This window comes from Rosa chinensis, chromosome 7 (assembly GCF_002994745.2).
Source record: "Rosa chinensis cultivar Old Blush chromosome 7, RchiOBHm-V2, whole genome shotgun sequence".
NCBI lineage: Eukaryota > Viridiplantae > Streptophyta > Magnoliopsida > Rosales > Rosaceae > Rosa > Rosa chinensis.
In genome coordinates, this window is record NC_037094.1 from 10,911,687 (window position 1) to 10,981,090 (window position 69,404).

At 39.0% G+C, this 69,404-nt stretch overlaps 10 protein-coding genes and 1 pseudogene across 12 annotated transcripts; 7 read left to right on the forward strand and 4 right to left on the reverse strand.

Moving 5' to 3' along the window:
* Positions 1 to 12,427: 12,427 nt before the first annotated feature.
* On the reverse strand, positions 12,428 to 13,399 carry LOC112177399. Its single transcript, XM_024315693.1, has one exon. The coding sequence runs from the start codon at positions 13,397 to 13,399 to the stop codon at positions 12,428 to 12,430; it is 972 nt and encodes a 323-aa protein (XP_024171461.1).
* A 1,309-nt stretch (positions 13,400 to 14,708) lies between these two features.
* On the forward strand, positions 14,709 to 18,057 carry LOC112179710 (50S ribosomal protein L19-1, chloroplastic). The gene is made up of 5 exons (XM_024318175.2): positions 14,709 to 15,028; positions 16,515 to 16,751; positions 16,841 to 16,927; positions 17,031 to 17,164; positions 17,712 to 18,057. Exons 1-5 carry the CDS (start codon positions 14,855 to 14,857, stop codon positions 17,815 to 17,817), a joined length of 738 nt encoding a protein of 245 aa, XP_024173943.1. The 5' UTR covers positions 14,709 to 14,854; the 3' UTR covers positions 17,818 to 18,057.
* A 454-nt stretch (positions 18,058 to 18,511) lies between these two features.
* Positions 18,512 to 19,033, forward strand: LOC121050599. Its single transcript, XM_040511323.1, has one exon. It carries the CDS (start codon positions 18,512 to 18,514, stop codon positions 19,031 to 19,033), a length of 522 nt encoding a protein of 173 aa, XP_040367257.1.
* A 527-nt stretch (positions 19,034 to 19,560) lies between these two features.
* LOC112179708 (probable splicing factor 3A subunit 1) lies at positions 19,561 to 32,080 on the reverse strand. Its single transcript, XM_024318171.2, has 2 exons — positions 32,029 to 32,080; positions 19,561 to 21,856 (listed from the first exon to the last, which is right to left on the reverse strand). The coding sequence occupies exon 2, from the start codon at positions 21,816 to 21,818 to the stop codon at positions 19,725 to 19,727; it is 2,094 nt and encodes a 697-aa protein (XP_024173939.1). The 5' UTR covers positions 21,819 to 21,856; positions 32,029 to 32,080; the 3' UTR covers positions 19,561 to 19,724.
* Positions 22,910 to 26,935, forward strand: LOC121048770 (50S ribosomal protein L19, chloroplastic-like). The gene is made up of 6 exons (XM_024318177.2): positions 22,910 to 23,004; positions 23,206 to 23,895; positions 25,370 to 25,606; positions 25,695 to 25,781; positions 25,888 to 26,021; positions 26,571 to 26,935. The coding sequence occupies exons 2-6, from the start codon at positions 23,722 to 23,724 to the stop codon at positions 26,674 to 26,676; spliced, it is 738 nt and encodes a 245-aa protein (XP_024173945.1). The 5' UTR covers positions 22,910 to 23,004; positions 23,206 to 23,721; the 3' UTR covers positions 26,677 to 26,935.
* Positions 27,204 to 29,902, forward strand: LOC112177400 (annotated as a pseudogene).
* On the reverse strand, positions 29,857 to 32,040 carry LOC112177401 (probable splicing factor 3A subunit 1). Its single transcript, XM_040511324.1, has 2 exons — positions 30,438 to 32,040; positions 29,857 to 30,359 (listed from the first exon to the last, which is right to left on the reverse strand). Exons 1-2 carry the CDS (start codon positions 31,978 to 31,980, stop codon positions 29,857 to 29,859), a joined length of 2,046 nt encoding a protein of 681 aa, XP_040367258.1. The 5' UTR covers positions 31,981 to 32,040.
* Positions 32,081 to 39,208: 7,128 nt separating the features above from the next.
* Positions 39,209 to 43,261, forward strand: LOC112179709 (probable serine/threonine-protein kinase WNK3). Of its 3 annotated transcripts, none has more exons than XM_024318172.2 (8): positions 39,211 to 39,782; positions 39,946 to 39,983; positions 40,141 to 40,368; positions 40,463 to 40,686; positions 40,794 to 40,951; positions 41,510 to 41,693; positions 41,772 to 41,894; positions 42,001 to 43,261. In XM_024318172.2, exons 1-8 carry the CDS (start codon positions 39,696 to 39,698, stop codon positions 42,744 to 42,746), a joined length of 1,788 nt encoding a protein of 595 aa, XP_024173940.1. In that variant the 5' UTR covers positions 39,211 to 39,695; the 3' UTR covers positions 42,747 to 43,261. The 3 variants fall into 3 exon arrangements, with proteins under 3 accessions (XP_024173942.1, XP_024173940.1, XP_024173941.1); XM_024318173.2 differs by having other exon boundaries at positions 41,778 to 41,894; XM_024318174.2 differs by lacking the exon at positions 39,946 to 39,983 and having other exon boundaries at positions 39,209 to 39,782.
* Positions 43,262 to 44,221: 960 nt separating this feature from the next.
* On the forward strand, positions 44,222 to 46,055 carry LOC112177230 (elongation factor Tu, chloroplastic). Its single transcript, XM_024315513.2, has one exon. The coding sequence runs from the start codon at positions 44,397 to 44,399 to the stop codon at positions 45,840 to 45,842; it is 1,446 nt and encodes a 481-aa protein (XP_024171281.1). The 5' UTR covers positions 44,222 to 44,396; the 3' UTR covers positions 45,843 to 46,055.
* A 1,519-nt stretch (positions 46,056 to 47,574) lies between these two features.
* LOC112175388 (protein DEHYDRATION-INDUCED 19 homolog 5) lies at positions 47,575 to 52,014 on the reverse strand. Its single transcript, XM_024313058.2, has 5 exons — positions 51,783 to 52,014; positions 49,451 to 49,593; positions 49,082 to 49,159; positions 48,775 to 48,983; positions 47,575 to 47,970 (listed from the first exon to the last, which is right to left on the reverse strand). The coding sequence occupies exons 1-5, from the start codon at positions 51,859 to 51,861 to the stop codon at positions 47,859 to 47,861; spliced, it is 621 nt and encodes a 206-aa protein (XP_024168826.1). The 5' UTR covers positions 51,862 to 52,014; the 3' UTR covers positions 47,575 to 47,858.
* A 14,193-nt stretch (positions 52,015 to 66,207) lies between these two features.
* On the forward strand, positions 66,208 to 68,287 carry LOC112178916 (pentatricopeptide repeat-containing protein At3g48250, chloroplastic). Its single transcript, XM_024317188.2, has one exon. It carries the CDS (start codon positions 66,270 to 66,272, stop codon positions 68,154 to 68,156), a length of 1,887 nt encoding a protein of 628 aa, XP_024172956.1. The 5' UTR covers positions 66,208 to 66,269; the 3' UTR covers positions 68,157 to 68,287.
* Positions 68,288 to 69,404: the final 1,117 nt, after the last annotated feature.

Here is a 69,404-nt window from a genome sequence, read left to right on the forward strand (position 1 = left end):
CATCAATAAACACATTTTGTGAAGAATTTTTAAAGACCTCATGAAATGACTAAGTGCACAAATGGACCTAAACCATAAGCTCGACTGCGTAACTGAATCCACTAACCAAAGATTGCCCATCTCAAGGATCAAGTTAGCACTTAAAACAGGTTGTAATGGGGCTAAGCTAGGGTTTTCGAAATGAAGATTAAGGATACAAAAAATCCTAAGGACCGAGCAGAGCATATAAGGACCACCTTATGTCATCATTTTTGTAGACCAAATATCATTGTTTTGGGCCAAACCTTCACTCTAACCAACATGGGAATGGACAAAGGCGTAATTTTCAACTTTGAGCCTTCTACAAATTTACAAATCCAAAACCACACTTCAACATTTTCCCAAGAGTTTTCTTTTCAATTTTTTTCTTCTCTTTTGCCGCTTTTCTTTCTTTCTTTCTTTCCTTTTTTCAAGGCAAATTTTTTTTTTTTTTCCTTGGATTTTTCCCACCCCACACTTGTCTTTCATCGTCACCCCTACATACTATGTCATGCTCTACTAAGTCCTTAAGACAAGAGTAGAGATATCCTGTACTAAGCTCATGGTAGGGTAGTGAGGGTGATGAAACAAAGGTTTTCAACGTAGGCTCAAAGGGGTTCATTCTAAGGAGTCCCACGACGGGCACAATTGGGGACACATGCTTGTTTGGCTATGGTGGTTACCCTAATGCCTTCTATCCTATCCAAGATCAGGGCATATTATGGCATACAAGTTTTGACAGTCACAACAGCCGAGTTCTAGTACTCTCTAGTCCATTAAAATCTATGGCACATGATCATTGGATTTTCAAAGAAAGATGAGGTTTTGCAAATACAGCCATGAAATTCTGAATTTATCAATAAGCACTCGAAAAGAAAGTATTTTAGCTCAACAACTCACTTAGGGTCAAATGAATTAGACTTAATCCTAGCATGCTTAATGAACCAAGTTACAATCCTATCTCAAATCTTCATACAAGCATCACAATGTCGATTAACCACAGAATTCAATTAAGTCCTATTTCGATTGTGAAAACCTTCAGCCATGAATTCAAAGACATGTTCATCCTAGACGTTAAGAGCATCCTAAGACTCAAAAACAAAAACAAAAACAACGAAATTTTTTTTTAAAATTTTTGACATTTTTCGAATTTTTTATATTTTTCAATATATATGACTCAAGATAAAAGTGTAAATCCCTTCCCCCACACTTAAATATTGCATTGTCCTCAATGTAATCAAGAATAAGCATGCAATGAAACACTTAAGCATATAGGGATGAAATTTACGAAAATAACTACTAAAACAAATAAGCAAAAACGAAAAATAAAAGATAAGGATAAAGAAAGCAAATCTGATTTGCATGGGTTGCCTCCCAAGTAGCGCTTGTATTTTACGTCTTGTCAGCCTAGACGTGGTTTCCTCTTGTCCTCAGTTGGTGGAACCTTCAAAGCCTCCCTTTGGGTTTGGAATTGTATTGCTTGGAAACTTACCACTCTCATGAAACTTGGTCATGAAGTCCACCACTTGTCCCATTTGCTTCTTGAGCTCTGCAATGTCCTTGGTATGGTTCTGTTGTCCTTGAAGCAAAGTCCTACGGAAATGCAGACATGGCTTAGTATAGTGTATAAATTTTTTTTTTTTAAATTATATATATATATATATATATTTTAAATTTTTTTTGTAAATAGCTGAATTTAAAAAGACTGAATAAAAGCAGTTTTTATTTTATTTTATTTTTTTAATTTTTATTTATTTATTTATAGGACTCAAAAATAAAAGACAAATATATAAATCCCTTCCCCCACACTTAAATATTGCATTATCTTCAATGTAATCAATTAAAAGCATGCAATGAAATAAGTAAGCATAGATAGAAGACATTTACGAAAACAAATCCTAAAATAAAAACTAAAGAGAAAAATTGAAAAATAAAAAGAAATAGGGAAAGAGAAAGCAAATCTGAATATATTCTGAATTGGGTTGCCTCCCAAGTAGCGCTTGTATTTTACGTCTTGCAGCCAGACGGTACCTACATTAAATAAAGTTAGTAACTATAATTAACAAAGAAATACAAAATAAAAACAAGTATAACTATTAATTACAAACTACAAGTATAATTAACAAGTATATTGTACATAAGACACAAGTTAAGTACACAAGTGAGTATAAAACGTGAAAAGTATTTTTACAAGTTTAAAGTGTGAAACAACAAAATAATTTACACGTATAGAGTATTCACAAGTATTTCTTTTATTATAAACATTATTGATATCAAATCAAATTCCAAGCGGTAAATCAAGTGGACGTGCGGCCCAAGTATAGTCGCCTAGACACAAACTCCCTTTCAAATCGTTTGGGCAACCTTACTGAAATGGCCAGGTGGGGGAGGACGAACACGAGAGGAAAAATCCATTTTGGCATGAGCTACTCCCACATAGTGGTTTAGGCCCATTTGCAAGCACTTCTGGATTCAAAAACCCGTCATGAACGTTGTCCCCTTCCTAGACACCATTCCACATAGGCTATACTTACTAAGATGAAAAAGTTCATAAGTGTGAAGACAGTTCAACAAGTGTTAATAAAGGCCGCCCTCAACCTTAAGGGACCTGAGCTAGGTACCAATAAGGGGTTTAGGCCAATATTAACAAAAGAGACTTCACCTATTCCTCTCAATTTACAACCTACAATTAAAATTCGTGTTCAATAATATAAATAAAATTTAAACTAAGTTTTAAACAATTTATATACAACAAATATATACAATAAATGAAACAATTTAGCAAGTGATTTTTCAATCCCCGGCAACGGCGCCAAAAATTGATGTCGCGTTTGGGAAGCGCGCAATTTAACCCTGAAATATCGTTAGTAGTATAAGCAAATAGGGATCGTTCTATCCGGGGATTGAGGGTACACTTGTAATTGTGAAACAAATAAAGAAAAGTATTATTTACAAAAATAAAATAAATAATATAAATATATACAATTGTATAAACAAATAAAGAATTAAAATAATAAAGTATTATTTACAAAAATAAAATAAAGAATAGAAATATATACAAGTAACAAAATAAAAAGGGAGGGGGGTTTAAGAATTATAGAATTGAAAATTAAGATAAATAAAATAAAGAAAATGTAAAAACATATATACAAGGGTGGATCGCAAGGAACAAAGATCAAAACCACATCCATATGCAAGAAATCCAATTACAATTCCTATAGTTGATTTTAAATGTCATGAGAGAGGAGTTGATCATGTGAAACATTCGAAAGCAAATGATTTCCCATATTTTACTTTTCAATGCTAATTAACCTAAGCGAAAGCACCTAGATTAATCCTATCAAACATGCAATCAAGCCCTAGAAAGCTAGTCAATCATGACATGTTCAACGCATTAGACATAGAGAAAGGCTATCAACTCAAGTGTACAACTTAGTATGGAAAAGTCCACCTAATTGCAATCCTCTTTAATTAAATTCGGTCTTTGCACAAAACATTTACTACTTTGATTCAAGTTTACACAAAACGAAAAGTCGATTTCATGTTCTTAAACCTAGCACCAATTATATCAAAACTCTAAGTGTTTGCAACCACATAAGATTAAAATACAAAAGTTTTCTATCATACAAATTTAATTAAACAAACCCACATAAGCAACATAAAAATCAACATATAGAAATCACAACTTTATCTCAAAACATACAAACGGGCTTTAAACTTTGCCCTTAACATTATTTGTTAACTAGAATTCATAGTTCTACAAATCTAAACAAAGAAAACCAAAAGAAATTAAAAGGAAAAAGATAGAATTACACCATGAAGGGAGTGGATGAAGAAGAGCTTGAGACGTTGATCTTGAATCTTTAAAGCAAGACTTCACTATCACGGCACAAGGTGGATGATGGCGGCTAGGAGGCTTCATGGCTTCTTCTTCTCTTCTTCTCTTTGCTTAAAAATGTAGAACTAAGAACTAGAGAATGGAAAGAAAAATGGAAAGGAAATGGAGAGACAAAGAAGATGGAATGGGTGAAGGAATTGGTGTAGGAAATGGTGACTAAGGAAATGGTGAGACAAAGAAGATGAGATGGATGAAGGAATTGGTGATTGAGAGTGAGAGGAGAAGGTGTTTAAATAGGGAAGAAAAAGAAGAGTGAAATGATGAGATGAAGAAAAATAATGAAAGTGGAGTATGAGAGTGGTTTGTAAAATATGTAAAAGATGAGGTAATGATGAAAGCAAAGCATGAAGGTGAAGAAATGTGGAAGTGATGATGATCTTTTAGGGTAGAAAATTGTATCCAAGGAAAAAGAAATGCTTTCTTCATATGGGTGGGAAACATGAATATGTGGTGTTGAGTTGTTTTCAGGTCAGTTTCTTCCCCTTTATTCCTTCAATTATTTCTCCATCAAAACTTCAGAATGAGCCTTCGACTTCTTCATAAAAAATGTTCCACTATGAGTGTATATCATCCTCACAAATTTTCAGAGCTTTATTCCATGTGGTTGGGCCGGAAATGCTGCTGGACCTCTTACAGGTCCAGTTTTCTGGTTTTGCTTCTGTAGAAAATTGGGCTGATTGTTTGAAGGCCTTCCACTCATATTTTTCTCTGGCACTCTTCATAAGAAATGATCCTTTGGGTGTCTAGAATGGATCTGGAGAGTTTCAGCTCATTTCGAGTTCATTTGGTCAGGTGGCCGCTCCTTCTTCCTTGCTTGGCTCTGATTCTCCTAGCCGGAGTAAGAAAATATTCAAGGTTGACTTTTTAGTGCATTTTCATTCTTCTCCATCATTTCTAGGTAATTATGGACGTAACACTCATTTCTTCTTCATCTACTCCAATGTACCTAAAAATAGAAATTAAGTTAAAAATCGATTCGTTAAGGAATAACTAAGCAAAATGTGAGAAATTAACATTTAAAATATCACATTAAAATGCGCCTATCAACAGTCTTCCCATCGGATTAGAACGTCAATGTTCAACATGAACGACAAGAATTGTCGTGGTCTGTCCCCACTATGTCTCATCTTGATCCCCTAAAAGTGACGAGATCACATATACCTGCTGCAAACATGCCTGCAAGGATTTATGTCCCCACAAGAGGACATGGTGCCACCTAGAGAAGATGGGTACGGCAACACCACCATGGATGGTGGTATGGTGACCCCACAAAGGTGGCATAATGGCATCATAGGCCATGGGTTCCGCTAGAGAGAGTAGGAGACCCATAGATTCGATGGATTCTAGCCCTAAGAAGAGAGCGAGTTTGGCACAACTTGATCCATTGATCATTGATACTCAAAATCCGTCTCATGAGAATATTTTGGATTGTGGTTATGTCCAAGAGACATCGTTGGGGGACGCCTCAATATTAGAATCAATTCCTGAGAATATAGAGATATCTACGAACTACACTAGTGTACATGAGGACGTGGAATTGTTGAGACCAATGATATCGAACCTTACTCCGTTGAAGAATGCCAATGTGGAGAAAATTGGCCTAAATGGAAAGATGCGATCCATGTTGAATTGGATTCACTAACGAAGAGGAAGGATTTTGGGCCTGAGATGCCAACACCTCCTAATAGGTCTTCGTTAGATAGCGCGATGAGAAAAAGATATGGTAATCTCGCCTTATGGGGTAAGGTCTCTCACAACGCCTTGGAATCGACTACGAGAAGGCATATTCTCTCGTAATGGATGTCATTGCACTCCACTACCTTGTCAGTTTGGTAGTTTCCAAATAACTGAACATGCCGCTTACGAATGTGGTCACTACGTATCTCTATGGAGATCTAGATACGGAATATAATGAAGATTCTTGTGGACTTCATTTACCCAAGTCAAGTGGCTCTAGACCACGGAGCGTATTTGCAACGAGGTTGAAATGCTCACTAAAATGACTACTTGATTGGGAAGGGATATGATGAACTATGCCCACGCGTTTCCATGACAAGTTTCGGATTTGCAATTGTCGCGGTTTATGTTGATAAACATAATTGGAACCCTTGAGAGTTAAGGGAAACCGCTGAATACCTGAAATCCGAGTTTGAGAGGAAGGACCTTGGGAGAACACGGTTTTGTCTAGATTCAGAACTTGTATACCGTGTCAATAGATGCTTAGACATTTTTGATAAAGTCAAAGATGCACCATGGTCGTCCGTAGTCTTGGCCCTAAAAGAGATCTGTTTCATCCCAGGGATGATGACGAAGACGTGTTAATAGCAGAAGTGCTTACTTATGTGCAATATGTGCATTATTGTACTTAGCACAATACAAGACTGGACACCTCAATTATTATGAACTTGTTGGCTAAATATAGCCCTGCGCCAACGCAATACCATTAGATTGGTATGAAGACAATCTTTCGATATTTGAGAGGTACGATTGATATGAGCTTGTTCTATCCCTACAGAGAGAAAAGAAATGACGGAAGTGTGGGATCGGACCCCACAAGGCAAAATGTCACCTTCTGTGCTCCTCCTCCCCTCCATCAAAATGACAACAAGCACTTCTAAATATTGAAGTGAACCAAATCCGATCAGAGGATAATGTAGCGGACTTATTTAATAAGTCGTTACCAAAATCCACCTTCGAGAAACATGTGAAGAGCATCGGATTGAGAAAGTTATCCGAACTCCCATGATTGTAGCAATCAGGGGGATATATTGACATCAGGGGGAGGCATGATATCTACATGTTCGATCTGGAAGAGTGAATGACGTGTTGTGCTCTTTTTGTCCTTCAACCAGGGTTATTTTCGTCCCACAGAGTTTTTGTTACCTGGCAAGGTTTTTAACGAGGCAATAATCAAAGCGTCATCACCAAGTTTGAGCAGCACAAAGGGGAGTGTTGAAGGATGTCGACATAATGTGTGCCTCTACAAACTAGGGTTTAGAGTTGTAATGAAAGTGTTCTAGTTATTCAATTGTATGCGGATTCTATTACCTTTTGGGTACCTTGTAACTCCCTATTTAAAGGGCTCCTATTATCAATAATAAACACGATTACAATTCTCCTACAACAAAAAACAAATTCGCTTTAGTTTTGTGATTCCCTCGCATATGGAAGAGAGATTGGAAAAAGAAAGAGGGAGAGAGTAGAAATGATCACCAATACCAATTGCGGACCAAAATGAATGTGATTCCCTCGCATATGGAAGAGAGATTGGAAAAAGAAAGAGGGAGAGAGTAGAAATGCTCACCAATATACCAATCGCCGACCAAATTGGACCAAAATGAATGGTGTAATTCAGGGCAATTGCCATTTATTGGTGCAATATTATCCACCATATCAAATACAAGAAGTCTACAATAACTTCATCTTTTTGGGCCAAAAGTAAGCAGATCCGTATGTTATACATGAGTTTCATGACTAGATCAATAAGAACAAGGCTTCTATTTGGACTAAAACATATACAAAGTCCTATAAAATCAGTTTGAAAGAGTCGCTCATGCAAGAATGATATAGACCGGGCAGCTAAAAGCCACAAGGCCCGAAGTCTTTTCATGATTACTCATCCATCATTGCATTGAATTTAAGGATCACCAATGAATATTAGGTGCACTGTAGCATGAATCTATATGAAACTCCTACTAGAAACAAATCAGCCATGCACCAAAAGCGAAATGTAGACAAAATACAAGGTTTGGCATCATATACAAAGATATGTACACTCACAAATACACATAGTAAAAGACAGTGACCGAATAATGCCGGCCAAATTTCCAACTTTGCTAGGTACGTCTCTCAGTATCAACGACATATAACCCAATGATCATCTGACATTGATCGGAGCTCGCCTCTTGTGCTTGTTCTGTTGATCAGAGAACGATTCAATTCACCGGCTTAGCTATGGCTATGAGATTCAGCAGCAAAGAAAGCAGAAGACCTACACCACTAACCATACAGCAGCAAAATAAGAAACCTGCTGCAGAGATCCGCCGTAAACAGCAACCGGAACAAGTGGCGGACCTCACAGACTTCATGAACGATATGTTCTTTGGCACCGTCAGCTCTGAGACCAAATCTTATAACTTGACCGGAGACCTAGACGACTACAAGGAAGACAGTCCTAATACCAGCACCCCCACTACTCCTACTAGTTCTACCAGCACTCCTACTAGTGCTACTACTACGACAACTAGTAATAGCAAAATGACTCAAGAATGGCTAGAAGAGGCTAGGCGCATTGTTGCGTCTTCCCCTTCCCGCAGTAACTCACCTTCTCGGTTAGCTACAGGCTCACCGAGGTTCGCAGCATCCCCGGGCCAGGCTGCTAGGTTATCCCTCTCTTCGGCACTTGATCGCAGAGACCCGCTCTCTAGGTCTGCTAGAAGGTATGTAACAAATATCTACTACACGCAGCACGTTATGTTGCTAGACTGTCAATCTGATGTATACCACGTAAAGTTCTCACTCTAACCGAAACAAACAACAGGCATAGAAACCCAGAGAGCTTGAGCGGAGAGATACTATCGAAGACCACAGCGAAGCACAGCCGGAACAAGTCGGAAGTAGCACAAGATACACCAACTTCGCCTGCTTCGCCACAAGATGCTTCCCCTGCTGCAGCGGTACACAAATGGTTTTCCAATATCCTCAAGCCCTCTAATCAGGCTCAAGTACCCAGCCAGCCACAGCCAAATTCCGATCCTATCCCTCAAGTTGTTCCTCCGCGCCAACCAGGGCCGCGTAGGTCGCGGTTCCAAAACGATCCTTCCTCACCTCGCCCGCATGGGATCCCTGTCCCTTCCCGCCGGACCTTCCAAAGCCCGTCAGCAACACCTGACAATAATAAGCTGCTCTCTCCACCCAAAAACCTTGTTCCTTCGGCCCACCGGAGGTCCATATCGTCGTCTACTTGCTCTATCGAGAAGGCAGCGGTAAAGTCTGATCCAGTGGGTTGGCCTAAGGATGCAGCTCAAGCACAAGATCAAGGAGGAGGCATTGATGATCTCAATGGGTTTCTCAAAGAGCAAAGGACTAAAATTCAGAAAGTTTTGGATGGTCAAGTTAATTCCAAGGCTAGAATCGTACTTTCCGATCCCTCAAATAGTAAGTATTTGCAAGTTCAACCGACTAGGATGTTGAGTATATATTTGATTTATAATCACGAAAACTTGATGATATGACGTGACAGTTGATGTTTTAATTCACGGTTGATTATAATAATTGACGTAATAAGTGAATAATGTGATCCGTTTAAAATGTCTCTTTTTGTGACTATAGAAAATGATATTTTGTTGTGCTATAGTTTTCAAATTAATATCACGAATCTTATTGACAGTACCAATAATGTGTCGCCGCATAATACTGGAAATGCAGGTACAAGTACAATGGTGGCAGCAATATGTTATGCATGGCTATTGGAGAACAGAGCGAGGAAGGAAAATAAGAATAGTAAAGCAGGGAATGTTAACGATGATGAGGTGCAGTATGTTGTGGTTCCTGTGATGAATGTGAAGAGAGGGAGGATGTGGAAGCAAAGAGAGGCTGCTTGGCTATTTTACCATGTTGGCCTTGATGTCAGTTCTTTGCTCTTTTCTGATGAAGTAAGTACCACTTTTCTATGTGCTTGTTTACTTTGGCATTAGGCCTAATATTGGTGTATATAAGTCGGTTGATTTGTTAGCGCAATTTGGTCGCAGGTGGATTTAGAGAGTCTAATGATGACTGGGAAGTTGAACATCCTTGTAACAGGGCAAGATGTCCTGAGAAATAACGGCGAGGTTGGATCTCAGTGCACCATTCTTACGGATAATTACTGTGAAGATGCCTATGATCTACTTGATACCCCTTTGCTCAAGAAACTCCTGGTAATGTACTTTACCCTAGTTCCCTGAAAAATAAGCATTTCTTTTCTTTTCTATTAGGATTTTCAGTGACTTCTTGACCTTGTGTTGCAGCTTGCAGGTATATTATTAGACACTCAAAATTTGAAAGCATCAGTTCAACTGCCTATGACAAGAGACGCAGAGGCAGTTCAGTTGCTATTAGTTGGCTTGCCATCCAATTACCGGAATGCACTCTTCGATCAATGTACCAATTTCTTAATTTCCTTCTCTAGATCATCATTCAAATTGTGTTGCTTGTATTAGTCAACTCTAGTGATTTTAATTAGAATTCAACTTTTTGGTGTTCTCTATGATCAGTGACACAATATCAGGGAGACAGTTCCTTTCTTGAGGCTTTGAGGCAAAATTATGGGAAGTCTCCTAATGAAAGTGAGCTAACTCATATACACCCCAGCTTTATTTACATTAGGGTCATTAGTTCACTAGAATCCTTGACAACCTTTGATTAACACTTTCTTCCTATGATTAATACAGGCAGCAGTGATGGTACAGAACATGTGAAGCAGAAGGTTTCAGAGAGGAAATCAGCCTCAAATTCTCGTCATGAAACGAATTTCATCCAAAACTCAGACAAGAATGCTAATGATGCTGCAAGAAATGCGAAAAGGGGTTCATCAAAATCTGGTCAGACTACATTCTATAATCTATCAGAGTCATACCATATAATTATTTCCATATTTTCATTTTCACTGGTCCTCAAGTAGCCTGGTGGAATTGAGTAATCACTCCACCACCAGGTCTTGAAACAGATAGTGCTTCCCTTATGAGCTATTCTAAAATACCTTCTTCTTTTTTGGAAGAGAGAGAGAGAGAGAGAGAGAGAGAGAGACTTTTTTATACTGTCAATTTTCATTTAATCTTTAAGGACTGACATTCATCCCTTGTAGCTAAACCACCAGTCAAAGCGACTTCAGCTCCACCACAAGCGGCAGCTAGTCCCAACCGCGGAAAGAATCAGTTCTTCCTTGCAAAATGGTTTGGTTTTGGAAACAAATGACACATTACTATATTTTGGTATCTTTTAATTGTAAACTTTCATCTAGCTAGAAGAACCAGCATTGATTACATTAGGAGAAAAAAAGAAAATTCTTGGATATCTGCTGATTCCATCAAGGGAGTATTTAGCTCCTGCCAAAAGCTAAATCCTAAATTGCTTTTAGTTTCTTGGAAGAGGAAGATATGAAACACTTCATAGAGAGAATGTAAAACTGTCCTTGTGGCAATGTGGCTAGCCTATTTTATTATTGTTTTTTGTCAAATACAATAAGGGTTGGAGTTGCTATTGGACTTGATATAGTATTAGTAACATCAGCTCATGCTGTGTTACAACTGTGGTTTTTTTTATCTCATTGTTGTTCTTGTCACATGCACCTTGAATTTTTTGTTTTCTTCAAATTTAAAAATGCTTTGCCTGTCCCTCTGTAGAAGAACAACTATTAACTGTATCTGTTTTAAAATTCTCCAGGCCAGTAAATGTTGAAAGTAGTTACTGCATTCTTGACTCATGACAGTGCCATATCAGATTTGAATATATGCTCCTTCATATGCTATGAGAACAGCAATGAAATGATGCGTGTTCTTTGGTAAAAGGCAAAGTTTTCATTATGAACTAAAAATAGAAGGAAAAGTTTTTACTGAGTTGGCAGTCAAAATTTCAAGACCAGAATACTTGAAGATGTCCAACCATTTTCTACAGGTGGAAAGTAGATCCAAGTCTTTTAACCTCAATTTTTCTCCTCTTCAATCCAAAGATGCCCTTCTTCGTGTTTTCCCATTGTTTTCAAATGGGAAGGTGGGTATTGGTTAGTTAAGGTCAAAAGCAATAAGAAAAGCAAGGGAAAAAAGAGCAAAAGAAAGATAAATATCTGTTGCAAGTTGCCAATTAGTGATTCAATCAATCATCATCAACAAACAGCTCCTCCAATAATAAAAAATAAAAAATAAAAAATAAAAACAGCTCCTCTCTGTCACTTGCATATGTATGACCATTTTATACCAGATACAGACATTCAATAACCTTTGAGCATACTTTCTACATTTCTTTTATATAAAAACTTTGGAGCCATACATGGTTTGGTACACAGAGTTAGAAAGAAAACTACCTACTGCTCAATTATCAAGATCAGATCAAGAAAGAGAGAGAGAGAGAGTTTGTATATATAAAAATAAACAGATGTAGATGGAGAAAATTATTGAGCATCTATGTGATGTTACAATCTGTCTTTGTCCAATATGCCCATTTTCTCATTCCCAGCTGTAACTAACTCCCCAACCTTTCTTGGGTCCCACTTCCTTCTCAATCCAACATGCATCTTCACCATTCCACGATGTCCCATCTCCCATTTCTTGATGACCCTTTTCATTGGCCTGCCTCATTCTTCAGATCACAATGATGATGATAGTAGTCTAACAAAGGGTTTGATCGGCGGTGTTTCTATAACTCAAAAAACACTTTTAACTATTTCCGTCGGAGGGCTACCAAAAGCGTTTTTGAGTATGTGAAACGCTCTTGGAGCACTTCTAAAAGCATTACCAAACGGGCCCATAATATTCCTCACTCAACCTTCCAAGCATAAAGAAACAAGCAAAACTCAGAAGAGCCACTTGCATTAAGCCCTTCTAGTGAACCACAACTTGTCTGGGAAGACAGTGTTGATGACAGGGAAGATGAAGGCGGCGAAGAAGAAGATGACCTAGACAGTGGTGATAGAGATGTGGAAGGCAAAATTGGCTTGAAAATAAACAATGCATGCCTTAAACCAGGACTAAACAACCAGTCATGGACATCCCAATACACCTCTATTCTTAACTTGTTAATATGAATAGACTCATTACCTCTGAACTTCCACTGAAGGTGTTTGACATGAACCACCAAATGCCCATCTACTCTAATCTCCAACTCTGGCTCAACGCCATTTACTGAATTCCCAACATTGCCCGTGTTTGCAGCTCTATTCTTGCACTCAATAGAGATTTCGTGAAGCCTGCCCTTCTCATAAAACTTGGCCTTTGTGGTAAACTTCTTCTTGCCAAAGATGTGTTCTTTTTTAGAAACCAAAATGGGATCAATCAAAGCAGGCCTAAACCCTGTCTTCTTATATGCATCTTTCTTAAGATCACCGAGCAGTAACACAACCTCTTCCTCACAGACAACCGCAACATAATACTCAGACTTTGGCTCAGTTCCACCATTAAATTTTGCAGCCTTGAGATCCCAGAAAATGTCGACAGATTTCCCATTGACAGCAAACCGCTTCGAGCCTTGTTTTCTCCAGAAGTACCATGGCTTGAGCTCAACTTTGCAGGAATGGTGGTTCTCTCCATCTGGGCCCTCCACAGAGACTGAGAGGCCATGAAGGAGAAGGTTTTTGCACCATGTGATTGTGATCAGACGGCTCTGATCAGCAATCTTGGCTCTGTAGACTGACATGTAGACACTGTGGCCTGACCTGGTCACGGCTGAGGCATCATCACTGAGCTTCTCAGCTGAAGAAAAGCAAGCAGGGATGCCAATGTGGTCTTGCATAGTGAGAAGTTGTGAGGAGGGAGGGAAACAAATTGGAGAGAGTTGGATTGTGAAATCTGTGAGTAGAGGGAATTTTAATAACATGGGGAGAGTGAGAGATATCTTAGTCACAAGATGGGTGAGTCGCAGACGCTGCCAGAGGGGTTCTTTGGCAGCATTAATGGGATTTAAAAATTGAATTCCAAACTGGCAGATAGACTGGCACTGAGTGAGAGTGAGGGAAGAACCACACTTTTATATTCTGTTATCTGCTGGATTTGGATTGGATTCTTTTTAAATTGGGCTTCTTTATGTGTTTTTATAAAGTTTTCTCCTTTTGATTTACCAGACAGCTTTAGTGAATCCTAGGTGGGTTTTGCTTCTGCTGCACTTTAAAATCACTTGGTTCTGTACATGTGGTTAATAACAGAAAGGCAAATTTATACACACACCAGATTTGAGGTTCAGATTTCTAGCTAACTATACAATGACCAGTCAAAGCTAAATGGAATTGGGTTTTTCAATGTGGGTCTTGATGATTGTTTATTGTTTCAATAAGTGTACATAAAGTTTCAATGTGGGATGGAGGAGAAGTAAAGTTCAGAACTTTGTGTTCAAAAATGGTGTAGGAGAGGGAATCTAGGGGTGGAGACAATTGGTGAGTAAAAACTAAAAAGTCTCAGGAATCTCTAGCAGCTGCAGATCTGGTCCAGCCCCCTCTAGCTGTGTCATGCAGCCCCATATATGTATAGGTGCTCATTATTGTTGCAGAGTGTGCTGGATAATGCCCCCATTTCTATAAATATAGAAAAAAAGAAAACAAGTTTTATAGAATGAGAGGATTTATCTGCTGTGAGATGTTGTTGATGCACAACAATAAAAAAGGAAAATACTCCCCAAAAATGAGATTCTTATATTTAGATCTTTGTGGGGAAGATTTAACTGGTTGAATATCTTGATGGATTTGGGTCTTTGAGTTCATGGTGGATCACATAGGCACTCACATTATAGTCACTGTGCATTTTGACTAAAGATAATTTTTCCGTAAACTTGCACACATGAAGCATGAACAAATCGTACAAAAATGTTTCATCACCACAAAATAAGGCTCTTAAATTTATGTAAACATCAATACATCAAATGCACTATAGAATTTCCGATCAAATTTACAAATTTGGCATGCAAATTACACGATAATAATGAGTTTTGCTCTATAAATGTCAGTAACGTCGGCCCAATTTTACTATTGGGCTAAGATCGTATATTTCAAATCAGGCCCAATTCAGGCCCTAACCTTTGGGAAAAAAGAAGAAGAAGAAGCTCTGAACATAAACCCCCAAATTCCAAAACCACTGTGGGGTTTTGGCATCATCGTCGTTCAATCTCCGTTAAATTCCCAGAAACAAAAATCCTCACTTCATTTTCTGAGCAACCCTTCAAAACCATTTCGATTTTGCAAACTTGAGCTTCATAAAAATGCAATCTTTAAGTGCGGGACTGCGGTTTCTCCATAGGCAAAGCTCAAAGATGGCTCATTTCAGTCCAATCGGAGCAAACCCATTTCGCGGCGGTGCTGGGTTTAGCGGCTCCATAGCTTCCAATGGAGTTGGGTCTCTCTCCAAGTGTTCTTATCATTCATGGGCTGCATTCGTATGTTTTCGAATCGCTCTTTAATTTTCCAATTTCATTGTTCTTTAATTGCTTTGAGGAGTATTATGTTAGTTGAAGATTGAAATCAGTGGCTGATGATTGGAGTCTGTTTCGTCTTCGGGAGAGCATAAGCTCTGAAATTTTGTGGGATTGTAGTTCTATATGTCTAGTGTTTTCGTGTAAAAGGGTTTTTTCATTTGGAGTCGTAAAACTAATGGAATATTGATTGGAATGCTGGAGGCTCAGAACAGAAAAAATTACTGTAGATTGACTTTGGAAGGGTATAGTTCCTAAACCAGCGGGAATATGGAGCTTAAAATTTGCAGGAACTTAGACCTACATGTCTCACATATGGCTGTGAAACATTTTTTACTTTTGTGCCCTGTAGCTTCCACAATAGCAAACCAAGTACACCAATATCAGAATCAGCTTAAAGCAGAATCTGCATGATAGAACGGTGAATTTGCAGGCCTATAGTTTTCTTCTCAGATTTAATTGGAGTGTGAAATTTTATGGGAAGAAGGGGAAATGTGTCTAGTTTCTGTTCCTGGTGGTTTTATCCTTTTCAGTCTTCTGGATTTGGAGAAACAGCAGTTTGAGTGACTGTAGGTCTGCAGCAGTTCGCAGAACAGTTTTTCAATTTTGACAGGCTACCATTTTCACTCCAGTGGAAATTGGGTGACCTACTTTATATGGATGGAAAGCTCTGTGAGTGTACTTTCCAGTTTAAGTGGAATCACTCCATTCAGACTTTTTTATCTCGGGTTGTGAGCATTTGAAGAAGGAATGGTCAATGCTGAAATTCTGATCTCATTATATCTTGTCTTGCTTGAAATTCTTTTAAAAAAACTGGGGTGGGCTGCAGCACAACTCAGCCCCCTAGTTCCATGCCTGATCATGGCCATGGCTGTATTGGTTCTGTTTTTTTTTTTTTTTTGAGACCATAATAATTGCTTGGCCATGGCTTTACTGTAATAAGAGTTTAGAGTCGAGGCTAGCAGGAGCTTTGAGAAGTTGAAGAAGTTGGTTTTTACAGAAAAGGGTTGAGTTATCTGAAGGACAATTAACTTCTGGCTATTTTGATCAAATATTCAATAAAATGATCTTTGAACATTTTCGGGTTGTCTCTTCCACCATCAGTATTGAGTAAAAGTTGACTGGGCAGATAATCATTATTATTCAACCACTACTACAGTTGTGAATTTCAGCTGTTTCCCTGTTAACTTCAAAGAAATTTGGTTCATGGTATCATATTGAGAACAATTGTAGTGAGTTACATTGATATATTAAAACCATTATATTTGCATCCCATAGTGCACTAGCGAATCTGTCTGTGCATGTATATTACCTTTCATCATTTGGATTATCAATTGATATTGTTTATCAAGGTCATAAGTTTGTGTAGAATTCATTTGAAGAACAAGATGTAGCTTTCGTTTTTCCAAGGATAGACTTATTTGTGATGCTTATAGTGTTATTCTACCAGGCTAAAACAGGCTCTCAAACTGAGACATTGACATGCTCGAGTAGTGCCATGCTACTTAGGAGTCCTCAACTAGGCTTGTTTCGATGGACAGCAGTTTCACCACCTTTCCCCAGCAGGTGCATGACAACAGTGGGTAATACGGTTGAATCATCAACCCAAAATTCAATGACTGAGCTTGATGCACCTCCCCGCATCAAATTTAAGAGGCTTGATAAAACTGCCAAGCACATAATGCAGGCATGTATCTATCTCTTGGCATTGATGATAAGAAATAACAGATGATCTCTTCCTATTGTGAGCAATTGTTAATTCTGTGCTTTCCTCAGATTCTAGATAAGGAAGCTGTACAGGAAGTGAGGGGGCATAGAGAAATACCTGATATAAAGCCTGGTTATATCGTGCAACTCAGAGTGGTATAATATTCTTCTTGATGTTATGGTGCTCTTTTTCTTGTGAATGCTATTCTGTTGAAGACAATTTCTTTTGTTCCTCTCACTAACCTCCATATGCGAACAGGAAGTACCCGACAACAAGCGGCGTGTTTCAGTCTTGAAAGGCATTGTGATAGCAAGACGTAATGCTGGTCTAAACTCTACATTCAGAATCAGGAGGCTAGTTGCTGGAGTCGGGGTTGAATCTCTCTTTCCACTGTAAGAAAATCTGGTGTTTCTGTTTCCTAAAATGGCCCTTTGTTTCTACTGTTTTTGCCTCTCCTTCAATTGTGAAATGTGAATCTGTGATTTTCTTAGTTAATGTCGTAGAAGCAGGATGTATCTATTTACCCTTATAAGTTGTTTTTTCTCAACTACAATATGTATCAGATAGTTGTACAACGTCCTGCATATGATTTTTATTAATTTTTCTTGGAACTTATAGATTAATGGCTCAAATAAAGAGTAAATATTTGTTGGTTGTGTAATGGTATGGTTCTTGCAAACCTTGGAGCCATAAGTCATTTGTATAATTGTCCATCACTTTAACCATTAGGATTATGTTTCCACTGATTGATTAGTTCTTTCTGTTGTCTATCTCATTGTGAATTGCAAGCTCTATTGAATCCTGTGACTTTTATTTGTCAAAGATTTGAACTCAAATTCTAATAATGTGTGGGGTTGCCTGTTCTTATCATTTGTTTCATTATCTACTATGTTCTCAGTCTCTACACAATGACCGCCGACCGCTATTGGTGTATGACAGGTATTCGCCTAACATAAAAGAGATAAAGATATTGGACAAGAAGAAAGTGCGGAGGGCCAAGCTTTACTATCTGAGGGACAAAATGAATGCCCTCAAGAAGCAATAGTGATCCATTTGCCTAGTGGGATAAAAACGATGTTCCCTATGATGTCCATGTATGACTTAGGTCGGAAACTACCTTTTGTTTCTTTTCGTTGAGCATGTTAGATCTTTGATCTTTTTCAAGTCTGAAATTTCTGGAAGATGCGAGGGTAAATGAAATGCCAGGCAAAAATTTTATACTTGTTGACTTTGAACTGAGCTTGAAGAATGTTATCAAAATTGGCATAAATGTGTTTCTGTACAATGAGTTTTCTTTTCTTGTCTTGAGGTACAATTTGATTTTTTTTTTCCTTCCCATTGTTTATTTTATCATAATAAGTTATAAGTAGTCAGAAATATGGTCAGTAGTAGCCAAGGGAGAAGACATCGACAGGTTGGTTTCGTGGAATCTGATTTCTGAATTCTGACAAAATCAGCAACAAAAGGATTATTAGAATTTCTGATAAAAGGATCAAGTTTCTCAGCCTCAGCCCTCAGGACCAAAGATGAAGGCTGCTTTACCTTTGCTAAGCATATTTGGCGGCTTTGCTGGTTGCCTCTCAGATTTCTTCAGGGCTGTCATTGCCCTCCACTTATAACACTGCCAGCTTTCCTCTGGTCACCACATTTTTCAAGTCAAGGCAGCCATTAATTACGGGACTATCTTTAGCCAAGTGTGCAATCAGAAGGGGGCTGGTCGAACTTGCTGTACCCTAGCAATGAAGTTCATCAGCCTTTGGACCTTGCTCGTCTTCGTTGGTACAGAGTTGCAATCTTCAGATATTTCTGCAAGCAAACTCTCCAAACATGCTTATCCAGCTCTTGTGGACTTGCTTAAAGTCTCTTTCACACAATCAAATTTCTCCATGGCATTCCCCTGTATTTCTGCATCAGAGAAGGATGCTATGGAAAGTTCTTTAGTGTCAGGGATGTCAGAGATTTGTGGGCAGAATTTTGGATTCAGTAATGTTTGTTTCTTGGAGTCATGCTCAATGTTTGTTTCAGACCTGCATTCGGTCCATGATTATATTCTTTCGAGGATGGAGAAGAGACCAAATGGGGAAGCAGATTTGGTGGTGTTCTGCCACAAAGGATCTGATTCTAAAAAGGAACTAGAACCCCCACATTCAGAGAGTAAAAAATTCTCTGAGATGGTTAGTTTTGTGGATCAGTCTGGGGCAAAATATGCAGTTCTATATGTTTCAGACCCCATTAAATCAATCCAATATCCTTCTCATTGAGAGTTTCTCGCTGAAAGTGCCTCAGGATTCAGGAAATGCATCAGCCAATTCGACAACCTGTGATGAAGTTTGTCAGATCAAATCATCAATTCTGGAGGGACTTCTAGTTGCAATTGTTCTACTTATAATCTTAATATCAAGCCATCTGCTGTATGATGGGCATTGACACTCCAACGAGATTTTAGGCACCCCAAGAGTCTTAACTTTTGCACGTTTCTCTTATCTGCCGTAGTGCTGGGTATTGTTGGGTGGGTCTAACTGGTTTGAGCATCACTCAAAGCAGTTGCTTGTTATATATAGTTGCAGCGGGTGGTTGTTGCCTGGTGAAATTGCTCAGTGTCATTCTATTTTGTTGGTAATAATGCAATATGATTGCATGTCCATTTTAGATTAGTTTGTAGAGGAATGTGTATCTTCATGATAATTGTTTTGACTTGCCTAAGTAATTGAGTAACTACTGAAATTTTTATCAAAAAAAAAAGAGAGTCAGAAATATGGTTTTTCTTGTTCACTGTTGTTAGTTTACATTGGTGGAAGCAGCACCCAACCTGCTAGTAGAAAAGATTAAAGACATCAATATGATCTTTTAAAGACAAAAAAATATGTAATATAACCGTGATATAACAGCAAGAAGGTAAAAGGAATAACAAAAGTCATAAATGATACATGGTTGAAAATTGCAGCAAACCGTTCATCTCTTTCTTCCACCGCGCTCTCTTATTGAAAGAGCAAGTGTTTGTCCTGCTCCTACATTGTAATATGCAAGGGACAAATTGTCTTTTAGAAAACCCGTATTTCCACTCAATTTCTGTTTGTTTGCCGGAAGCTGGATTTCCCCAGAAATTTTCTCTTTCAGACTGCCAACAGTTTCAGATAAAGACTGCACTGTGATCTCCAAAAGTTGTCCCTTGAGGTTACCTTCATCAACATTGGGAATAGATATATTGATGCCGACCGGTCCCGGGTGCTGTGCCAGAAATTTATCTTCTGGAATAAGCATTGAATCATCAAGCTTCTGTCGCTTTGGCTTAGGTTCTGCATGCGGAGGTGTTGGTGGCCGCACATGAGGCAAAGGCGGTGGAGGCATCGGCATTGCGTTTGTAGGTATGTAAGCCATTTGCATGGTTGTATACTCAGATATAGGTGGAGGTGCAGGTATACTAGCTGCAGACATAAACACTGACGGAGGCATAGTAGTCTTAACCAATGGAAATTGCACAGGGAAATCACTGCTATTTGTACCTGCGTACTGAACTGTGTTTGCAGGAACACTAGGAAGATTAACGGCAAGAACACCAGGTGGTGGAAGAGGAAGAACTGAAGGTCTCGCCGGACCAGGAAGGTTCCTTGCCTCATTGTTCACAACATCGGTTTTATCACCTCCATTGGCATTCTGTGACATGGCTTGATTTGCTGCGCGGCCAGTGCTTCCAGCATGACCATCCCATATGACCTGCTGCTTTTCCTGCTTTCCAATCTCAGCCTTAACAGCATTGGAAACTTCCTCCTCTGTGGAACCAAAAATGTCAGGACGGGTTCTCGCAAGGTTCACAATGTTTCTTGAGATCTCATCGTCCTGAGCAAGAACAAGACTAGTCTCCCGAATCTTAGCAAACATCCTTTCTTTCTGTTCTCTGTATCTTGGATCAATGAGGGAAATCCTCATGTGCTCAGACATCTCATTGTTAGGGACAAGCTCCCCGGTAATGGGGGAAATCGTCATGTCTCTTTCGGCACTGGATTGGATCATCCTCTCCTCGGGTCTCTTCCAGTTCTTCACAATTCTCATTGGTGCTTGTTCCACCTCCGTTACTTTCATGCCTTCTTCAACAAGCTGCATCTCTTCTTCATCCAAATCCATTTCAACATCCCTATACTCCTCGACATTATCATCTGCTTCCATAACGACTTTGCTCCTACTTATTACCTCTTCAAGGCTCAGCGGAGGAGGTAAATAGTCATCCTCAACATCATCAAAGTCTATGACTTCGACCAAGACATTATCGTGCCAATCAATTGCAGCCATTTGTAACCTTTCCTGCTCAATCTCATCTTCAGTCTTCTGCTTTGCCTGCTTTTGATAATGCTCCCACCCCAGCCGATGCACACACCGTTCTAGCACGATGGTCATATCCGCCGCGTTCTTCTTCAGTTTCTCTGTCATCCCTTCTTGTGGCATCAACACCTTTGAATATACATCCGCCAGAGAAGTAAAAAACTTGAACAAGCTATGTTTATGATTGAGAAAATAGAACTGGGGGTTTTTACTCTCTCTACTTCTCAATTCTGTCAAAAACGATTTCCCATTCCGAGCTACAAACTGGGCTGTGAGCTTCATAACATCCAGTTCTTCTCCACTAATTCCTTGAGGGAGCTGAACAGTAAACTCTTCGGGTTCTGGTGGTTCGGGCACTTTGCATTCAGGTCTAAGCTGGGAGGGGGAATCAGGCTTTGGTGTTCCAGCTTTAACATCTACAACTGGAGCTGGCTCTTCAGAAGACTGATCAGGCTGGGAAAGGAACGCGGCCACCCGGTGCTGATAATACGCATGGTAGGGATGTGAGGAATTCAAAAAGTCGAATTTTGAATCTGGATTTTGTTTAGTCTTTTCAGTGATGACCTTCTTCTCAAATTCCGGTCCATTCTTGGAAACGTGCTTGGCAGTTTTGTTGATGATTTTTGCTGTTTCTGGAGGTGGAGGGATGATGCCAATAGGCTTTGTATGTGTCGTGACAGAAGTAGGAGGAGCTGGTAAGGGCGAGATGGAGCTTATCATCATCATCATCACAGCGTGCCTGGTTACCCAAAATTGGGGTTATGGATTGTTGTTTGTGCTCTCTGTTAGACGTTTGCTGCGCAAGATGTATAGGAGGCTGGAAACTGGCTTTTATCCCCGTCTTGGTATTCCTTTTCCAAAAAGGAAAAATAGATCTCTATGCGTTCTACCCTTTATATCAGAAATCCTTATTTATTTGCATACCTAATTGAATCGGGAAACCTTCTCCTTAGGATTATTTGAAAGGCTCCTTTTAGGATTATTAGCAGGGACTTAACTTTTTTTTTCCTTCTGCATAAAGAAACCTCATCTTTCTTTCCTTGTATTGCCTTCGTTTTGTAGCTGAGGCGCAGAGGCGCTCAAGGCGCTGCTGAAGGCGGCGAAAGCGTGGGAAACGGGTTTCAAGGCGTACTGGGCGAGCGCCTGGGAAGTTTTTTTTTTTTTTCTTTTCTTAACACCAAAACGACGTCGTTTGGTGTCAGAAACCACATTCATTTAGGGAGATGAGCCAAGCACAAAGCCAGAAATCAGTCTCAAACCAGCCTCCTCCCCGACTCCTTAACTCTCAAACCCGTCAATCCCAATAGCTCCTCCACGCTTCAGTTTCATGGCGGACACGGATGCCTCCGCGCCCCCCCCCCCCCCCCCAATGTGATCGGGTCCACCGTCCCCGAAAGTTCCAGAACCCTCCGAACCGGATCTCCATTTTCCGCTTGAATCTCCACCAGCGGCAGCAACCTTGCCACCAGTCGCGAAGACCCCGCTGCCGGCCCCTACTTCGGCGAGTGTGTGGATGGGTTGGGTGCTGCTCTGTTGGCTAAGTGTGAAATCAACAAGATCAAGGCGGTGCTCTGTGTCATCTGGCCGGAGTTTGAGACGAGAAGGATCTTTTGATTCTGATTTGTATTCCTGAAATGTAAAGGCAGGTTCTTTCTGGATTATTATCACTTAATGCTTGGAAATTTTGTGTCTTTCTTCATCTTAACAGTGAATTGTTGCGTCAATAAAAAAAAATTTCGGTGATGGAAGATTCAATCTTGTTTTTGTTTTTTTTGATCAAGATGAATCAATCTTTGGTTGTTGTTTTTGGTGCACGTGGCAGGCACGTGATGCGTACTACGGTGGCGACCCTTTGACTTTTGATGACTTGTTTGATAGCTTTTGATGACTTGTTTGATAGAGCAGAAGACTAGAGGTACGACTGTGTATGTCGTTATGTAGCAATTTGGGATTTACGAACTGACATTTTTGATTGGATTAAATTACAAGTTACCATCTAGCTTGAGTCTATTGGATATTTTATCACCTGCAATCATATTACCATTACTTCTTCTAGATCGTCTTGCATAGATATGATAAAGACACAATTGTATTAATGCAAAGAACACTAATGCAGGTCATGTTGTGAGCTTTGTTAACTTCCAGTAATGAACTATGAAATTGGGAGGCGATTAAATTGGTTTCTTGGTATCTAACAATATGATATTCAGCATGCTGGATCAATTTTCTTTCATCTGTATCTATTGTTATCAACTAGATTACATATGGTTTTAGTACTTGGTTATTATGAATGGATGATAATTTATAATGTTTGTTTGGTTACAATACATGTTCAATATATAAGACTAATGATTGCATAAATACAGTTATATAACTCATTTATACGTAAGGCTTATGCCTTATGCCTCAAGGCGAACGCCTTACTGAGGCTCTCCTGGCAACGCCTCGGCTACGCCTTAGCCTTTTAAAACATTGACTATTAAGCATCAATAAGAAGCTCTGAACATAAACCCCCAATTCCAAAACCACTGTGGGGTTTTGGCATCATCGTCCCAGAAACAAAAATCCTCACTTCATTTTCTGAGCAACCCAACAAAACCATTTCGATTTTGCAAACTTGAGCTTCATAAAAATGCAATCTTTAAGTGCGGGACTGCAGTTTCTCCATAGGCAAAGCTCAAAGATGGCTCATTTCAGTCCAATCGGAGCAAACCCATTTCGCGGCGGTGCTGGGTTTAGCGGCTCCATAGCTTCCAATGGAGTTGGGTCTCTCTCCAAGTGTTCTTATCATTCATGGCCTGCATTCGTATGTTTTCGAATCGCTCCTTAATTTTCCAATTTCATTTTTCTTCATTGTTCTTTAATTGCTTTGAGTGTTATGTTAGTTGAAGATTGAAATCAGTGGCTGATGATTGAAGTCTGTTTCGTCTGCGGGAGAGCATAAGCTCTGAAATTTTGTGGGATTGTAGTTCTATATGTCTAGTGTTTTCCTGTAAAAGGGTTTTTCATTTGGAGTAGTAAAACTAATGGAATATTGATTGGACTGCTGGAGGGTCAGAACAGAAAAAATGACTGTAGATTGACTTTGGAAGGCTATAGTTTCTAAACCAGCGGGAATATGGAGCTTAAAATTTGCAGGAACTTAGACCTACATGTCTCACATATGGCTGAGAAACAGTATTTACTTTTGTGCCCTGTAGCTTCCACAATAGCAAACCAAGTACACCAATATCAGAATCTGCATGATAGAACGGTGAATTTGCAGGCCTATAGTTTTCTTCTCAGATTTAATTGGAGTGTGAAATTTTATGGGAAGAAGGGGAAATGTGTCTAGTTTCTGTTCCTGGTGGTTTTATCCTTTTCAGTCTTCTGGATTTGGAGAAATAGCAGTTTGAGTGACTGTAGGTCTGCAGCAGTTCGCAGAACAGTTTTTCAATTTTGACAGGCTACCATTTTCACTTCAGTGGAAATTGGGTGACCTACTTGATATGGATGGAAAGCTCTGTGAGTGTACTTTCCAGTTTAAGTGGAATCACTCCCTTCGGACTTTTTTTTATCTCGGGTTGTGAGCATTTGAAGAAGGAATAGTCAATGCTGAAAATTTCTGATCTCATTATACCTTGTCTTGCTTGAAATTCTTTTCAAAAACAACTGGCCCCCTAGTTCCGTGCCTGATCATGGCCATGGCTGTATGGGTTTTTTTTTTTTTTCTTTCTTTTTTTCTTAGACCATAATAAGTGTTTGGCCATAGCTTTACTGTAATAAGAGTTAGAGTCGTTATGTCTAGCAGGAGCTTTGAGAAGTTGAAGAAGTTGGTTTTTGCAGAAAAGGGTTGAGTTATCTGAAGGACAATTAACTTCTGGCTAGTTTGATCAAATATTCAATAAAATGATCTTGGTTTGAACATTTTCGGGTTGTCTCTTCCACCATCAGTTTTGAGTAAAAGTTTACCAGGCAGATAATCATTATTATTAAACCACAACTACAGTTGTGAATGTCAGTTGTTTCCCTGTTAACTTCAAAGAAATTTGGTTCATGGTATCATATTGAGAACATTGTAGTGAGTTGCATTGATATATTAGAACCATTATATTTGCATCCTCTAGTGCACTAGTGAATCTGTATGTGCATGTGTATTACCTTTTCATCATTTGGATTATCACTTGGTATTGTTCATCAAGGTCATAAGTTTCTGTAGAATTCATTTGAAGATCAAGATGTAGTTTTTGTTTTTCCAAAGTATAGACTTATTTGTGATGCTTATAGTGTTATTCTACCAGGCCAAAACGGGCTCTCAAACTGAGACATTGACGTGCTCAAGTAGTGCCTTGCTAATTAGGAGTCCTCAACCAGGCTTGCTTCAATGGGCAGCAGTTTCACCACCTTTCCCCAGCAGATGCATAACAACAGTGGGTAATACGGTTGAATCAGCAACTCAAGATTCAACAACTGAGCTTGATGCACCTCCCCGCATCAAATTTAAGAGGCTTGATAAAACTGCCAAGCACATAATGCAGGCATGCATCTATCTCTTGGCATTGATGATAAGAAGTAATAGATGATCTCTTCCTATTTCAGCAATTGTTAATTCTATGCTTTCCTCAGATTCTAGATAAGGAAGCTGTAGGGGAAGTGAGGGGGCAGAGAGAAATACCTGACATAAAGCCTGGTTATATCGTGCAACTCAGAGTGGTATAATATATTCTTCTTGATGTTATGGTGCTCTTTTTCTTGTGGATGCTATTCTGTTGAAGACAATTTTTTTTTATTCCTCTCACTAACCTCCATATGCGAACAGGAAGTACCCGACAACAAGCGGCGTGTTTCAGTCTTGAAAGGCATTGTGATAGCAAGACGTAATGCTGGTTTAAACTCTACATTCAGAATCAGGAGGCTAGTTGCTGGAGTCGGGGTTGAATCTCTCTTTCCATTGTAAGAAAATCTGGTGTTTCTGTTTCCTAATATGGCCCTTTGTTTCTGCTGTTTTTTACTCTGCTTCAAGTGTGTGGTGTGAACCTGTGATTTTTGTAGTTGGATATCCTAGAAGCAGGATGTATCCATTTACCCTAATAAGTTGTTTTTTCTCAACTACAATATGTATCAGATAGTTGTAAAACGTCCTGCATACGATTTTCATTAATTTTTGTTGGAATTTATAGATTAATGGCTTAAATAATGAGTAGATATTTGTTGATTTGTAATAGTATGGTTATTCCAAATCTTGGATCCATAAGTCATTAGTATAATTGTCCATCACTTAAACCAGTAGGACTACTTTTCTACTGTTTGATTAGTTCTTTTAGATAAACAGTAAAACATTGTAAATTACAAGCTCAATTGCAGCCTGTGACTTGTATTTGTCAAGATTTGAACTCAAAGTTTAAAAATGAGTAGGGTTGCATGTTCTTATCATTTGTTTCATTATTAACTATGTTCTCAGTCTCTACAGAATGACCGCTGACTGCTGTTGGTGTATGACAGGTATTCGCCTAACATAAAGGAGATAAAGATACTGGACAAGAAGAAAGTGCGGAGGGCCAAGCTTTACTATCTCAGGGACAAAATGAATGCTCTCAAGAAGCAATAGTGATCCATTTGCCTAGTGAGATAGAAATGATGTTCCCTATGATATCCATGTATGACTTGGGTCCGAAACTATTTTTTATTTCTCGGCTTTGAGCATGTTAGATCTTTGAATCTTTTGCAAGTCTTTGAGATTTCTGGAAGATGCGAGGGTAAATGAAATGCCAGGCAAAAATTTTACACTTAATGAAACTGTGCACTGAGCTTGAAGAATATTATCAAATTGGCATAAATGTGATTTGGTACAATGAGTTTTCTTTTCTTTTCTTGAGGTACAATTTGATTTTTCTTTCCATTGTTCCATTGTATTATCATTGAAAATTTGTTTCTGGAGGTACAATATTCACGACTTCCAGTAAGGTTAACTATTTCTGCTACTGCCTGATATATTGTTTACACGTTTATGACATGTCTGTTGATTAATATAAATTTTAAACCTACTATTATAGGGCTAAGCATTCTTGACTGTGAATCAGAGAAATACGTTGCACAAAGAAATTGATAAGTAGTAGTTTACAATCAAATAGATAATTCAAGACAACAAAATTCAGGCTCTTCGGAGGCTGGAAATACAACAGCATTAAGATCTATATCAGACCTGCTCCAGCAAGCGTTCCTCGACAGTGGGATAGGGAGCTGGATGAGAAGGTTGCAGAGGAAGCAAAATTGTTTGTACTAGTTTATCATGGAGGCATCAGAACAAAGAATCCTGAAGAACTTGCAGGCTATGATGTGGTTCTCACTACATATGCTATTGTAACTCATGAAGTCCCAAAACAACCTTCAGTTGATGAGGATAAGGCGGATGAATAAAATGTGGAAAAGTATGGATTCTCTTCTGATTTTTCTATCAACAAGACGAGTTAAAAGGCTTCTGTTGTTAGTAAGAAGGGAAAGAAAGGTGGGAAAGGATTGGACAGTTCCTCTTTTGATTGTAGTTTTGAAACACTTGCAAGGGTCGGTTGGTTTAGGGTGATACTAGATGAAGCGCAAACCATTAGGAATCACAGAACTGAAGTGGCTAGGGCCTGCTGTAGCCTTCGAGCCAAAAGAAGATGGTGTCGATCTGGTACACCAATACAAAATGCAATGGGTTGATGCTTTATAGTTACTTCAGATTTCTGAAATATAATCCTTATGCTGTGTATAAATCATTTTACGCTACCATTAAGGTTCCAATATCCAGAAATTCACTCCAAGGTTACAAGAAGCTCCAAGCTGTTCCGAGAGCTATTATGCTGCGCCAAACAGAAGGTGAATGCTTTGTCTTTGTTATTTGGTTTGCTGGATAGTCGGTAATTATTTCTGCTTTTTCACATGTTCATTATAAGAATGGATGGATGCTTTCCAATATTACCCACACTAATATGCATGATATAACATGACTCTCCAATTTGTTTGCCTCTTTGGGTATATGTGACTTCCCTTGTTGAAGTAGGTGATCACTACCTGTTAGATCTTGGAATTCAATATTGAGAAAGAGGATCTTGTTCCCTTCCTTCATGCCATTACTCTCTGTCTCTCTCTCTCTCTCTCTCTGTTTTTTTTTTCCCAGCTATAGGCTTAAGATCTCTTCATAAATTTTAATGTTATTGCTCTTATGCTGTGAAAGAATGTGAATGTGCTTCTGTACTTTAGATCTTTCATTGTACTCGTTGGTGTTGATCATCATTTCTTTTTTGCAGGGAAAATGATTGATGGGCAACCTATAATTAATTTACCGCCAAAAACAATTAACCCGAGTAAAGTGGAGTTCCCGTCTGAGGAGAGGGCCTTCTATACCAAATTAGAAGCTGATTCGCGCTCTCAATTCAAGGTGCATTGCCTTTTATTTTATTTATTCTACTTGAGATAGTGGAATCTGACAATCCATATGATTTTTTCTGATTTGTCTGCTGAAGAGAGAAAATGAAAGTTTTGTTTCTCTTTGATAGATTATCCAGTGACTTGTTGAAAGTGGACAATAACAATAGCTGAAAAGCAAAACCAAGTATCAACTCAGAACAAGATACCCTCAAAATCGAGAATAATTAATCTAAAAGGAATGTTTGAGACAACGGATTTTAGCTTCTTCTTTTTTTTCCATACGGTACAAGTGATGTTGTAGAAATGACTAGTAAGCAAATGCTCTAACTGAAATATTGTTGATCAGACACCTTTTGCAACTGATGGTAACGTCATTTGTATAAATTTTGTGTCAACTAGTTCAAGACTTTCATCTAGACATGTGTATGGTACAGCATTGGAATCTAATAGTGTTCTCTTGTTTCTTTCATATAATTTAAATCTGCCAGTAAAAAGTTTGAAATACCTGTTGCAAATTAAATTCCATTTTATAACCAACCCCCAGTCCTGATGAAGATTCTTTGCTGTTTTATAGATATTCTGATTCCGAACTCTATTGTTTCTTGCAGGCATATGCTTCTGCTGGTACAGAAAATCAAAACTATGCAAATATCCTTTTTGATGCTTTTGCACCATCGGCAGGCTTGTGATCGCCCACTGCTTGTTAAAGGATATGACTCTGACTGCGTTGGGAAAGATTCTGTGGCTATGGCAAGTACACTTTCTAGGGAAATGCTTATCAATCTATTGAATGCCCTGGACAGTTCCAAGGCCATTTGTCGTGTACGCAATGTGAGATTTCTTGAAACTTTTCCTTACTGGATATTACTACTTAAACTAGAGATAGATGCAAATGAATTGATTTCAGTAAAAAGTCTTTAGTACAACAATGCTTTAACTTTAAACAGTTGCTTTCATTTGCTACTCACTTTGCAATGTCAGAATAGTAAAAGAAAAGTGTGTGAACGTGGGGGTCCTATCTAATTCTTCTGGTATTTGATGAAATTGGCAAGCTTATTCAGATCTATATCAGACCCTCCTTCCATACTGTACCACTTGCCACCCCTCAGCATCAAACAGGCTTTGGTTTTGCTTGTTTTTTTTCCTGATTCTCTTGACTCCATTTTGTAAACCAATTCATTACCATTGTACCTCTGGCCAAAACCATTACCATAGATTTTTTTTTTTCCTTTCCATTTTTCCAATATTATTTACATGATAAATTAAAACTAAAGTCAGAAATACTCGTCTTTCTTGTTCACTATTGTTAGTTTAAGAAACATTGGTGGAAGCAGCATCGAACCTGGAAGTAGAGAAGATTGAAGACATCAGTATCATCTTATAAAGACAAAATCTGTAATATAATAGCAAAGAAGGTAAAAGGAATAACAGAAGTCATAAATGATACATAGTTGAAAATTGCAGCAAACCGTTCATCTCTTTCTAAATTGTCTTTTAGAAAGCCCGTATTTCCACTCAATTTCTGTTTGTTTGCCGGAAGCTGGATTTCCCCAGAAATTTTCTCTTTCAGACTGCCAACAGTTTCTGATAAAGACTGCACTGTGATCTCCAAAAGTTGTCCTATGAGGTTATCTTCGTTAACAATGGGAACAGATATATTGATGTCGACCGGTCCCGGATGCTGTGCCAGAAATTTATCTTCTGGAATAAGCATTGAATCATCAAGCTTCTGTCGCTTTGGCTTAGGTTCTGCATGCGGAGGTGTTGGTGGCTGCACATGAGGCAAAGGCGGTGGAGGCATCGGCATTGTGTTTGTAGGTATGTAGGCCATTTGCATGGTTATAAACTCAGACACAGGTGGAGGAGGTACAGGTATACTAGCTGCAGACATAAACACTGACGGAGGCATAGTAGTCTTAACCAATGGAAATTGGACAGGGAAATCACTGCTATTTGTACCTGCGTACTGAACTGTGTTTGCAGGAACACTAGGAAGATTAACGGCAAGAACACCAGGTGGTGGAAGAGGAAGAACTGAAGGTCTCGCCGGACCAGGAAGGTTCCTTGCCTCATTGTTCACAACATCGGTTTTATCACCCCCATTGGCATTCTGTGACATGGCTTGATTTGCTGCGCGGCCAGTGCTTCCAGCATGACCATCCCATATGAACTGTTGCTTTTCTTGCTTTCCAATGTCAGCCTTAACAGCATTGGAAACTTCCTCCTCTGTGGAACCAAAAATGTCAGGACGGGTTCTCGCAAGGTTCACAATGTTTCTTGAGATCTCATCGTCCTGAGCAAGAACAAGACTAGTCTCCCGAATCTTAGCAAACATCCTTTCTTTCTGTTCTCTGTATCTTGGATCAATGAGGGAAATCCTCATGTGCTCAGACATCTCATTGTTAGGTACAAGCTCCCCGGTAATGGGGGAAATCGTCATGTCTCTTTCGGCACTGGATTGGATCATCCTCTCCTCGGGTCTCTTCCAGTTCTTCACAATTCTCATTGGTGCTTGTTCCACCTCCGTTACTTTCATGCCTTCTTCAACAAGCTGCATCTCTTCTTCATCCAAATCCATTTCAACATCCCTATACTCCTCGACATTATCATCTGCTTCCATAACGACTTTGCTCCTACTTATAACCTCTTCAAGGCTCAGCGGAGAAGGTAAATAGTCATCCTCAACATCATCAAAGTCTATGACTTCGACCAAGACATTATCGTGCCAATCAATTGCAGCCATTTGTAACCTTTCCTGCTCAATCTCATCTTCAGTCTTCTGCTTTGCCTGCTTTTGATAGTGCTCCCACCCCAGCCGATGCACACACCGCTCTAGCACGATGGTCATGTCCGCCGCGTTCTTCTTCAGTTTCTCTGTCATCCCTTGTGGCATCAACACCTTTGAATATGCATCCGCCAGAGAAGTAAAAAACTTGAACAAGCTATGTTTATGATTGAGAAAATAGAACTGGGGGTTTTTACTCTCTCTACTTCTCAATTCTGTCAAAAACGATTTCCCATTCCGAGCTACAAACTGGGCTGTGAGCTTCATAACATCCAGTTCTTCTCCACTAATTCCTTGAGGGAGCTGAACAGTAAACTCTTCGGGTTCTGATGGTTCGGGCACTTTGCATTCAGGTCTAAGCTGGGAGAGGGAATCAGGCTTTGGTGTTCCAGCTTTAACATCTACAACTGGAGCCGGCTCTTCAGAAGACTGATCAGGCTGGGAAAGGAACGCGGCCACCCGGTGCTGATAATATGCATGGTAGGGATGTGAGGAATTCAAAAAGTCGAATTTTGGATCTGGATTTAGTCTAGTCTTTTCAGTGATGACCTTCGTCTCAAATTTCGGTCCATTCTTGGAAACGTGCTTGGCAGTTTTGTTGATGATTTTTGCTGTTTCTGGAGGTGGAGGGATGATGGCAATAGGCTTTGTATGTGTCGTGACAGAAGTAGGAGGAGCTGGTAAGGGCGAGATGGAGCTTATCATCATCATCATCATCACAGCGTGCCTGGTTACCCAAAATTGGGGTTATGAATTGTTGTTTGTGCTCTCTGTTAGACGTTGTTTGCTGCGCAAGACTTATATTTGGGGCTTTTATGGCTAATAGTGATTGGGGTATGTATAGGAGGCTGGAAACCGGCTTTTATCCCCGTCTTAGTATTCCTTTTCCAAAAAGGAAAAATAGATCTCTATGCGTTCTACCCTTTATATCAGAAATCCTTATTTATTTGCATACCTAATTGAATCGGAAAACCTTCTCCTTAGGATTATTTGAAAGGCTCCTTTTAGGATTATTAGCAGGGACTTAACTTTTTTTTTCCTTCTGCATAAAGAAACCTCATCTTTCTTTCCTTGTATTAAGCATCAATAAGGTGACGAGACGATATTAACAAATTCTTACAAAAATTCTATACTTAAAACCCTAATATATATAATGCAGCCTGGCCTGATAACAAGACCCTATGTTTTTTAGTTTATCTAATTACAATAATTCGTTGTACTAGGAAGTTATGCTTTTCTATGCACGCTATGTACCTCTAGCACCTGTGAAGTAGTACCTATACTATCTTGTTGTCTACTGCTCAATTGTATGTAACGACATATTCTGTTTTCTATTACAATATATTGGCGCCTGATTTGGGTTTGATTAACAAGACCCTCGCTCTTATTAATTCAAAATCTAATCGAAAATCAATTTGGAAAAAATCTAATCAATCAAGTTTTGAAATAGTATCTAATCAAATTAGTAGAAGATTTTATGATAAATAGTATTTAATCAAAGTCCTAAAACTAAGCAACATTGTCTCCGATGTCACGGCTTATCAACTGATCATAAATCCCTTCACAATTCTTTTGAAATTCAAAAGGACTTTTACACTAATTCATTATCCTTTTCTATCTCGTCACACTTTCTTATAGTGCATGTTTGGCTAGAAGTTGATTCATCTCTTGTTCTCACATTCCTACGATCTCCTCATATGGTGCCTTGGCAACTTCAAGGGGAGTGGGGTAATTGTCTTCATTGGATTTCTCAGATGCACTTTCGTTCTTCACACATTTATAGAGAGGATAATCAAGTTGCTGATGCTTTAGCTAATTTTGGTGATTCTTTGTCTGATATGATTTGGTGGGATTCGATTCCTCATCCTTTTGTGCCCGAGACCGTTTAGGTCTTCCTAATTTTCGTTTTAGCTAGTTTGTAGTGCTTTAGTTGTTCTTGAAGGGTCATGTCTCTTCAATCTTTCGAGGGGTAAGGTTGTTGTCTTCCCCTTGCACCGTCTTGATGTACTCGTTTTTCTTTTTCTTTTAATAATTTTCCCTCTCTTTGTCGAGGTTTGCTAAAAAATAAAAACGAAATTCAAAACAGATTATACGCTTGTCAACATACTAACCTAAGCGTCTATTTAAACCTGCATTGTCTCGGTATCTACTCATCTCTGAAAACCCTAGCTATCCTCTTTTTCCATGGGCTGACCAACAATGAACGCATCAATGGAATCCATTGCTGGTTTGCGAAGGATAAGCGCGACACTTCAAACCCTTGGTAAAATGCCTTTCTACGGTAAAACCTATATGCAACTTTCACTCTTCGATTCCTTTGAGTGAGTCCATTCTTTGAGCTAATGAAAGATGATCGATCTCTGTTTCTCTGCTGGTTTCTCTGGCCCTACATCCAATGCTTCACATCTTGGGTGGTAAGTTGCAAACAAAAATGAGTTTTAATCAAGCGTATTGTTCCCTACAAATATCATCAAGATATGTACCGGTAGATATAGTGTTGATCTATTTTCATACTGCAGCTATAGAAATGAAGCGAATGTACATTACTACCAATACGGGTGCAGGACCGTGCAACTGCTGCCAGAAGCAAACCAAGGGCAAAGAATTCAGTGTTTCCTTCCAGTCCAAGGATACGAGTTGTGTGGGATCCTAGTGTTGTAAGAGGACGAGGAAGGCAACGAATTCAAGCTCGATTGTGTACATTCCCGAAAGAAATGGGCTCAATGGAGGCTGGAGAAGATTTGTACGATGGTGGTGCAATAGTGGCTGAATCAGGATTGAAGGTATACCTTCAATTAGGAAGGAAAATCAAAGTTGTTCAAGATCAGAGCAACCTGCTTAGGTACGATGATTCATGAATTAGTCCTAGTTCACATAAACATAGCACGTACAGGCAGTTCGATCAACTAATTCCCTAGCTACCCGGCATGTTGCTAATTTCTTGAGTTAAAATTTGTTGTTATTCTCTTACAATAACTATATGTTTTGTTGTTATGAAATTGATCTATGTTCCACTACTTGATCGTCAACACAAAATTGTGTACAATGATATAGGTAGATGAGAAATTGATCCATGTCAACGTTGCTCGATTCATCTTCTAATCGATCTATGTTCCTATTTAAATTTTTTTGCTGCATTTTTTCAAGTGGAGCCAAAAATTATATCAAATACACTTCATGCATGGACCAATCGGCCTCATCCTCTAACCAAAAAGTAATACCACGCTCACGATCACTAAAATGAGCGATCTTATGCTTTACCTCATTTCATGTCCTAAACTTGTACAAAATGTGCTTGAGACATCCAATCGAGACACAAGAGATCAAATTTCTTCAACATTGACTTCATCACAAGCCAAACATGTAAATAAATACATCCACGATGGAGAAAATAATATAATAGAAGCATATATGAGATTATTATTTGATCTCATAATATTTAGCAATATTTGTATGGACTGGTGCAGAATCATTCTCTATACATGGAGATGGACTCATACCAACGGCTGAGAAGCTTCATGATTGCGTTCCACAACGTTCGCCAACACAATTTAAAACCGTTAGTGACCTCCAAGCAGCCTGAGTCGCCGTGGAAACTCACAAACGGTACCGTCTCATGGCGCTAGATGTCATTAAGTGACAGGACCCGCCCCGAATTTCACCCTGAAACCCGAGGTGGCCCTGTGGGGCCCACCTTGGGGATAACTCTACCAAAAATTCGGCAGAGTCACCTCTAAAATGGACTACCCGAAAACCTGTAAAACACACAAAACTCAAAAATACTAATCCCAAAGGTTAAGCAGGGCAGTACTACTATACACAGGGATATAACAGAGGAGTAAAGGATCAAATGATCCTACACTGCGGAAGTAGTGACAACTATGCCTCAAATGTCATGTACGTCCGACCTCCACTAATTCGCCTGCAAACTGGGCATTAGAAACCGAAAGGCCCAGGGGAAAGTAGACGAAAAACGTTAGCGTGAGTGGACAAAATAAACAACTCAAAGGAAAAAGGATTTCATACTTTCCCACATTTATTCTCTTTAATAACCGATGCATGCAACAATTAGAAAAATACATTTAGCTTTAAATCCAAGAATTCCAAAACGATAAATTGACTAGCCTCGCTAGTCACCACATTCGAAAACTATATCGCAAAACCGAAATCTCATTTCTCAAGAAAATAAGACCAGCCCCGCTGGCTACAGTGAAAATCGGACTAGCCCCGCTAGTCAAATAAAGATAAAATATGGGGAAGAAGTTTCACCATACGAAAGAAGGGAGCCTCTTAGGCTCGGGTCGGAGTGTCCCACACTCTGGAGCATCCCATGCTCTGCTCTTACTCGCCCACAAACACATAGTAAGCAGGGAGGACCACTAATAGGCTAGCTAGCAATATAATATATATATATAACGACCCAGGTATGGTGAGTAAAAACTAATAAAATCTCATAAATCCTTAAGGCTTCCCCATGTCCCACGAATAAAGAAAACACGGGTACGATTCCCAACCGTACCCGGAAATACTCATAAAGCCGTATAAATTAATAGCGTGTCCCACACGCTAAAGAAATAAATAGGTCGTCAATGAGGCATTCCCAATGCCAAAATCGAAAATCAGTAAATAAACATGGAGATTTATTCCAACCAAACTCAATTTGTAAATAAGGTCTCAAATCGACGAATATAAATATAATATAAATAGTATAAATCCGGAAATCATATCGAAAACCATTCGTCGAAAATTAACATCAATTATAAATTCGAATCCGAGCATAACAACTTAATAACCGAAACTCACCACCGGTATAAATCAATATTTATTCATGAGAATCATTATTAAAAAGCAAATCCACGAGATAATTCGCAATTATCTTTTTATGCTCGGAAAATATGTAAATAAAATAAAACCTGCTTTAATAAATTAATGCATGCATCACTTATTTAAAACAAACGTCCACTCACAGTACTATTGGGCAACCACGCAGACGAGTTCCTTCATCTAACCGTAGCATTAATTGCGAATTAATGCTACGGTTAATCCGATATAATAAACGGATTAATCGCGACATTGCCCTGTACACAATTATATTTCCATAAACGGTAATCCGATATAATAATTACGAACTTAAACGAAATCCGAAAATCCCTATCTCCAATACTTCTCAAATTCAACCCAAATCTCTTCCACAATTCTAATTCCTCAATTTACATATTCCATAATGAAAACGAGGGAAATCCGACGGCCGGATTTCCCATAATTCCACCACAAAACTCCAAACTTCGAAAATTCACAAACAATTCCAAACTCCTCCAAAATTCACCAAACTTCACATATAAGCTCTATGATAATTATAGAATTTAACTAGCTAAAAATTGAAATTTATAAACTACCCTAGCCGCCGCTACCGCCGCCCACAGTGGCGGCGCCGCAGCCACCATCTCTGATGGCCACCAAAATTTGACAGTAGCACCTTCTCAACACACTGATTCAACTTCTCAACTACAACATTCCCAAATAACAATTAAAAACGGCCGAAATCGATCAATGAACAAAAACCCAGAAATCCTCAAGAACCCTAGAATTTCAATTCGTCGATTCGGCATCTACACAACAAATCGTGATACAAGGCCATAGGGGAAATGATCAGTGATGAAAACCGAACCTTCGACGCCGGAATGAGGACCGGAGGTGGCCTGAATCGCAGAAAATCGGCAAAAGCTTCAAACTGCAGCCGGAGGGGATTTTGCTTCGATCCGTGCTTTTTCGGTCAAATCGTCGAAAACCAAGGTTGTTAGGGTGATCGGAGGGAGGAGGCGCTCCTCTGATGACCGGTGGCACGCCGGTTGGTGGCCGGAATCGCCGGAAATCGAAGGAAGAAGGAAAATGGCCGAACCGGAGAAGAGAGAGCTCGGGGGGGAGGAGAGAGAAAGAGCTGTGGTGGGTTTCCGGAAATGGAAACCTACCCTGGGTAAATTTCTATTTTAATCAAAATTTTACCATGAACAGTAACTTCCTTATTTCGCTCATAACTTTCGCATACGAGCTCCGATTTTTATGTACTACATATGCACGCGCTCGGTTTAACGTCCTCTACAACTTCCATGAAGAACATTTTCTCAAATTTTGACCCGAACAAAAAGTCAACTTTTAGGGCCACTAAAAGTACTAAACCGAAAGTAAAAGTGAAAGTAAAGGTCGTTTACCGTCCCAATGACTAGTAAACCGGTGAATTTAGGTTCGGGAAGTTACATTAAGATTAAAGCTCCAATAGATGTCAACGCAGTTTCAATGCTTCGCCGTGAAGGATGGATGGGAAGATGCAAGTGATGCCTGGAAGGGGCGAGATTGGGAAGATTCGGACGTCAACGTATATTCATGGCATTCCAACAGTTGATGAAAAGAAAGCTGAAAATCAGGAAGCAATGGATTTAAAATTAGCTAGGCTTTTGTTCATCGGTTTCCAACTGTAACAGCTAGGCCTGGCAATTCAGCCCATGACCCGTTAAACGCACATTAACCGTCTGCTAAAAACCCATTTATTTCTGCCCGATAACTTAACGTGTTAATGGGCTGCCAACCCGTTAACAACCCGTTAGTTAACAGGCGGAAACGGGTTGCCCGACGAAACCCATAGAACCCGGTTAGAAGAGAAAAAAAAAAACAAGAGTTTTTTTATTTTATTTTAGAATTGTGAGCCCAATATGTATTAACTTTTGATAGTTCGATTGAATGAAAATCAAAAATGAAAAAGAGTTTTAATGGGTAATGGGTTGGAAGAGGGTTTAAAAAAATATAAAATAAATTTTTTTTTTTAGAAGGGTTTTAATAGATAATGGGTGTGAAAGAGTTTTTAAAAATGTAAAAAAAAAATAAATTCATTTTTATGTTAACGGGTTTCAATGGCCAATTTATTGTTAACAGGTATCAACGGGTTTTAGTGGGTAATTGATTAGAAAAGAATTTTAAAATTTAAAAAAAAAAAAAAACCTTAGCAGTCTTAACGGGTTCTAACGGGTAACCCGCGAACCCATCGGCTCAACCCGTTATAACCCGTTAAGATAACGGGTTGAGCCCGTTAAGACCGCCAACCCGTTAAGTCCGCCCGTAACCCGCCCGTGACCGCACTGTTGCCAGGCCTAATAACAGCCTCTTGTGTCTTGTATATTTCATTATTTCGTGCACAGTTAGTTGTTTGGGAAGAAAAATGTCTTTTTTTTCTTTTGCTGTAAGGGAAAGGAGACATATCTCAGCTCGCAACAGATAAACGGACCTAAAATTCTTAAATTTGTTCAGAAAAACTTCAAAATGATTAGTGTGAGTACGTATCAGTACTATTCATATGGACTATAAGCATCACATTACTAGAAAAGCCTTCTGTAATGACATTGCAACATTGCAACACCTCCTGCTTGATGATCTTCCGGAATCTGTTTTCACTAATTTAGAGCGCATGACAGGTGGGAAACTTCAGGTTTGTTTTTCCTCTCTTCTTTCTCAAATGATAATGAGAGATTATCTACACACAACATTGTTTCTAATACTCTGTTATACTTTTTCTTTTTTAAATCAAGCTCATATTGCTAAATGAAGGAGAAATTGCTAGAAACAGAAATTACAAAATAATCATATGTAATTGGCCAATGGATCCTAAATAAAAAATAAAATAAAAAACAAACAAACACATAAGCACTAAAAAAGAGCAATCTTATGCATCACATCATTTCATGCCCTAATTTGATAATAAATTTTACATACATTCAACCAAGACATATGATGACTTCATCACAAGCCGAACATGGTTAAAGTGTACAACTTACAAGGATCAAAGTTAGCTAGTGCAATAGATGCACCGCACACACACGTGATGCTCTTGTATATTCGGCATCATTCTTCCCTAATCCTCAACTCTCTCACATATATTTAAAATTTATATCACAAGAGTCGTAAACTCGTGATCATATTTTTGGACCCTTTTCATATAAAATCAATCTTCCTAAGACGGTGCAAATAGTTCCCTTCCTGTATCGTTGAACAGAGAAAGTAAAAGCTAATTAAGCAGAGAAGGACATGTCCAATCCCCACATGACCCCAAAAGCCAAAGCAAGCCAAAGTCGACCTTTTTGGATGCAGAAATCCCAGAAACCCAATATTTATTTTTAAAAGCCCTGTGTATGTGACAGAGTCACTCTCTCTCAGAAAATCTAACGCCTTCTCATTCCCACCTTCTTCGTCTTGTTCTCTTTCTTTTCCGATTCGGGTCAATTTGACACCCCCACCGACTCTGCTGCCTTCCCCATTTTTGGCGGGTTCCAATTTGGGCTCGTAGTTGGTTCCCACCCAAATTGGAAGTTTCAGGGTTTTTGGATTCGATCCCAATCCGATCGGAGTTTTGATTTGATCGAAAGCACAAGGCTTTGAGAGAACCAATGCCTCAGGATTTGCCGTCGGACCAGGAAACGGACGATGCCGAAGCTGAGTTCGTTGAAATTGATCCCTCTGGTCGTTACGGACGGGTCAGTAGTTCGAAACTGTATCTCTGGCTTTCTTCATTTATTGCGTAATTAGCTGTTCTACTCTTGCAAGTTTTCATCTTTTAATGGAGTTCTGATGTGGGTTGATTTATATGAGTTGATTTGTGAGTGGTGATGAGTTGTATTTGATTTCGGTGATTTGCAGTATAAAGAGGTTTTAGGCAAAGGGGCTTTCAAGAAAGTGTATCCTTTTTGCTCTGTTCTTCTGTCAAAGTTTCATTTTTTAGTTTTTTTTTATAATGCTTCGAGTTTGGATTTTTAGTTGGATATTGAATGATGTAATGCCAGAGTGTTTGTAGACATTTTGTGTGTCCTTGATCGGTTTTCGTGGGAAAATTAGATATAGAGCGTTTGATGAATTGGAAGGAATTGAAGTAGCTTGGAACCAAGTTAAGGTCGCAGATCTATTGCGCAACTCTGAAGATTTGGAGCGCCTTTATTCGGAAGTTCATTTGCTCAAGACTTTGAAGCACAAGAACATTATTAAGTTTTACAACTCTTGGGTTGATACCAAGCATGAAAATATCAACTTCATTACAGAGATTTTCACTTCGGGAAACTTGAGGCAGTGAGTTTTGGATGCTCTGTTTTGTCCGGTTAATATTCAGTTTTCTGCAGCTCATTTGTACTTTTATTTAGTGTTTCAATGTTTCCTTATGTAGATACCGGAGGAAACATAAGCACGTTGATTTGAGGGCACTAAAAAAGTGGTCTAGGCAGATCTTAGAAGGCCTTCTGTATCTTCACCGGCATGACCCCCCAGTTATTCACCGAGATTTGAAGTGTGACAACATTTTTGTCAATGGGAACCAGGGTGAGGTGAAAATTGGTGACTTAGGACTGGCTGCTATTCTTCGCCAGGCTCGTTCAGCTCACAGTGTTATTGGTGAGGATTATAAATATCATCATTATCTATTTTTCTCTTCTGCAATGATATTACTGCTGAATCATCGGGCATCAGAGCTGACATTGCAGTTGTTTCTGTTTCTTAAGGTACTCCTGAGTTTATGGCGCCAGAGCTTTATGAAGAGGAATATAATGAGCTTGTTGACATTTATGCCTTTGGCATGTGCTTATTAGAGTTGGTGACCTTTGAGTATCCTTATGTTGAGTGTACTAATGCTGCTCAGATATTCAAGAAAGTGACATCAGTAAGGCCTTCATGACCTTGACTCTATATAAAGTTGATATGCAGTTCGTATTGATATATAATTTATCAAATTGTTTCTGTTAAACTAATTGAATTTTCTTTTTCTTTTTTCGGTAATTGAAAGTTATATCATATCGAAAGTCTCAAAATGTCACAATCACTAGATCTGTTAGATCTGCATGTGATAATTTAATTTAGCTATGTGATGCTGTTTATTCTCTTTTGGTCATGATTCATTGCATAACTTCTTTTGCCAATCTCACTAAGCTACTATTCTATTCTCTTACCACATTGTGCTGGGTTTTGTTGACAATTTCTGGTAGCGCCCTGTACATTTAATTTCTATACACTATGGCTGTTCAACTTTTAATTGTTGAAATCATATGTTATCTCCCATTAGATTCTTGATATGAAATGATTTGATGGCTTATCACTACTGTTTCCATAAGTTTAAGCTATTTTGCTGCCAGTTTGCCTATTTCCTCAGACCATTGGCGAACTGCAAACATACATTTCATAACATGGCTATTATATCGGTTTTTTTTTTTTTCATTGGTAGGGAATAAAGCCAGCATCATTGTCAAAAGTGACAGATCCCGGAGTAAAAGCATTTATAGAAAAATGCATTGTGAAAGTATCTGATCGCTTGCCTGCTGAGGCACTTTTGATGGATCCTTTTCTTCAGTCAGATGGGGATCGTGAAAGTATACCTCATTCTCTTCAACCCAGAGCTCATTATCCAGGTAAGCTTTTGTTGTTTCTCTAGTGCTCAAAGCCTCAAACACTGTTTGTCTTATTTACATCACATTTTTTCATGCTAGATGCAGAAGGCACTTCTGATCAGAATGTTGGTGTGGATTCTGAAATGAGTAGAGACTTCACGGTACAAGGCCAGAGGAAAGACGACACAATATTTCTGAAACTACGAATAGCAGATTCTACAGGTTAACCCCTTCGTCCTTCTCCATTTTTGCCACTGTACTTAGTTTTCAGTAAAAAAGAATATTACCGTTTACCGCTCTTAACTTGAAAAAGTGTCACTTGGGTCAGGTCATTTTCGAAATATCCACTTTCCATTTGATATTGGTGAAGACACTGCAATTGCTGTTGCTAGTGAAATGGTTCAAGAGTTGGATCTGACAGATCAAGATGTTTCAACAATTGCTGAACTTATTGACTCTGAGATTCAATCCCACATTCCAGATTGGATTTCTGGAGATAATATTGATGTTGATGTGTCAACTTCGAATAGCCCAGTTTCTGACTTTAAGGAAGATGCTTCTTCCCCGATAAGTGAGGTCAGTAATCTAGCATTAGAAAGATTGCCTTCAGGCCGCAAGTATTGGTCCGACTCTCCCAAGGCAGGTAATGGAAACTCTCCAGTGAAGCATGGTTATTCCAACTTGCAGTCTCCAGAGGGATCAGACAATACAAGAGGCACCGATGACAATGATAAATCTCCTGGTAGTCAAGAAAAATCTCCTCGAAACGAAGACGATCCAAATGGTGCAGAAAACTCTGGTTCACTGAATTGCGATAGTCTTGATGCTTCTATTGATCTACATAATAGAAATGGAGCTCATTTATTTGAACCAGAAGAAGTCAAGATCATTGTTGAGAAACTTGAGAAGCTATTGGTGCAACAGAAAAAGGAGCTAGATGAACTCAAAAGGAAGCATGACTCAGAGATATCAGATGTCTTGCATGAACTACCTCCAGCTTTCTGTCAAAAGGTTTTAGATAATTGTAAGTTAAAGATTTCAGACTCTAGAATGCACCATGAGGCACACTGCTAAACTAAGAACTCAGGAGATTCAGGTTCTTTTTGCTAGGTCATGTCTCTAGTTTCTAGTGCTTGGATGATGGATATATAGAATTTTTTACTAGTTTGCCGGTTACAGATTGTACAAACCTCAGAGATATTTTATACATGAGTAAGTTGGGAAGCATGAGCTAGTACTAGTTTGAAGAACAATCAAGATTGTTATCTAGATCAGCTTTGAGAGCGAGTCCCGTGAAGCCCTAAGGACCCGGCACTTCGATTCCCACGAATTATGTGATTCTGCCGAGGAAGGTATTTGGTTTGATCAGTCACATACCTTTGTAATATTAGTATAACTATATATGCCTTGATATCAACATGCTATCCCTGACTTATAGTGTGATACGGGTGGTCAAAATTGGTTGCAGTGTATACTATGTACAGATAATTCATTTCCTTAATTTGAGTTTCACCTCGAATCAGACTTGCTTCTGAGCACTGTCGAGAAAATGTGATTATCAATATTTAACCTTTCGGGTAAATTTTGTTTGGGTTACTTGTTGATTACTCTGTTCACTGCTTACTCTTGTCATTCAGAATATATTGTTTTCTTATTAGCAATGACGTTCATATCACCAGACCATAACATGAGGTTGGTGCTCGTGACACATCTTCTATGGTTGATTTTGACTCCACGGTGTTCCCTAAAACTAAGGTATTTGATTGAAATGCGTGGCACAATGGGATTCTGGTTTTGTAGGTTGGAAGCCATGAACACAATGAATGAAGTCACCACCAGTCTCTCTCATAATGCATTTAAGATGATATAACCTCTTGGAGATTTAGAGCCTCAAATGACTTCAAGGGGAAATGGGTTCTTCTGAGTTTTGACTAGTATTGATTGTGTACTAATAACGAAAAAACAGTGTTCCCTTGGTCGAACCCTGCAAACCATTGAAGTAAATCTTCGATGTATTTATCTTAGGAAAAAAAAGGAACAAAACCTATCCCCTGGGTCAATTTTTGTGTCTTGAAAGAAGAGGAAATACTTCAACGAGTCTAAAAGTGACATATTAAAACTGACAATATGAAATTTTATGACAAATGTGGTTATTACTCACAAAAAGTTAGTTAATGCTTTATAATGCTTAACACTCAGGACTAAAACGATTAATAATAATAATGTTACTACTATAATAAGTTGTCAAATTAGATGTGTGGAATAGTACATTTGCACAAAATAAAATAATAAAATAATTGATCTGTAGCTCGAGTGATTAAAAACATTTACCTCTATACTCATATTCTGAGCTCTACCTCACGTCTCAACATGACTTTTACCAAGGTAAAAATAAGCAAGAAAGTAGAATGGGTTTTAATTGTACAGGTGGGAGCATGTAGGTATAGTTGCACAGAAAGTCTAAATCCCCATCAGTGACCCACACCAGTAATCCCTCCAAAACCCTCTTTGAGGCAGAGAAATGGATAGAACACAGCATATGAGGCCCTCTTTGATTATCTTCCTAAAAGGATAACATTTACAACCCTCACTCCCTCTTCTCTACTCTACTCTCTTCAGCTCTCCTCTCCTCCATCCCAAAACCCCCCCAAATCCCAATCCCCATCTTCTTCTTCTTCTTCTTCTTCTTCACCAGAAGAAGACCCAATTAGTCTAATCTCTCCCATGGCAATCTCAACAGCAGCAGCAGCTTCCTCAAAGCTCACATACCCTTATGCCTCCTCACCTTCTTCAACCCCTTGTTTCTCAATTAGACCCACTTCCAAGCTCACCCACCTCTCCTCTTCCTTCCTAAACCCCTCCACCATCCTCCACCTCACTCCCTCCTCCACGCGCCACCACCTCCACCACCACCCCACGCGCCGCTCCTTCACCGTCAAGGCCGCGCGTGGCAAGTTCGAGCGCAAGAAGCCCCACGTCAACATCGGCACCATCGGCCACGTCGACCACGGCAAGACCACCCTCACCGCCGCCCTCACCATGGCCCTCGCCTCCATGGGCAACAGCGCCGTCAAGAAGTACGACGAAATCGACGCCGCGCCGGAGGAGCGCGCGCGCGGAATTACCATCAACACCGCCACCGTCGAGTACGAGACCGAGAGCCGCCACTACGCCCACGTCGACTGCCCCGGCCACGCCGACTACGTCAAGAACATGATCACCGGGGCCGCCCAGATGGACGGCGCCATCCTCGTCTGCTCCGGCGCCGACGGCCCAATGCCGCAGACCAAAGAGCACATCTTGCTCGCGAAGCAAGTCGGCGTGCCCAACATGGTGGTCTTCCTCAACAAACAGGACCAGGTCGACGACGAGGAGCTTCTCGAGCTCGTCGAATTGGAGGTGCGTGAGTTGCTTTCTTCATATGAGTTTCCCGGTGATGATGTGCCCATCATTTCCGGTTCGGCTTTGTTAGCACTAGAGGCTTTGATGGCCGACCCTGCTATTAAGCGTGGTGACAATAAATGGGTAGATAAGATTTATGAGCTTATGGATGCTGTTGATAGCTACATACCTATTCCGCAACGGCAGACTGATCTGCCGTTTTTGATGGCCATTGAAGATGTGTTTTCCATCACCGGCCGTGGGACTGTGGCCACCGGCCGTGTCGAGAGGGGCACCATTAAGACTGGGGATACAGTCGACATTGTTGGGTTGAAGGATACGAGAAGCACCACTGTTACCGGTGTGGAGATGTTTCAGAAGATTCTCGATGAGGCTTTGGCCGGTGACAATGTGGGGCTGTTGCTTAGGGGTATTCAGAAGATTGATATTCAGAGAGGGATGGTTTTGGCTAAGCCGGGGACTATTACCCCGCATACTAAGTTTGAGGCCATTGTCTATGTGTTGAAGAAGGAAGAGGGTGGTAGGCATTCCCCCTTCTTCTCGGGTTATAGGCCACAGTTTTACATGAGGACTACTGATGTCACCGGTAGAGTCACTCAGATTATGAATGATAAGGATGAGGAGTCCAAGATGGTTATGCCTGGTGATCGTGTCAAGATTATTGTCGAATTGATTGTGCCTGTGGCTTGTGAGTCCGGAATGAGGTTTGCTATCAGAGAAGGAGGGAAGACTGTTGGAGCAGGTGTTATTGGAGCCATACTTGAGTGATAAAAAAAGAAGAGCTCGGTTGGTGCTCTTCACTTTGTTTTTGTGGTGTCAAACTCGAACTCTCAACTTAATTTTATTTAGTTTTGACATTTTAAGCGATTTTCACCATCAAATGTTATATATTTTGTAGGTTCATTTGCCATTTGTTCTGATTTGGTTGCCAGTTTAGTTTGATAATATTTTTGTGATGATTCAATATTGACTTCAGTTAAACCAAATGGTGACATAAATTCCCTTTCAATCGAGTTGATACTTCCATTTGGTTTGTACTCATGAAACTGAAGGTGTAGCATTTGCTTGTCTTTCACCCATTAAAGCTGTTTGGTGTGGTATGCCTCTGGTTACAATTAGTAGTATGATTTTTTAAATTAAAGGTCTAGGATTTACATGTTTCTTGTATTGGTTGATTTTGAGGAGTATCATGCAACACACAGACAATGCACTAAGGATGTTCTTTATTTACTTGAACCATTTTTTGTGAAGTTAAGATATTGAAAAACGAACATGGCATACATTTGCTCTGTGAAGCTTCACCTATATTGGTAACATTCTTTTCGAAGCTTCCCTATTACCATTTACATGTTATCATCTCCATGTTGATCCCATCTTCGGTTTGGTGGAAGAGTTTTTGCACAGCCCTTTAATTTTTCTCTACTGTTGTTACATAAACCACTTCCCTGGCCAAACTACACCTCATTTCCTCTCCCAGTCTCAATTTCCCAAATTTCCAATCGCAAATGCAAGGCCTTGATGATCAATCTTCAAAATTCCAACCCCATATGTTTACTCTTATTAACTACATCCTTTTCCAATCCATATACTTGTAAAGTTGTAATGTAATTAATATATCCTTTTCCTATTATAGCCTAATTCTATCTTTTCGGATCATGGATCGAGCCTCTTCTACCCATCCTGTATATTATCCTTTTCGTTCTGTGTTAGAAACGCTAAATCTCAGACTTTTTTGGTTGGACACATGGAGTTGGCTTTCCCCAGAATGATGACTCACCACTTCCATTCATATCAAATTCAAAAGTCCAGGTGAACTTCAAGAAAACAGCACCGAGTTGGTTATGTATGATCGATCGGTGAATTAGATAGAGAGATTGAATGGTAATATGGTGATAAGTTGAGGTAATTTGGGAAGATAAAAAACAACTGAAACAGGCACACGCATGAATCGCAGGTTTAGTTTTTCCTATTTTCCCTTGACACTGCAAACATAGTGAGCCTTAAACATGTTCGATAAGAATATGCATATTTGCCTTGGGAATCCATGTATACTTCCGATCTAATCTCCGAGTCCCTTGATCACTACTTCGGCAAATATAAGAGCTACATTTGTTCCATTGAATACCATTCCTTAGCCAAGTGGAACTTACTGTTTTCTTTGCAAATATGATTTTCCAAACTCGGTGCTGTTTTCTTTTCTTGAGTAGAGGTAGTTTGGTCAGATGGTGCTAGTATCATTTTTGCAAATTCCTTGGCTTGTCCCTCTGCATGACCCGCAATGGCTGCAATTCTTGAGACTCGCAAAATCAGTTCTCCATCCCTGAAGCTTTGGATTCGACTCAATTCTTACGCAATGGACCAAACTGGTAAACATAGCCATCAAGAGATTTCCATCAGATTTAATCAGGTGAAATAGTATAATGTCGAGCATCTACTGTATCTGTGTATAGAATATAGAGTAAAAGAGAAGATAGCCACTGATACTATAAATAAGCTCTCCTTAATATGAAAGTCGCCTCTAAAAGAGGCTGCTTATATATAAATAGCCATAAAAGGATAAATAGTTTACAAACATGTATACAGTGTCTCATTGCAACAAACATTGTCTATCTAAAGACAACTTCTCTCTGTAAATACCCTAATATAGACTGTGACTTCCTAAATTCACGCTCCACTGTGTAGATTCATTGCCTAACGACACACTGATACAGCAGCATCCTTGGTGAATGATGAGATGAGCAATATCCTGCATCTTCCGCTTTAAGTCTCTAGCTCAGAAACAATTCATAGATCTGAGAATATGGTTGATGCAATCAACTGCTGCACAAATGTTGCCCTCTGCCTTCTCTCTGCATTATCCTTTTCACAACCTTCATCTGGCAAAGATGGCTCAGTGCTGCACGGAAAAAATGTATCAGCAACAGGGTATCAACTGGCCTATTTTCATTAAGCGGCTTTATGTTTTTGTGTAACGCTCAGAATGCTATTTTATTTTACATGTCATCACTACTCTACTCAATAAAGCAAGTGAATGGCAGTGCAAGAGTTAAATGAGCCTTGATTAGATAATAACAAACACAGGAGCATATAATAACTAGTCAACCGAGCCAGCTCTTATCAATCTATTGGTGACAAACAACATAAATTTCTTCAGTGACAACACTGATAAGGAAAAACGATAAAATGAGCAGATATTGGCAGTGTTTCCTAATATGAATTCATCCTTCTCATGGAAAACTACCAAACTGGTGTGATGGATTTTGATTGTCCTTGATTTTTAGGGGAAAAGAGGTTGGAAGATGACACAGACAAGTTCACAGACAAACTCAACACCTCTTAAAAGTTTGGGACTCTTGATGAAGGGCAGATTTAGATCTTAGGCTCACATAATAGGTTTAGTTCCTTTCTCCACAAAAGAGTAGATATTATATAAAATAACAAGAATACTGTTAAACAGCAATCTGTCTTATTATTGGAGCATAAACTTAGGAGGTGCTGTTTCAGAACTGTTCTTTTCTTTTAAAATAGTTTCCAACTTAAAAAATACGATGTACCTAGGTTTTTGCAAGATCCATTAACTATTGTAAGATGATTGATGCACAGTGAATGTTAAATAAAGATTCTTAAGTTTGCAATCCCTGCAAAAGCTCACTGCCACCACTAACCTGTCATAATTTCATTTAGAGCAAAAGGAGTGTACCTTTTCATATCGGAAATAATAGGGGCATTGATATCAGAACAAACATCTTGCGGAGTACCATTAGGATCTGAAAATGATACATTGCAGATAAAAGGTGAGAGGAGAGGATCAGGTGCAGATTCATGTGCATATGCCCTTCCATTCTTCAGCAGCGCTTTCATTGCTGAACTACCAGTCCAGGGACCGGATTTTTGAGATTTTCTCCTGTGCTGAAAAGCATAAACAAATCCTTGAAGGTTTCAACATTGCTCAGCAAAATAATAGACTGACATATAATGAATCCATGATCCAATATCAGTAATAATACCTTGAAGGAGCTTGCGTGCTGCACCATGAAATGTCCGATGACATCCTTCCCTAGATTTGCTGCACATAAAGGACAAACCTGGAATAGCAAGATTAAAGTAGTCATCAAGTCCAATTTCCAATCAAAACATCATAAAATGACATCAATAACATATTCCAATCGGACACCGATTTATCATTATGGTGAATACATGCTATAAACTATACCAAGTAGATATATTAATCTTTCTTTATCAAAACATTCAATGCTTTTCATTAGATAGTCTATGAAAGACTCAAGATTCCTTTTTTTTTTTTCCTACCATACTAAATCACCCTTAAAGAAGAAAAATCCCATACAACAATATTTTTGGTAAAGAAAAGAACATACTGCATTTTTGAAGTCAAAGCAGTGTTCTTCCTCCAAGTGGTTGCAGAGCATAGGGACTTCAATGTCCACATAACAAAAAGGGCATAGAAAACAAGACTTTGCATCATCATCTCCTTCAGAATCGTCCAAGGCAAAATGATTATCTGTTTCACAATACAGGATAAGATAGAAGTTCGACATTTAGACAAAATCTGTGGATGGGTGTGTGCGACTGTGTCTGTTTGTATATAGGAACCTAGGAGGAGTGGCCACATGTATAGGACTTCAACAATTACATACTAGAAACAATTTGAGTGACTACCAGTCATACTAAGTGCACCAACATTTTGAACAGAGTAGGAAACCATAATTTCACTGCTACAAAACAATAATAAAAGGAATGAAATTGGATTTAGCAACAAGAAAGAAAATGCTTCAAGAAGATTGGTCTCCTTAGATATTCTTAGGGTATGTAACAGGTCTTGGAACTCCTCATTATTAAAAGGACATTGAAATTCCAAAATACAATTCACAGGATCAAACATGTGCAAAGACACAAACATTCTAGAATTAAATTACAGGATCAAATATATGCAAACACGTGCACATTCTGGCGTCAAATTACAGGAAATGTACACATGCAGACACACTAAGTCGCATATTCTTAAGCTATGCACAGGCACATAGAAATTCTAGACTACTCAGCCTTAAAATCTCAAATATTCTGGCATCAAATCACAGGAAATGTATACAAGCAGAGGTATGTACAGGTTCTTGGAGATCCTAATTACTATACGCACATAGACGTTATAAACAACTAGGCTATCCCAATTAAAGCAACCTCTCAAATATTCATTAAATTACATGTTCAAACACATGTTTACAAACGCACATTCTGGAATTAATCACAGAATCAAACACGTGCACACACGTGAGCATTTTTGCATTAAATCACAGCATAAAACACGGGCAAACAAGCGCACATTCTGGCATTAAATCACAGGATCAAACACGTGAAAACACGCGCGACATGCACACAGATACGTAGATATATATATATATATATATATATATATATATATATATATATCAGAAAGAATGATGTACTCAAGCTATCTCTAACCTGCAGCTCATACTCTGGCAACAAGAAACTAATAACTGAAATCTTGTGAATCATATAGACTGATTCAGTATGGAAATGCTTAAATCAAACACCACTTTGACTCTTCTAAGGAACAGCAGAGCCTAAACAAATATGCACATGCAACTTCTTATCTATAAACTGTATAAGCTACAAAGGGATCAACCAGTCTCAACATCCATAGCTAAACGGATTTTTAATTTTAGTCTATGGTTAAACAATCAAACCTTAAGCTTGTTACCTGCTTTTGATCTAGTTTTGTAAGTTGCTTCCTCATAATCATCTTCCCTTTCATAAACAATGACACTAGAAGCATCAACCTCAGACTTTTCCTCAACCTCTTGCCTACTTTCAGATGAACTATTTCCTATTTTTTCCAGCTGCATCCTCCGGAGCAGATGCTGAACCCTTAAGATTTCTACACCCAACTTAAGCTCTGCCAACTCTTGATCCACCACCTCATTTCCACCTTCTTCATGCCGATTGTTTTCTTCATTTTCACAAGTATCTTCCTCACCCCCAATGTAATTGGTCATGTTGATAGGTCCCTCTTATCTATTTCCTTAGGCACCCTAATTATATCAATGGGATAGCCCCTATTATATACTCTATTGACAATATATAAAAGGAAATATCATCTGCCAACCCTAAACACCTACATCTTTACTATGATATTGCACATATAGAATGTTTTTTCATATCTCACATATATAGAAACTCATTAAGATTCAATAAAATCTTAGATTTTTCTAAACTTTTCATTTTAAGAAAAAAAATTAGTATTTCCTACCAAAAATGCACCCATTTTATCTCATGAAAATGTTCCTTTTATGAAAATCCAAGCAAGGTAGTTCATTTAAAACACGTTCTACCAGAAACACTTGGTCCGAAACAGAAAACAAAATCCAATCCACAAGTAAATGTAGGCTTTACTTCACCAAGCAATTAAAGAAAAACTAAGGAGCCACAAACTTCCTTGAACCCAATCAAGCACCGAATCATTGCATATATAAAAATTAACCAAAAAGTCTTCAACTTTAAGTCCAGATTAACAGTCCAATTCCCAAAATTGTACCCAGATAGAGAAAGAACTTGAACAGTTGAACATCAATACATATCTATTACTAGATTAACTTCCAAAAAACAAAAACAAAAAGTGAAATGCTGAAGAACATGAAGAACTGAAACAAAGTGGGCAAAAATTGAAGTTACCATAGTGCATCCGAGTAGCATGAACAGCAGAGAGGCTCTTGGCAGCATGAACTCTGGAGGCCCACGAGTCAACGTCCATGGAGTCAACTCTCCGGCGACTTTCCGGCGAGAAATGTTATGTGGGGAAATGGGTTCGGATCAAAAAGGCCAAAGTTTCAATCTTTTTTGAGAGATTGAGGGTGAATGGTGTGAAGGGTGATGTGTTCTGCTTACTCACTCCCTCATATATTGCTTCTCAACACTGAGACCTTCCCTGACACACAAAAAAAGTTAGTGATGGATAGCTGACACCTGGAATATTTTCTCATTTCTTTTTGTATAAATTCTTTTTCTTCTTCTTTTTTTCGACAAATAAATTCTTTTTCTTCTTCTTCCAGTTGAATAATTGGACATGGTAATGGCGGAGTGACTACTACTGCTACTTTTGTCAAGTTGTCATATTTTACCATAAAGTACTGAAGAACACCATGGTTTGGTCTTATTATATGGTATATTTGTTTTCCATGGTGCATTGACATGTATTGAAATTTGAACCGAGAATTATTGTATGGTTAAATAATTTAGTATAAGATTTTTTGGCGACCACAAAAAGAAAATTAGGGAAATGGTTTTAGTGTGTGTGTATATGACTCGTGTGAAATAGGCAAATAGCCTTTTTTTCTCACATGGGGCCTTTTGGGTCTCTTCAAGGAAGCTAAAGACGTTGATGTCAAACTTGTTAGGGCGGTTTCTTATCAAAAAAAACTTGTTAGGGGGGTTAAGGGGTTTGCTACCTTATCCCAAAAGATAAGAGAAAAACTCAAAAACGTCTTTGGTTAGATTTCATGTTGATGGTAAAAGATTGAAGGAGAAGAAAATTAGAAGTAGGTTCCACATTGTTTATGGCAAATTCACAATGCAACATTTGATGAATCTTTTTTTATGCAAATATTTTTGGTGATCTATGCTTCCATTGAAATGATTACATATATTAAAATACTCTTAAGTGTAAATATTATTTGATTACCAATTTATAGAGTTAGGACTTGTTTAGTAACTTCTTAAACTTACATTTACGAACACTCACGTGTCATCTTTAAAATAATAACTTTATTACATTATCAATTTATTGTATGAAATTTTTGAACTTGTACCCTAATAATTATCCATTTGACATCCCCTTCAAAATGGAAAAACCCATTTGATATATTTTTTTATTTATTATCAACTTAAGCTCTTTTCTTAACTTTTTAAATTTACATTTACAAACACCCACGTGTCATATTTTAAAATAGTTAATCCGTTATTAACTTCACTACATGGATTTTCTGATTTTGTACTCCAAGATAAGAATGGAAATACTTAATTGTGTGGTTAGGTTTAACAACAAAGTTTTATGCAAAAGGCAGGGAAACAAAAGGGGGTGACAAGAAAAGGAACTACTTTGAGAATAGACAACCTAACCAGGACATGGGCATGCTCTAACAAGTTGGACAGAAAGTTGCTTTACTAGTGTGAGATGAGTGAGTAGTGCATTGGATATGAACTAAGTCGGTGCATTCCACCTATAAAAAACAGAAAAAGGGCCAAACAACAAATTCTGAAAAGCTTGTGGTGGGACATTTCGTTTACAAAGAATAGAGCTCAGTGTCATCTTGGGTCTAATTTTCTAAAAGGTCAGAAAGTCGATCAAAAGGGTTTAGATAATCAACCATTTAATACTCTTAATTCAGTTTAGTCAAGATTCGCAATTTCAGTTTCAATGAAAATTTTGATACTTCGATCACTACAGAGAGAGCTAGGTGTCATCCCGGGTCAATTTTCTAAAAGACTTGGACACTTCATCAAGGGTGTTTCTAAATGTACTCAGCAAAAATCTAAGTATACTCAACAATTATTTTAAATTAAAAATATGTACTAAACTCAATTAATTTTTCCACCATCGCCCCATCGTGAACACCCAGCAAATATTGGGTTTTTCTTTCTATACCCAGCAGTAACGTCACTAAGGATTTATTTATGGGGAGAGAAGTCTTAATTAGTTTCTTTTGCTCTCAATGGACTAGTGGAATCCATTATTCAATGAAAATTACTTCTTGATCTTGAGTTAGAGACAACAAATCAATTCCATTGAGATGACTGCTTATTCAGTTGTGAAGATGATTCACAAGTATTTCTCTTCCCTCTAATAATAATCTATTATTTTATTTAGACAATTAATTGACAATTAGTTGAACTAAAAACTCATCAAATATATCAATGCTTGGTGGTTCAAGTGGTAAGTAGCTTGTTCCCCTTAAGCAAGGTCTCGAGTTCGAGCCTTGTGAATGGAGCAGACAGTATTGGGAGAGCTTCCCCCCTAAATGGGGTCCGACCCGGCTTGAGAGGGATTAGTCCTTACCTACGGGTGGGGCATACCTTGGTTTAACCAAAAAAAAAAAAAACAAACTCATCAAATATGTCTCAAACTGAAGCAATTCCCACAGGAACATGAATCTTGAAACCCAGAATGTGGCTTCTAACTTATGAGAAGGGGAAGGGAATAAGAAGTTGTTGGGTTTGTTTTGTGTAGATGAGGGTATTTTGGAAAATTTACTTGCATTTAATTAGATATTATTATACATAATTAATTAGCCGATACAATTGGAATTTTGTTGGGTACATTTAGAAAAACCCTTCATCAAAAGGGTTTGAATAATGAATCAGATGTTAATTTAGTTTAGGGATGAACATCAAGGGTTTGGTTTTGGACTTTCAGGTCGAAGACGTTAAGAGGTTAACAAAACCACTCCAAAACAATATATGGGCTTATACTCACATGGGCTGAAGCTTCTAGACTTGTTTCATTCATGGTACATGTGTAAAGTGTTAATTGTTTGTTGTTTTCCCTATATATATATATATATATATATATGAAACCGTTCGAGAGCGGACATTCGCAACCCAGAAAAAGTGCGGACGTCGCTCCTCCGGCCTCGATCAAGCAACGACGGCGGCGTTTCTGTTGCCGGACGGAACCAGGCCACGACGTGGAGCAGTTCAAAAGCGGCTGGAGTCGTCGACGAAGGGTTCGACATCAAGCTCAATTGGCTTCCATGGTTTCCGGGGAGCTCACCGCACACCGCTGAGTTTCCGATCACCTTCGCCTTCGCCGCTTTCTCGAGGTCATCCGGGATGTTCAAAGGGTGCGTCCGGCACCTACAGCGCAGCGATCGCCGCCTTCTCGACGCCAGATGAGCTACGTCCACACTTTTTCTGGGTTGGGGACGTCCGCTCTCTATCTAGCCTTTAATTTTGTATTTTATTTTGTTCAATCATTAACGTATCATAATTTTTCATAACTTTTTGTATTTTTTTTTTAAAGAAAAGAACATGACATATAAATATAATGGGCTCGGCCCAGCCCGGCCCAAAAAAGCCTGTAAGGCCATGGGCCCATGGGGGCCCTAGGCCCTGATTTTTAAGAGAAGCTCAGCCCTGCCTATCCCGAAAAAAAAATGTTGTGGCCCTGCCCAGCTTGGCTTGAGCCCATTGATTCTGGACAGGGCTGGCTCTGTCCTGCCCATTGATGCTCCCTATCCTCAACCAATGGCATAGTTACTTTTTAAAATATTAAAGGCTCAACATAAGATTAAACTCAACGGTATGCTAAAACTTGAACCGCTCTTCTGGTCTAGGGTTTGAGAAAATCCCCTCGTCCGGCGGCGCTCTGGATCAGTGTGGGCATTGCCTCGCCGTCATTATGTTACTGCCAGACGGGTCATGTTGATATAGGGTCCTCCAGATTGTAGGATTCGCGGTACTCTAGATTTGACTATGAGATCGGTCTTGGTTCTAGTTAAAGGTCTCTATGTGGCTTGGGTGGTCATAGGCACAGCTTCAAGGAATGTCGCGAGTTGGGATATGATTCCAAGCGATGATGGTGGCAGCGGTGGCGTCATTGATGGGGTTTTGTTGACGTTTTGGTGCGCTAGGGATCTGCTTCCGGTCTAGATCGAGTCTGATAGTGCTTTCTAAATTCATTGTCGTCCTCGAAGTGGTGTTGCGATGGTGGTACTATTCTTTAAAGTAGGGCGGTGACGATTTCAATCGCGACAGCGGTGGTAGTTTGCAGTTTGCCTGCACCGTTTTTTTGCACAGGGAGGTGATGAAGTGAACTGGGCTGGGCCAGCTATTTAAGCCTTGGGTTCTTACTATCCCTTAGGCTTTTGGGCCACTAATAAGTTTATATTTTAATTAGTTCTATGTTTTATATAATTCCTTACATTCTTTATGGAGTTAGGTACTTTTGTGCACTGTATGTGTTTATAGTGAATCTTCTGGAGTAGTACTGAAAGATGATTCAAGCTATTGGGTAATTCTACGTATTTGATGTCTAATGAATGTACAAATTTCAATGTACTTCTATGAGTACTACCACATCTTCTTGTCTATCTATATATGACAAGGGAAGAATATGTAATTTATGGTCATTCTGACTTGTGATGAAAGAAACTAAAACCAGATTTGAAATTGGTTCAAAAATAAAAAAACCAGTGGCGTAGCTAGAAATGTTGATAAGGATGGTCAAGCCCAAATAAACTTTTAAATTAAGATACTATATCCACTATTTCATATATTTGGCTTTAATCTCGATCTAACATCTCATAGCTAAAAATCTCAAACACATTAAACTTTTTTTTACTAATTATAGATTATTTGCTAGTGTTTTCATGAAATACGATATGTACCCAAAAAATTACATAATTCATAATTATGAATGGCTTTAGTCGTTTTTTCTTTTTTTTTGGGTTGCAAGTGGGCCTAAAAGGCCAAATGAATTAGTCATCCGTTTGGTCGGATGATTGTTTGTTGAGGGGAGCTGTTTGACAGCATGAGGCGGAGCGTAGCGATCCCACTCTTTCGGTGCCTTAGCATCGAGAAATTAACTGTCTGATCAATGGCTGCCATAAGCTGTGTTAACCTTTCCCTTACTCTTTTCCGGAGGAGAAGAACTTGACTGCACCGCCTTGTTAAGGACGGTGTATGGATCATGTATGTGATATCCCTAGTTGGGTATGTTCCACTAAATATAAATTGTGTCGAGTAGAGCGATTGTTGATTGTTAGTGAAAGTAATGATGTTGGAGACATGTTGGTCAGTAGTTGTCGGTTGATGAGTGATGGTATGATTGCCTTGCAAGATTGTTGGAGCAAGGTAAGTGTTAGCAGTGAAATAATATTGTTGGCGGTAATACTTAAGTTGTGGCAGATAGTTGATTCAGTGTCTGGCGACTCGTAGCGGATGACGAAGCTACTTAGCGGAGTATAAAGCAACTTAGTGGATGATAAAGCTATCTAGCGGAGAACAATTAACTATGGCGGCAAATTTTTGAAATTTGGAGATGTTCGGTTAGATTTTGCATGATCTTCTGACAGAGTTGGTGACACGTGGGAACTGTTGATAGGGGTGGCGTGCGCCGAAACTTCGCGGCGCAGCCACTGTCGCTTCATCCTAAAGGCGTCGTCTCGGTTAGTGGGGGTACGTGTCGTGATCTGGAGGAGTGACCATGTAACGGCAACGGTCGAGATTGTCGCAAGAGTTTGTATTTAAGGGGGAAACAAAGTCGAGTTTCCCCCACTTTGCCCTTTTATATGCATTTGCCTTCTTTGCCGAGTGAGAGAGAACCAGAGAGAAAAGATCTAGAAACACTGCTGGTCGAGTGGTGGAAAGAAAGAGGAAAAGAATTTGAAGGGAAGCGAAGGCGATCGAACTCGTTTTGTGGTTGGTCTGCTTCGTCACTCTTTGTCGTTTGCTTCAGCGGATTTTAGGTATGTTCTATGTTTCTGGGTTTTTCTTGTGTTCTTGTTTTGGTCTGCCTTTGTGTGTGAATATATTTGTTCCGTTTGTACCGAAAAGATATGTTTGTGGTTTTTCTGTGTTTGAGGGTCTGAGGGTTTCTGGGCTTTTTCTGGGATTTTGGAGTGATTGTGGTCTTGAATGAGTTCTTGTGGTTAATGGCATGGGGGTAGGCATAGATCTAATTTGCCTGCTAACTTCTGGGTTTAGATTGTTTGTGGGGCATGCCGGCCATTATTGACATCTCCAGTAGCGACGAATTTGACGTGTCGTCACTTAACTCGTCGGAGAGAGATTTGATTGACTTGTTACGTCGTGGTGCTTCTGCAGGGGGTAACGTTGAGGAACCATTAGATATACTACTGCTACAAACCATTTTTCCGCCATCGATGGCTTCACGTGAGGGTAATGAACATGTCGTTGTCCGTCATAGTATGGAAGTTGTGGTATCTGATAGTAGTGAGGAAAGTGTCGGCAATTCTGGACAAAGTGACGAAGGGGTTGAGATTGGAGAGGAAGGGCAAAGCTCTGAACAAACTAACTTTTAGTGGTTTCTAGGTGACTGTGTTGGAGTAGAGGAACTGTCTTCTATCATGTCGTGGTGGAGAATACAAAATGTGAAGGATCAATTTCGATTGCCCAACATTGTAAAGTTGTGGCCATTGGAGAAGGGTGAGAGGGTTACTGACTTGGCGGAAGGTTACGCTGTCATTCACGAGGCCATACTTCATCACGGCATGAAGTTGCCGCTACTTCCGTGTATGCAATATCTGCTGTACGAGCTGAACGTTGTGGTGGGTCAGGAGTCCATTAACATGTGGAAAATGTTACTGGCTTTGATCGCCTTATGAAACCTGTCGAGCTGTGAATTTCCAACTGTGGTGGAGGTGTTGTTCTTTTACGAGTTGACCTATAACGAGAGGAAGAAATGTGGAGGTACTGCGAGGTTAACTCGTCGGCCTGATGCTCCCAGACTACTGGAACATACCCCTGACTCTTCTACAACCTGGCGGACATCTGTTTGAGTTGCTACCTAGGGTTGGGGGTACGACACCAGGTTACCAGGGGTGAAGGCTCCGCGATTCAGGGTTCCGTCGAAGTTTCAAGCAATTAAAGGTTGTCGGTTGGAGCTGACCTGCATGTGTTTTCTGTTTGTTTTTTCTTTACTGTCATTTTTTGTTAGCTGTGTTGTCTTCTTATGATAATGTGCTTGTGTTTACGCAGTGGGTCGGAGGCCGAAGTTGACGGACATAGAACGACAGAGGGTGTGCCGCGTGCATTACTGTTGGGATAATAGGAGCTGCGTTGACCTTCGTATCTTGTCGCACTGGTCTTTGCTTATTCACTTGAATCTTACTTGCGAGCCTGGTAAGTGGTGTTTGTCGCTCTTTTTTTTTTTTGACTTGTTGGGGTTTTTTGTTTTGTAGGGGAGATTCGTACCAACAAAAAGATCGACACAGTACTGAAGAAGGCAATGGCTGATCTTGGTGGGATTAAGGATTACGCAAATATATTTTTTAGTATCTAGGATTCTATTTCTGATTTTTATTTAATGAGGTTTAATTAAGTTTTCTAGTTTTAGTCTATAATAAATTATTCTTTTTGTTTTCTAGTTGTATTATGTTTATGTTATGTGCCCTATATATAAGGCACCTTTTAGATTGTAATTTTCATTCAAGTTATCAATAAAAAAAACCAAATATTAGAGAAGTTTATCTATGTTTCTTACGGTTGTGCCCATAATTGCTAGTGTATTCTAGTTCATCTCATATGGCTTTCGACACTTGACGAAGCCTCTTACTATAGTGTACACGCTTCCCGCATCAGATTGAATGGTTTGTTGTTTTTCAAATTATTTTCAACATGGAACAAGACACTTTAAAAAACAGAAAACCAAAGAGATAGTTCTTTAAACAACAAAGGGATTGAAAACCCAAATATTTTCAATGCCCGAATAGGAACAGAGAACCCATATATATAGAGGAGGAAGAGGAAGGACAGTTCACTCAAAGAACCCTTAAGCTCAATTGGAGTAGGTAAACCCATACCCATAATTTCATATTGCACATGAAAACCCATGCTCCTAATTTCCATTGGAAATACCAATTCTATAAGCCAAACACTCCAACTCCTTAATCAAAATTGACACCCGAATGGAACCCATGAAAAATCATTGACTTTGTGAAAGAGATGCCATGTATGAGCTTACCTGAGCCATGATGAAGAGGGGTCTTCTTTTGATCTTCAAGTTTGAAGCTTGATCTTGGACAAGACAGCAAAATGAGATGGGATGGGGAAGCAAGGCAGCAACACAACAAACTGTGATGAGGTATCAAGTTGTAATTGAACTGATCTTCAAACTTGGCCTTGGCTTTCGACATCAAAACAACCACACAAATGAGAAGAAGAAGCAAGTTGCAATTAAACTATTATCCCAAGATGGGGAAGCTGACAACAAAGCAGCAAACTAATCTTTGAGACTTTAAGTGGATCTTCGACAGCAAGACAACCACACTTGGTATAATTAAACAATTGTGGACTTGAGCTGCATACTTGGGCTTCTTAATGGTAGAGTTTTGTTAAAATAGGGAATGCCAAACATAAACTTATACTAACACAAACATTCAGAGAAATAACAAAGTCCGTTTATCTCTCTCTCTCTCTCTCTCTCTCTCCCCCTTTTCCTTTGTCTTCTTCCTCACCTTCTCTGGTTCTAGGGTTTTGAGTCGCATCATCACCACCACTGTGGGACCCTCCTCTCGGATCACTGTGGTGACCCGAGAAAGAGGTCCCACAACCACGGGAGATGATCCTCTCCTGAGCTGCTTATTTACCTAAGCTACCTAAGCTTTCCATCCTAAACTGCCACGTGTTTAATAACACATGTAAACGGCTGAAATAGGGAAACTGTTATTGCTCAACTTCTTCTTTCACGGTTTCACTTGTTCTCTCTCTCTCACTTTTATCTCTATCTTCTTCTTTTTTCCAGATTTGGTTCTTTCATTTCCACACCACCAAGACAATTACTCTGATTCTCGGTACTCTTAGTACCCAATTCCTGTAATTTTTTCGAAACATTTGTGCACAAAGGACTCTTCTTCGACATGCTTATCTCTCTCTCCACCTTCCAATCAATGTTCTAAAAGGCGGCCTGGGCGGCCAACTAGGCGCTAGGCGCACCCTGACCGCCCCGATTATGGGGTAGGCGATGAGACAAATCGTTCGGAGCTTAGGCGGGCGCCTGGGCGGGCTGGAAAGCGACTAGGCGGTCTGGGCGCTAGACGCTGCTTCATTTTTTTTTTTTCTGGAAACTCAGACGAATGTTTTCGACGCTGGTTCTCAAAAGGTCGGAGGTCTATCATTCTCTCCTCCATAGATCGACCACCATCTTCATCTTCTAAATTGCTATTGATTAATTTCATAATCGAAGAGAGCAAGAAAGATTGAGAAAGGAGAGAGGAGATAAGATGACTCACTACAATCTAAAAGTGAAGAAGAGTCGGGGAGATAGGGGGAGAGAGACTGGAGGTAGAAGAGAGAGAGAGATACTGGAGGTAGAAGACGAAGATGAAGACAGTTGAACAAACACGTGAACCTTGTTAACAAAAAAAAAAAAAAAAAGAAATCGGAAGAGATGTGGAGTACTCCACATTCAACTTTATTTGACCACTAGATCAGGTTTGGCCTTAACTATTCCAATTTTTTAATTTTTTTATAAGATAGGGTTTGGATAGTTATAAATAACTAATATTAGGTGTTATTTAATAGTGGTTTTAGTACTATTACTTATTATTATAGAATTAAATAAATATAAAAAAATAAAAACCGCCTAGACACCGCCTAGGCCCTTGGTCTCCGCCCGACTAGCGTCTAGTGATTTTTAGAACCTTGCTTCCAATACATTCAAATTCAACTCAACAGTTTGTTTCACTGGACTTGAAGTTTGGTCTCATGACTTATCACTCTGTGTTTGCCTTTACCCAAAAAGTTCAGATTTTTCAATCATCACGGGCACACATGATAAATTTTAGATTTTCCTTTACCCAAAAATCATTGAACTTCAGATTTTGCTTCCCATACCCAAATGGTGTAATTGAGGAAGAAAGATTCTGACCTTTCAAAACCTTGAGCCCAAATTAATTCAATTCCTCAAATCACCCCCAGTTACCCAAAAAAAAAAAAATTATCCATAATTTGAAGAAATGCCCAGATGCCATGAAAACTCAGAACTCATTGATGCCCAGAAAGTTTGAAATACGAGGAGAGAAAAGCTTCAGTGTTCCCGGGTTTTATTGGTACTTGCCAGAGTGGGTGTTCTTGAGGAATTGATCAAGCATCTTTGCTAAAACTTCTAAGAAATTCCCTTCCTAAATATGATATCCAAGAGCTCATTGCAATTTGTCCTTTTAGATTGAAAGCTGGAAAAATAAGAAGATTGAGATGGAAGAGTGAGAATGAAATCGGGCAGAAGAAGAAGATAAGGAATGGAAGTAGTTTGATTCAATTTCAGCCGTAGGATTAAGCTGCAAATTATGCAATAATTATAATAAAATATAGGAACCGTTAGATGGGTTTTTGGACACATGGCGGCTTACCATGAAAAGCTTAGGTAGCTCAGGTATAAAAGAGCTCAGGAGAGGATCTCCCCACAACCACACCATAATTTCCAACAGTAGTGTTATTGGTGGTGCACAGAGAACTTGTTTAGCTGCCCTCCAAACAAGTTTCACATAGTGAAATTAAGCATCTCATCATTACTTAATTATTTGTGTAACAAAGGAGGAGTGAAATAAGAGACTGCACCACTTGTACTATTGATTAATTTACATGCATGGTGTGAATGAGGGGTTTAACTAGGCCTGCCACTCGGTCGGTTCGAATCAGTTATGGGCATTACCAACTTCAAAACCAAAGCTTTCGGTTTTGAAATTGACTTACCAATTACCAACCAAAACTTTCGGTTATTAATTATTTTTACCAAATTCGGTATTTCGGTTTTCGGTATTACCAAACTTTACAACAAATATATTTTCAAAATATAAATTAGAATCAAACAATACGACTTTACCGAAACTGAATAACACTCTTATATCTAGAGTCTCATAACTAACATATACAAAAGATATTGTCCTTAAATACATAGCTAGAGATCTTTGTGCAACTCTACTTTCCAAAATACAAAAGGATCAGCTTCTGCTGCTGAAATGAGGATACTAAGTTCTTTCTAAATATGAGCATCCCTGGTTCTTTCTGATATAAACAAAAGCTACCTCCAAGGTACAAAAATGCTAATTTAGTCTTCTATATAGAGTTAAAAATGCTAATTTATGCTAATTTCCTACGTTGATTGGATTTGATGATTAAATATTTTAAACATACAGTTAAAAATTTGATCATTTTCGTCCTCATTTCGACTTCAATCCATATGATCACTAACAATAGTCGTTTTTGTCCATATAGTTATTAATTAGAGTTCTTAAAGGGTAACCACACTGAAACAAGATTTTGAGTTGCAACTTTTCACATTGGTAGATGGAGCTCGTCTGTATGAGCCTGTGGTTTCAAAGGGCACAAAAATCGGATTTGAGAAAGAATTATTAAGGCCAAATTTGCGAAAAGGATATTTTGGTAAATGACTATAAAAGAAGATTGACTGCATTGACCGAGACCGAAACGACGACAAACGAGACCGATTATTTCATATCATGTCTATTACTATGCTATGAATACGTGGATGAAGTCATATTTACCATCAGACTTTTTTTATTTATCAGCTCGCACGAAATGTTTATATGTCTACTAGTGTTGTCTACCATATTCATCGGTTATGTAGAAATGTATACCTATCAAAACCAACAAGTGAAAAAATCAATACATTGGATAACCTACTGGTGGATATGAAGAATGGGATAAGATACGCCTATGGTAAAAATATAAGCCGATTTCATCTTCGTATTAACCTCGATCTACATGGTCAATTGTAATGGCGTTATTACCTTTACAACTAAAATACCAGTAGTCAATCTATCACAAATCCTACCAAGGACAAGGTTCACCCCTACCCTCTCATGGGATCAATATACGTTGACCTGGGTAGAAAATTTGGGGGAGAAAAATCATTGCAGTTTTGTTACCCTTAGAAACACAGTAACTTAAAATGATATAAACGTCCAAATCAATTAAAAATATAAATAAAATGTATATGATTTAATTTCAATTAACTAAAAAATTAAAATCTTATTAAGAAATGTAGTTTATTAAAATTAAAACTGACAAATTAAATAAATCATATGATAGTAAAATATCACAAAACAGATTACAATCTTTCATTATAAAACTAAATACATACTTTGTCAAATTAAATATATCTTCCATATCAATGTATCATATTCATACATATTAAAATAAATGACTACATAATTATATATATATATATATATATAACCCTAGCATTTCGGTAAATTCGGTATTTACCAAAACCAAACCAACTTTTTCGGTATTTTTCGATTTCGGTTATTTCGATTTCGGTTACCAAGATTCGGTTTACCAAACCTCAAATATTCGGTCGGTATTCGGTCGGTTCGGTATTTACCAAACCAAATGGCAGCCCTAGGTTTAACAATGAAATGCAGTTTTGATTATCAATCATAATCAATTGTCAGCATATTATGGATAAGAACTAGCTTAGTATGGATGTTTTGGTGATTAATTTATAATTTTCTCCAATATCTCATTATTTTTTGAAAGTCGCGAAACTTTGTTAATTGTAAAAAAAAAAAATATATATATATATATATATATATATATATATATAGTAATTATCATTCAATTGTTACCTGTATATCACATAAATGTGATTATATATCAAACATCACATCCTTTGTATGGTATGAATGAGAACTGATTTTCAATTTCAGATGATAGATGCATGTATCAAGAACAAAAAAATGGAAAGTAGATAACAAATCGAGTTCAGTGGTATCCAAATCATACGCATAGAGTGTCCTAATTAATGTACTAACATCAAAAGTGAATAACAATAGCACCACTCTACTCTGCAATCTCTAGTCCAACAAGACATATATACACGATACTAATATCCCATGCTTACATACTGCAAAAACAGTGATTAGTCTAGCTATTACAACATGACATCTTAAAACTGAAAAGATATCGAATTATGAAAACAGGATCATCAACAGCAACATATATGAAATATTTGCTGGATATAGTGAAAAGATCGAAGAAAGCGATATCGGACCAGGAGAGCTTGATTCCCCATGAATAATGGATGATACCACCCATCTTTCTATATCATTCTTTGCTTGGAGTGGGAGGGAGGGACCTCAAGGTTCTTGAAATTGCAGGAATTCCAATAAACCCTACACATCTCATGATCAGAAGCCTGAATTGTTTCCAGTATTGCACTACGAAAGTAACTGTGACAAACTGATCGAAAACCAACAGACATGGTGATAAGTGGGAGAAGATCAAAGAACACAGAAATGTTTATGCTCTAAGTTTAGTTCAGTGAGGAAGGGAGGTTAAGGTTGCAGTGACTCGCAGAACACACAAGAAGTTCTATATATACTGGCAAAATATACAGAGCTTTATTGAGACAAGTGAAACAATATTGCAATACACGCATACTGTAGAGTGTAGAAAGAGACCTTGCCAATTTATATTCCCGCATGCAGTGTTTTCCCCTTTAATGGAACAGTGATAAAGGGCACGTTTCCACAAGAAAAAGAAAGCAAAGGCCCAAAAAATAGGGGACAGTGGAGGTGTTTCTGGGGGGTTTTAGCACTTTAGCTTAGATTGTTTTATCTGTGAAGGCAAAAGCCGAAGCAAGGTGCCCCAAAGGTAAAAGCCAACCTTTCTCAAAATGGTCTTTTCTTTATCTCTAAGGTCCTTGAAATTTTGGCTCTTTTTTCATCTTTTGGTCGGTAAATGTCAAAAAGGATTATCATTTTTCTTTTTGAGGTAGCGAAGCTATAGGCTTTATATGATATGCTTTTGTCTACCGTTGATTTTGGGGTCACTCTTTTGGTCGTAGCATATGGATAAAGAGTAAAAAATCAGTACGGAGTGTGAATAAAAATGTCTAATTATGTTGGTTGTGTTGATAGTGTGCATACTCCCGATAAGGGTTATGAAATCTGGGCGATCAGCCTATAAACGTATAGCTCTAATAGTTGAGAGTACTTAATTTAAAAATTGCCGAACAATTCTTTTTACTTTCAGAAAACATATTAGATCTCTACACCCAAACATTTTCAGGTTCAAATGGTTCCCAATCAGATCACACCCAAACCCTAAATTACGCAACCACAAAACCCTAACATTTTTCAGACACGTGTAAAAGTGCCTAGCACGCCCGTTCTAGTGAAGGCTGCCTTTTCTGTTCACTTTTATAACGGGCGCACCACAACTTCGCGTGTAAGCCAACCAAGATGGGCCCCACTTCTATAGGGCCTTCATTTCTGGTATTTCTCCACCACATGGGCTTGAACCCAATTACGTTACATTCGGGTCGACATTTAAAAGCCCAAACCCGCTCTAAACCCGAAACCCAACGTCTTCATCCCCTACCCTTAAACCCTCGAAATCCCCCAAATCATATCAATGAACCAAAATGGCTTAAACCCTAATCTCTGAACCTCAGCAGCCATGAATCGAGCAAAGGCGGTCCTCACATCTCTCCGAGTCGCCAACTCGCTAGTACTGAGTCGGGTCCACTCCACAACTCGGCCTCTTTGTTCTCAGGTGACTCACTTCCCTCATTTACTTTCAAATCAATCTCACAGTTCTCATTTCCTCAATACCCATCAAAGCCTCTCCTTTTCCTCAACACCCAACTCGGTTCTGCAACTCGTTCTGGCCAATCAGTGGTCAGCTGAGTTAGAGGCCGAGTTGTCCGAGTCACACCCATCACTGACCCACGATGTGGTTATCTATGTTTTGAAGAAACTGGATAAAGACCCACCAAAGGCTTCCAGTTTCTTCAGTTGGGTCTGTGAGAAAAATGGGTTTAGGCCAAGCTCTTCTATTTTTAGCTTAATGCTTAGGGTTTTAGTGCATAAGGATACAATGAGACAGTTTTGGGCCACTCTGACGAGAATGAAGGAGGAAGGGTTTTACATTGATGTGCAGACGTATTTGGCGATATCGGAACAGCTTAGAACTGGGAAGATGGATGCCGACGTTGCGGCGTTCAAGCATTTTTATGAGAGGATGATTCAAGATAATGCTGGTGATGAGGTTGTGAAGAAGGTGCTGGATGTTGTTTTGGGGTCAGAGTGGAGTGATAAGGTTGAGAAAGAATTGGGGGAGCTCAACATTGTGTTATCTGATAATTTTGTCGTAAGGGTATTGAGGGATCTTAGAGTTTGCCCATCGAAAGCCTTGGGGTTTTTCCATTGGGTGAGCCAGTGTCCTGGTTATGAGCACAATAGTATTACATACAATGGAATTGCAAGGGTTCTTGGACAGGCTAATTCAATTGGGGAGTTTTGGAGTTTGATAGAGGAAATGAAGGCTGCGGGTCAGGAGCTGGATTTAGATACCTACATTAAGGTTTCGAGGCAGTTTCAGAAGAGCAAGATGATAGAGGATGCAGTGAAGCTTTATGAACTCATGATGGATGGCCCTTATAAGCCTTCTGTTCAGGATTGCAGCATGCTTTTAAGGAGCATCGCAGCAAGTGGGAAGCCGGATTTGGATTTGGTGTTTAGAGTTGCAAAGAAATTTGAGTCTGCAGGGGGTACACTATCTAAGGCTGTCTATGATGGGATTCACAGGTCTTTGACGAGTGCAGGTAGATTTGATGAAGCAGAGAATATTTTGAAGGTTATGAGAAACGCGGGGTTTGAGCCAGACAACATTACATATAGCCAAGTGGTCTTTGGACTTTGCAAGGCCAAGAAACTCGAAGAAGCCTGTAAAGTGCTGGATGATATGGAAGAAAATGGATGTGTTCCTGATTTAAAGACTTGGACGATTTTGATTCAAGGCCATTGTGCTGCTAATGAAATTGACAAGGCGCTGATTTGTTTTGCAAAGATGATGGAAAAAGAAGGTGAAGCGGATGCGGATCTTCTAGATGTCTTGATAAATGGATTCATTAAGCAGACGAAGGTAGATGGTGCATACAAACTGCTTATTGAAATGTTGAATACAGCTCGTGTAAGACCTTGGCAAGCCACGTTCAAAAATCTTATCGACAACCTACTGGGAGCTAGAAAACTCGAGGAAGCAATGGAGCTTCTTCACTTAATGAAGAAGCAGAGCTACCCGCCTTATCCGGAGCCTTTTGTCCGATACATATCAAAGTTTGGTTCTGTGGAGGATGCTTCAGAATTTTTCAAGGCATTGTCTGTGAAGGAATATCCATCCTCTGCAGCTTATGTCCACGTTTTCAAATCATTCTTTAAAGAAGGTAGACACTCTGAGGCCAAGGATCTGCTTTATAAATGCCCCCATCATATCCGAAAACTTGGTGAAGTTCGGAAACTTTTTGGTTCTACAGAAAGAAGCAAGACTACTGCTATTGGTTAAAGTTTGCACCAGTAGTTGCATGAGAAACTTTGTGGTTCTGCACATAAGACTATTGCTGCTGCTTGAAATTTGTACCAATAGTTTCATGAGATCTGGAATTTATGGAAAACAATCTCTCCCTCTTTTGTTTATTTCGGACTGCTAGTTCATTTAGTTTTTTTTTTTTCCAATACCAAGTTTTATTAGCAAGGCATTGATAAGATACAGAGATAATGTAATACTACAAAGATCATTGATGTATGAAAGTAATGAAAATTAGAGTACCAACTACCAAGAGAGATATAGTAAAGTATGTGGTGCTAAAGAAAATTGATTTGAGAATGGAGTTATGAGGATGGTAACTAGAAGAACCTTGATTTAAAAGTTGGTGATATACCAGTAAAGTTCTACCGCTCACTATCTGTTGGCAAAAGTTGCGTACTTCCGGGTAAACAAAGTTACTGACTAGCCATGAACTATGGAAGCTTCGATGCTCCTCAAATCTCAACTGTTGGCTTCATATGATTAAAAAACATTACTGATTAACTATTAGATTTTACACGAGAGAGGAGAGCCCTGTTTCTCTGATTAACTATTGGATTTTACACGAGAGATGAGAGCCGTGTCGCCACTGATGCTCTAGACCAAGCTCTCATGAACGTGAACTACTATATCTACATTCACAGGTGATTGAGCATTATTTCATTGGTCAGTTACCAGGTGAACATCATTGTGAATCAACATTAAACGTGAGACATAGACCCAAAACAAGAATTGGCTTAGCCGACCATTTGACTCAACCCGATCCATTACATAAAACCCAACTGGTCACTACATCAGCTCCTTTCACTAGAAGTCTAGAACCAGTCAACCAGCCTCAGCGGCGGTAACCCCTGATTGCCCTTATCGATTTCCGACCTCCTGCACCGGCCGCGCTTCAGGTGCGCGATGAAGGACAGTTTTCGGAGATCAAACCGGGACAGATTGTTCTACTTCTTGCTTTGGAATTGTTTGGTTCGAGATCGGTGAAAGAAATGGAGCGGATTGTTGAATTTAAAAGTACACATGAATGTTGGGATTTCACCGTCGATTTGCTTCCCGGAATCGGTGAAGAAATGGAGAACAAGATCATTGCTATGGCGTCCACGTCAAAATTTCTAGTTAAGGGTCGAACTCGAACTGCCCAAATATTAGTTTCTGTTTTCCTCACTGTTGGTGTTTTGCTTTTGTTTTATAAGTAAACTCATTGAGACTGGTCCTATTGATCGT

Excerpts from the sequence above, each read along its gene's own strand:
- LOC112177399 (XM_024315693.1), bottom strand. The coding sequence starts at position 13,399 with ATGCAAGACCACATTGGCATCCCTGCTTGCTTTTCTTCAGCTGAGAAG.
- LOC112179710 (XM_024318175.2), top strand. The coding sequence starts at position 14,855 with ATGCAATCTTTAAGTGCGGGACTGCGGTTTCTCCATAGGCAAAGCTCA. Across the intron at positions 15,029-16,514 it reads ATCATTCATGGGCTGCATTC|GCTAAAACAGGCTCTCAAAC; the intron begins GTATGTTTTCGA and ends TTATTCTACCAG. Across the intron at positions 16,928-17,030 it reads ATATCGTGCAACTCAGAGTG|GAAGTACCCGACAACAAGCG; the intron begins GTATAATATTCT and ends ATATGCGAACAG.
- LOC121050599 (XM_040511323.1), top strand. The coding sequence starts at position 18,512 with ATGAAGTTCATCAGCCTTTGGACCTTGCTCGTCTTCGTTGGTACAGAG.
- LOC112179708 (XM_024318171.2), bottom strand. The coding sequence starts at position 21,818 with ATGATGATGATGATAAGCTCCATCTCGCCCTTACCAGCTCCTCCTACT.
- LOC121048770 (XM_024318177.2), top strand. The coding sequence starts at position 23,722 with ATGCAATCTTTAAGTGCGGGACTGCAGTTTCTCCATAGGCAAAGCTCA. Across the intron at positions 25,607-25,694 it reads CTGCCAAGCACATAATGCAG|ATTCTAGATAAGGAAGCTGT; the intron begins GCATGCATCTAT and ends TGCTTTCCTCAG. Across the intron at positions 25,782-25,887 it reads ATATCGTGCAACTCAGAGTG|GAAGTACCCGACAACAAGCG; the intron begins GTATAATATATT and ends ATATGCGAACAG.
- LOC112177401 (XM_040511324.1), bottom strand. The coding sequence starts at position 31,980 with ATGATGATGATGATGATAAGCTCCATCTCGCCCTTACCAGCTCCTCCT. Across the intron at positions 30,360-30,437 it reads AAACACAGTTCAGTACGCAG|CTAGTATACCTGTACCTCCT; the intron begins GTACAAATAGCA and ends TTATGTCTGCAG.
- LOC112179709 (XM_024318172.2), top strand. The coding sequence starts at position 39,696 with ATGCCTCAGGATTTGCCGTCGGACCAGGAAACGGACGATGCCGAAGCT. Across the intron at positions 39,783-39,945 it reads CCTCTGGTCGTTACGGACGG|TATAAAGAGGTTTTAGGCAA; the intron begins GTCAGTAGTTCG and ends GGTGATTTGCAG. Across the intron at positions 40,952-41,509 it reads TATTCAAGAAAGTGACATCA|GGAATAAAGCCAGCATCATT; the intron begins GTAAGGCCTTCA and ends TTTCATTGGTAG.
- LOC112177230 (XM_024315513.2), top strand. The coding sequence starts at position 44,397 with ATGGCAATCTCAACAGCAGCAGCAGCTTCCTCAAAGCTCACATACCCT.
- LOC112175388 (XM_024313058.2), bottom strand. The coding sequence starts at position 51,861 with ATGGACGTTGACTCGTGGGCCTCCAGAGTTCATGCTGCCAAGAGCCTC. Across the intron at positions 49,594-51,782 it reads TGCTACTCGGATGCACTATG|ATAATCATTTTGCCTTGGAC; the intron begins GTAACTTCAATT and ends ATTGTGAAACAG. Across the intron at positions 49,160-49,450 it reads GCTTTGACTTCAAAAATGCA|GTTTGTCCTTTATGTGCAGC; the intron begins GTATGTTCTTTT and ends TTGCTATTCCAG.
- LOC112178916 (XM_024317188.2), top strand. The coding sequence starts at position 66,270 with ATGAATCGAGCAAAGGCGGTCCTCACATCTCTCCGAGTCGCCAACTCG.